General features: G+C 47.6%; 1 protein-coding gene across 1 annotated transcript; it reads right to left on the bottom strand.

Annotated features, from left to right (window-relative positions):
• Positions 1 to 37,186: 37,186 nt before the first annotated feature.
• LOC144175464 (uncharacterized) lies at positions 37,187 to 68,134 on the bottom strand. The gene is made up of 3 exons (XM_077704558.1): positions 67,946 to 68,134; positions 40,850 to 41,407; positions 37,187 to 37,195 (listed from the first exon to the last, which is right to left on the bottom strand). The coding sequence occupies exons 1-3, from the start codon at positions 68,132 to 68,134 to the stop codon at positions 37,187 to 37,189; spliced, it is 756 nt and encodes a 251-aa protein (XP_077560684.1).
• Positions 68,135 to 72,089: the final 3,955 nt, after the last annotated feature.

Genomic DNA, 72,089 nt, shown 5'->3' with positions numbered 1-72,089 from the left:
TGTTCAAGGCGGCTCAAGTAGCCCGCACCCATTTGACAGAGTATAACCTTTGAAAATATTACGCAACAATCTACCACTTTGCCCTCCTAAAATAAAGTATCTTCAAATCTGTCCTGTTCCCTTAGGCATCCGATTTCCAGCCAAGTTGATCCCGTGAGTTCATAGCGTTTCGTTGATCGTCGGCTTCTATGTCACTTTTTTGTGGCGCTTCCATTCAGCAACTTTCACTGTGTTGTCCGCTTGGCTGTGAACAACGGCTCTGCACGCATCGCTCACATGCCTGACGCACGCAATCGAGTCAATTTGGTTCGCGGGAAACCAACGCTTCACGATTTTACAGGGTACCTTGCTATTGCGGCCGCTTGTTCGAACATTTTTCCGGGATCGGAAGCATCGGTGTGTATCGCTAACAACGCGACCAGCGCTACCTTTTTGCTAGTCTTGAGTCAACCCATTTCTTTCGGTTAACCGCTGATTGGCTGATACCTCGAATAGTCTCAGATTTATCTTTTTTAAGCAAGGCATGGTCGTCCGGAGGAGCGTAGGCAAACATTCAGTGGCAGATGCCCACAAAAAATCCTCGGAGACTTAAACGTGTTATTTTCATTTCAAGAGGAAAGCCAGAGCCCATCGAACAATTCAATGCTGCATCGTATTTTTGTATCTTTTGTGCTATTGTTTTTTAGTGGTTTGATGTGAAATCCTTCTACAGGCAGACTGCCGGTAAGTTACGCGGAAGCCTCTTTACTGTCCGACCTCTAAGTGTACCTATTTTACGCACGTGCCGTTGCGTTCACAAGTCATGGGGCAAGCAGCAGGCTATTTTTCATTCATTCTGGTAGGGTCCCGCGTAAACGCAGAGATGGTGGCTAGGGTTCAAAGTGGACATGAATTCACGCGTGCTATATGAATACTAAGCACCAGAGTAGGTCATTTGGCGATCATTATGATCCCGCTCGTGCTGACGCCGCCGACAACTAAGATTCCAACAACAGTCACTTTTCCCGCGTGATGAGACAGCTATGCTGTTCGCCTTACTAAGTTCTGCCATGATTCAACAAGTACACAAAGGCACACAAATGGTGTAGCTGTTCGTAAAAACTGGTGTTTGGGAAGTTTCTACTAGGCATAAAAAAAGTCCTTATAGGACGCGGGCCTCCCTTAAAAGTAGTTTACTATTGCGCTTACCAGATGCCTTGTATGATTTGAGAAAAAAAAAATAGAAGACTGATATAACCTTGTCATTCCAGAGTATACTGGACAGCTATCCAGGCTATTTTGTCCAGATTGGACGTACGAGTTACCTAAAGAACTATCAATGTTTTGTGAAATATTCGGTGGTCCCCAAGGAGCACTTTAATTGTTTTTTGTTACCCAGAAAAAAGATAATATAGCGCCAGGCGGTATGGCGCCCTGCGCGTTGTGTAATTTATAGGTTTATGTTGTAACATGCTAAACACGCCAGAAAGATACTTTTCAGACGAATAGCTCGGTAAACGTTAGATAAATTTTTATCTAGCAGAACTACACAACTCCAAGAGCTGCACAATGTCGGAGTGGTTAGATGCACACTTATAATTGAAAGATGAAAGATGAAAGATGCCACTGACAATTTCCTGCATCGTTTGCATATAAAATATCTAGATCAGTTTTAGATCCGGCATCCTTTGAATTCGTGAATGAAAATACAGTGAGGTATTAGCAAAATTTAAAAGCGGTAGACGGAAACGGCTCCCACCCTGTACCTAGTGTAAATCGAAATAGACTTCCGATCCCAGTGGAAATACTGCACCAATTATTTGGCTGTTCATCTGAATGAAAAGATAACCTTTGTTCAAAATTTAAAGGCTTAAAATATCGAATGCACTAAAAATAATGAAATCGCCCAATCACCTCTCCGTCAACTGTAACGGTGCGCAGGATACTTCGAAACAGAGGTACCAAACACGAGAAGGAATTAAAACACACGGTGCACGACGCCAATTCAAAACAGCGCTATCACCAATACAAACAAGATAATACGATGCGCTTCCTTATTAGGTAGCGCTATTTTAATTCCCATGATGAGGTACTAACTGCCTAGGTTCCTGATGCCTACATAAAGTGCCTGCAGCGCATTTTATTCAATTAGTGAGCCTATGACCAAAATTATTGGATTGCAGCATATGGGTTCTCCCGAAAAAAAGGCCTGAAAAAAATTTAACCGTCTCCTACATGCAGTAGTCCATTCCATGCCTGCAGCTTTCAAGACGTATATAAACGGCATAACAATTTTCTTTCATTCGAATGGTTTATTTCCATGTTTTGCAAACGGGGCGTGCAGCTGCGAGAAGCCACCGTTAGAAGCCGCTTGATGAGGCGAGTAGCCAATTACTAACAAGTGGTACATACTGAACGTATGCGAATATATTGCAGTTGCACATCTCGTGAACGACCGAGGAAAGAAAAAATGACACAAAAATCCGCAAATAAAGGAAAGACATAACTCAAATTTCAGCCGTGACCTTATTCGAGAAAAATCTTACGAAGCCTGCACTACAAGGCATGAACAACATACAATATATGTGTCGCAGAAAGGACCGAGCCGGGACAGGAACGGGAGCCGCCGCTTTAATGGGAAAGGATGAAACACTATGTACAATGATGATGATTCGAGAGGTATCTTGCTGGGACCACTTCTTCCCCCTTGCCGTGATTTCCAACACCTCCCGACCACGAAAAGCAGAATGTATTAAACGACTAAGTCAAACACAGCGTTATAGTTCCAAAGTACAAGCGTAATTCAAAAAGGAGCCGGTGTAGTCTCGAAAGCAGTCCGGTGCAGCCCAAGTGCACTTGCTTCGACATCGGTGCTTGTATCGTCTGCCCAAACGACGGAGTGTAGAAGCGAGCCACGTGAGGTAGGGCACATAGCTCGCTCTGTCAGCGCAACAGTGTATATGAAGCTCATCGCGCGAACAATTTGCCTGAAGTCGTTGAGACGCATTGAGGTGGTGTAGGATGTGGCCTACATATCGTTGCTTGGAATGTTTCCCCGTTTTTCGTCTGGGTACCTTCTTCGCTGCCGTTGTGACAGCGGTTCTTTTTTGCCAGAAAATCCAGAAGATGCCCCTCCGCTGCATTTTTACTGGTGCTTGGTGTTTCTCTCTTTCTCTCCCTGTTTGCGCTTTCGTTGCGTCCTGTATTTATATTGGGTAGTAGTATTCGCACGCCCCCTACAATCAGTAACGTTAGCATTCGTTGAAGCATTTCCGTTCGCGACGACAGGAGATACCGTGTGGGCTAGCCTAATTTGGGTGGCGCCGTCGTTTCCTGTGTCGGATTCGGGTAATTCACTTTTGGGGGTTGTGGCAGTTCTAAGGTTCTAGCAGTGCTGAAGGCAATAAAGCGCTGTTTTTAAAATTACCGGGGTCCGATTCTCGCTTAAGCTCCTGATCCGGTTCGCCCATCAAGCTTATGCTCGGAATATTGTTGCACGCTTCGCCAGTAACGCCCATCAGTAACGCCCGTCAGTAATGCCGCCGACCAGCGGACCGACCTGCTCTTACTTTTTAGCCGTAATCTGGAAACGAAGGTAGGCCTCCATGGTTCAGGTTGCGTCTCATTCAATCGTGAATCGTGACTTTTAGAGACGCTCGCAAATCCTTGGTAACTCCTCCTAACTTCCATTTTGTCGTTACGTTGGTGTTTGCCCATGTTTCAGCCTTTTTGATTTCTTCGGCAATCTTGTCAATGGCAACTTGGTCTTCGATTTTGCCGTACATTTCTTTGAGAGCCTGCTCTTTCTCTATCCAAGACTGGTTCCAGCTAAAGGGCTGTACTAGCGAGGGTGGTCCACATGAAAGATGCAGCTCAACTCGTTTTATAATCGCCGATACTTATTCACGTACCTGGAGTCGTTGGTAAAGACGATTCTCCATCGTTTTCCTCGGCGTTGGTACGTCCTAAAGATTGTTGGGCGCAAGTCCAGGAAAAGCCACTAGGCGTACCTTGGGATGGCTACGATCAAGCACGCGTTGGCAGGATTGTGATGCACATTGCAGGATTGTGATGCTTTGATCGTGATTGCCTTTTGTTCATGTGCTTGAAGCTTGTTCCCCTCGGGTCGTTTTGTTGTGCTTCAAGCTCGTTCTGCGTCAGGTTCCACGGTCCTAGCCCCACGGCTCACGTTGTCGTTGGTTGGTTGCTCGCTCGGACCTTCCACCGTTGAGTTCTCTTGGCGCGGCTCCAGACGAGGACACAAATGCACCGGCGAAATCTTCTCGAAGGTCAATGGGGCCGGCGCTCGTTACGGTGTCTAACGTCTGTGAAAGCCGCTTTTCCCGTCGTTGTCGCACCATTTCGCGGAAATGACTGAGAGGGACACGAACGGGTGCTGCCGCTTTAATGGGACAGGATGGAACACTATGTACAATGATGATGATTCAAAAAGGAATGTTGCTTGGACCACTTCTTACTCCGTGCCGTGATTTCCAACAATATGCACCACATACACTTCATACAAAGAATAAGAAAAATAGATAGGGTGGTAAATTTTGTTTTTAAGGAAGGCCGAACATATGCACATAACGGGCAAATAGTGATTAAGAGTAACTCATTACGATTGCTAAATTATCGGAAAAAAGCAACTGCTCAAAAAGCTTTCTTTTCGGAAAATAAATGAATCAATGAATGAATGAATGAATTTAGAAGAGAGAGGTCCAACTCGCCGTGCGGGGAAAGGGAGGAAGTGGAGGGGAAATAAACCAGCCGGCGGATTGGGTTCTATCACACCACGTGTCTGCCCCTCACACGGACCACTTCATTTATGTCATTTTCTCTAGACCTGTACGTCCAGAAAATGTCCACAGGGTCAATAAAGTTTCGTTCACGTCGCTCAAAAGCGTTATATATTTTTGAAAGGACGGGACGTGAGCAGGTAGACACCTACGGCGTTCTTAGGGAAGTCCGGCACAGTCCCAAAGAAGGTGGTGTGTGGTGGGTTGGTCGGTATTCCACAGGGGGAAGGGAAGGGTAGGAGGTGGAACCGGTGGGGAGCCATCTGGTCTCTTTCTGCCGAAACATCGGTACCAGGTCAATTGGTAGCGGACATCAGGAGCGACTGCTGTGCCGGAGCGCGCCTTGTGTAGAACGACCTGGAGGCCTCGCGGGATATCTTCGGGCACTGGTGGGTCTGGCCCTGGGGTCGTTTCCTTGAGGTGACGGCGCCGCCGCATTTTTCGGATACGGCGCTCAACGACTGGGTTGTTGAGGGCACGTTCGGGAAGCAGGGCGGGCGTCGCATGAGAGTTCTGGGAGGTACGAAGTGACAAAGATGATATGCGGTTGGCCGTCTCAAAAAATAAAGTGTGTTTTTCGCTTTTCTGAAGCAATGCTGTATATACCTCAGTAAATTTTGTCGGATCTATTCCCCTACATCGGAATTGTATACGCCAGTGAACGGACGCCTTATATTGTTGTGGGGTTTCGGCGCGTCGATGGTACAAATTAGTAAGTAAATCTCTAAATTTCTGCTCGTTTTTCTATCCTGTTGTATACATTTCTCCTCTTGTGCATTTGCTTCACTACGAGAGAAAATTAGCTTTGTACTGAACACATAAGGGGCGCAACAACTACGTGAATAAGGGTGTGCAAAAAATTACATGGGTTAATACCTTCGTTTGCTTTTTCGGCCAGCGATACGCCATACATTTACCCATTTTTGTGCGCACGTAAAAGCAGCTGAATATAAATGTTTGGGTGGAATGATGTTTTATGGCTAACCGGCGTCTTTCTCTGCAGCGCTTGCTGCGGCTACTTTAGTTGACCTCGAGGATCAAGCGAGGATATACATTTCTGAAAGATGTAGAGGCCAGAATGTGGAAGGTTTTGGCCTTACAAAAAATTACTTTTACTGGACTCAACGACACTACAAATTTGGAGAGTAAGATTCTCTTTTGACCTATTTGCATTTCTTAAGCAATGCGATGGCAATCTTGTTGAATAGTAGGCACTAATTTTTTATTTATGTTGACAATGTGCACGGAAGCGCGACCACGATGAGACGAATCCTGGGATGGTTTTGCTGTTGCTTCTATCATTCCCAAGGGGTCCACAGCACAGGATTCTACGACAAGCGCCTATATAGATAGTGACCTGCCCATCGCTGCAGCTACAAGTGGAACCAGAGTGCCAAAAAGTGCCTTGTAGGGAAGGCGCTCTCCGTCACATGGGGATAAGTTTAATCCCCAAACTCCCCGTCTTTGCTTCACTCGCGGTGTGGCCTACGACTGCTCGCAAAAAATGTGGCGTTCGTACCAATCAATGCCGATTGTACCTACCACTACCTAGATTACCGACAGGCAACGAGGATTCACGGTTAACATCTTAGCTATGCAAACGCAAACATACACAATTAAACAACAATGCTACCTTATGCGCCTCCTTGACTACTTCTCCTAACTTTTAGCGATTTTTGCTAATTTAAACATACGGAAGTTTCGTCAAAATCACCTTACCCCGAGGAGCTTTCTCGTCTATGCACGGTCGTTCGTCTATGCACGGTCAATGGCTCTCAGAGGTGGCTTGAACTTGTATAAACACCCAAACAGCGCCATTGTGTGCGTGCAAGCGCCGTCATTCTTGGGGGAAAGCAATGTTTCTCAGCAAAATGAGCACTAACCGACAGCTACATTTCACACGCACAGAGGCGTATTCACCAAAACTGCATCTCGAATTTTGTGAAAGCTCCCTCGGGGGAACTTACATTCCCAAGAAACAGCAAAGTTGAGTATGACAGCCATCACAAGTCAATGCTTTGCGTGACAGCCAGGTATCCTCGGGAATACCTTTTTGAGCCACTGCCCCGTACCTAAGTGATAAGAACCTGCTGAAAACAAATTGCCGTTACCGTGCGCCTGTCTAGCTTGCTCAGCTGTACGCAACAAAGACCATTGCGAACGATATGCTCGTTGAAAAATCCAAGCAAAAATATTACAGCATCTTTGAACACATTCTCCCCCGAACGCGTTTTTTTGGCTAGTTGTTCGCATCGCAGAGCCTAGCCTAAGTCGACTATAACCTATAGGCGCCGGACAGCGCCCAGAGGGCGACATGGAGCCCGCGACACCCAGCGCCCCCTTCGAAAGCTATGCGCAACACTGGGTCGGTCCCCGCAAGCCGTTACGTTCCTGGCTGGGGGGGGGGGGGGGGGCGCCCCTCTTTTTGCAGCGCGGATGAAGCTTATGAGTCATCCCTTTTGGGTTTAAAACGAAGTAAGTGATTGAACAGTAATCCGGCCTCTTAGTACAGGTGAATGAAGAAGGATTTATGCGATTGAATTCGAGTATGGAAAGGCGCATAAAGGCCCCATAGGCATGATGCCAGGAAGAAAGACGCTTGTACAGCCTCCCTGCGGGCACAAATTTATCAAAATCCGCATGTTTTACTTAGAACAAAACTATATTGTTCAATTCACAAAGTAGGAGGCGTTGTCTGCAAATATATAAGACGTTGTGCGGTGTTTCCGCGCGAGGCATTGCATCCGTGTGAGTGCCCTTGCAACTTCAGAACTACTAACTGGACCACATTGGTGTTATATATAGGTCTTTGATCCGAATTTGATGCTCCATACATGTAACAGTATGAAAGTCACATTTATTTGTGCATAGCGAAAGTGCTGCAGCTATTCAGTGGCCGTTCTGCCAAGAAACGTTTCTGCTTCCAGGTGTAGCCCAGTACGATAGCTGTGTAAATACACACCGAAAAAGAAACTCTTCACAAGAAGGCTATCACAAGAAAGTATCACAAGAGGCAGAACATCTAATAGGCGTATTGGAACAAATTACGGAATGTTCATATTCGTATCAACGGGTGCGGCGTGAGACCTCTCTTATTAAGAAATAGTAGCGCTTTTACCACCGTCAACACCCTTGGAGCAAAAGTCACGGAAGAAAAATTTAGTTTCCTGAGGACACCCCTCCCTGGTCAGCAGTGACCGGAATTACAACGAACGGGATAACTAAAGTTTGTCCTCCTTCTCCTCCCCGAGCGTAAAAAACTTTGTCCTGCGTTTATATATTTCCCACTTTTATGCGGCACGTCTTATGTCTATTCTTCGTTGCTTTTCACTGGCTTTGATAACTATTTAATTGTTTATTTTGCAAGAAGAAGCGGTGATTTTATGCTATCCCATAGCTCGCGAAACATTTGGGGACGTTAACGCGTATAAGTGTCCGTTTTATATGTATTTATATATATTCAATACGGCGATGAAAGTATGTTGAATATTACATGAAGCACAGTAGAGTAGGTGATAAATTACGCTGGTATAACTGTGTTTGGGGGCCCTGTTTGATACTAAATATATTGCGCACTATGTGTATTTACCACCTGCTAACCAGCATACTAACAACCACGCTTCGTATCTGCAAAAAAAGCGAAGAATCTGCCGGAGAATGCAAACAAAGCCTTGAACACACGCTTCCCAGTCGTATCAACCTGTGGCTTGGCAGCAAGGCGACAGCATTTTATCGGCGCACCGTTTTATTTGGAGGCTTCTCTTCACTATAGAAAAATTTCTGCATGACTTCGTTGCAGTATGTAGAACACATACACGCAAATCACGTTATGCCACACGTTTTGGCAAAGTTGCGTTCACGGGCGCTGAAGGCGGTGTGGCGGGACCGACCCAGAGTTGCGCGGAAGTGCCGCGGCTGGCGCTGCACTCGCACAGCCAACTTCGCTGTCCGGACCCTATATACATTATGGTGGTACAGCGAAAACGTAACGAGACAAGAGAGGGACACAGTGCGAGCACTGGTGTTGTGTCCTTCTCTTGCCCCGATACGTTTCCTCAGTCCCATAATAATGAATGTAAACCAACTAGCTCAGTTCTTGACCTTGTTACAACCGACATCCTCGGAATCACAATCACTGCACCTCCGTTTTGAAGAATTACTATTTATACTGCTGCCTCACTGCCTCAGAGGCTGAATGCCAAGAGCGCGGAAAATTTCAGACACATGATATTTTTTGTTGCTGTTTTACTCCTGCGTGCGTCGTAAGCAAATGGGAATTAACCATGGCCAAGTGCTTCTTCCTGTTCACATTACCATGACGCGCCTGCGGTTGGAGCTCATGTATTGACAAAAGGCAGGCTCCTGAGTGTGTACCACTTCCCGATTAACTAGTCAAATATGACAACTAATAAATGAACGTGTGTAATACCCATTGGTGTCATTAATATAATGGCCAAACCAGACGCCCGTACCGCGACGACTATTATAGTGGTCAGCGACCTTTCAAGCTTCATCTTTTTCCATATGTGCTGAACTACTCGTGAGGCCATCTACTAAGAAAAATGAGCCCCTGTGGGTGCGCATGCAAGATAAATTCGTTGGCCATGACAACCGCTTTGCGTTCGTACCACCTGGTTATTACTTTTGCACACACTAGAATAGGAAAAAAACACCCATGCTACACTAAGTGGGCTAAGTTAGTGTTACATAGCAGCTGAATGTTGTTATAAAGGTTGTGCGTGCCTGTGCCGTGCTACTGGTTTTCTGCAAAATAATGTTTCGCTAACAAGCTACCTTTGTAAAAAAGAGCTAATTATGTTCCTTGTTGCTCTGCAGGTACCCCTTAGAAGCTTCAGTATCATCACTAGAGTGTTATACACGGGCTATAGTAACACGAAAAAAAACTAAGAGCCCCTTGGATTGCGAGCAAAAATTTGAATGGAAAATCTACCAAGGCCTGGCAACGCCTTTTCAGCTTTTGGTAAACGTCACTATACCCATGATTGGAGGTTCTGGGGAAATACAGGTCACACTGGACATAAACAACAGAACGCGGATAATACGAAAACCGAAGAAAACACCGAAATGGCCCGCATCTTCAAGTCTGGTCGGACGACGGGCATGTGGTTCTTGGGTGAGAAAGATCACCAAGGTACGTGCTCGACAGACGGAAACTGGCATAATAAATTACAGCGTAGTGCTTTTTGTTGACGTCACGTGGTAGTAAAGTATATAACGGGTGTGCGCAAGAAATTAGTCACCTAAAGTATTTTCGATAATCAGAACAAGAGCACTTGTGATCAACCTACAGAAAGTTCAATCAGCCCACAATAAAAGAGTTAACTTTTGTCACCATACCTTGCAATATGCAGTCACAAAGAAACACAAGTTTTTTTCTAAATAAGGTCCAGTTACATAGGTTACGTTCTACACTGCAAAATCATCTAGTCGCCAGCCACCCATTGCACAAAGAGTATCTGTACTGACATAAACAGTCAGCAACACCATGCGAACGATTGAAAGGGGCTTGAGACAGCAAAAGTTTCAGCTAGATACCTAATATGCTTTCACTGGAGAAAAGAAGTTTTAAGCAATCTCGACTGACAAGTTTTTTTTATTGTCGTCATGCTTGAGTGGTGGGACTATATTCCCCGTTTGCTGTGTTTCCAAGAGGCGCACCAAAAATGTGCACATCGAATTCGTGGAACCAAGGCGGTTACATTGCAAGGGCGAATGGATGCTGGAAACATAAATTGTGCCACCAAAAAAAGAAAAAAAAGTACCGTAGTCTGTGTATGCTTAAATAAGCGGAATTAAAAAGGGGATTTAATACAAAGTGTAACAACCTGCCCCTGAATTCCTGCAGTTTGTAAACATGTTAAGTCGAGAAAAAACGTGCCATAGCTGGATGCGAATGGATTATTCGTTTTTGATGCCGCCCACTCAGTGCTTCGAGAATAATATGATTATGTTCATTATAGGCAAAATAAATATTTTACTGTGTATTTCGAAAATTTACGTGCTCGCACTTGTTACACCAGATGCAATCAAATTGAAGAATGTCACAAAACGGAAAATGTGTAGAGTATCAGAATAATCAACATTTTTTAAGTTTTTAGGGAACTACTCCAAATTATTATAACGTTGAATGCATGGTGAAGTAAACCCATATACCTTATTTTTGATGTAGCATGAATTTTGCGTTCCCGGGGCTTTTATTTTGTTTTCTGTCTACATAATATTAGGTATTGTCACCCGGGCTTCTATGGGTATGGCCGGAAATAAAAAGGCGCCTTTATTTCGATTGCCAATGTGCGTGGTTTCCTCGAACGTTTCGAGGAACAAAGACAGTACTGAAATCGTTTTAAATATATGAGTGATTGGGATGCGTCCAACAACCGTGAGGTACTTCGCTAATCACAGTTTTGCACTAACTGTTAAAAAATAATATATTGTTCACTACCGCTTAGCCGTGTTGTGACCCGTTTGCAAAAACTCTTCTTTTTAAAAGTTTCTCGTGACCATTTTAGCGAGTCAAAATTATGGAATACTTCTAGTAACGCGCAGGCATAAGGGCCGAAGCGCTGAGTTTGGTTCTATAAAAATTACTACCGAGGTGTGTAAACACCAAGCTTTACATCGCGGAACGCGCTGCCTGCAATTATACTTCGCAGCTCCAAAGAGTACGCAAAAGCGTATCTCGAAATCGCCTATGCGATAGCTTTCTGGCCAGCACCGCCCTTGCACGACGGCAGAACAAAACGTATCGGGGCAGCCAAGCGCCACGTAATCTGACCAGCCCATTTCTGATGATGATCACGCGACAACAATAAATTGAGTGCGATTTCTCTTGTTTTTAAAGGCGAAAGTCGTTCTTGGGCTATTTCAATGCAAAAAATGTGTTGCTTCGTCTTCAATACATTGATAGAGCTGCCCGGACTAAGGTAGAAACAATTACGGCAAAAGGCGTACATATAGGCTGAACCATTGCACGCTACTAAAACTATTGCATTAAGCCACACCTGTCCATATGTATTGAGCACATTGGAGACCTCAGTGATATGTCATCGAAATATAAGCACTTAGTCGGTAGCACATTCATTCTTTTATCAGTACAAGTTGGAGTGTGTTTTTATGATACAAAGTAAAAAAACAACGCGTTAAGAATTGCACACAGATGCTGAAGCCCCGGGACAATACAAGCAAGGACAAACAGAACACAGCTCCTGCTTTGGCTGTTGCAGGCAGAACAAGAAACAAAATGTAAAGAAAAACAACGCACACTGTCTCAACAAACTCAGCAGATGGAGCGTCATCATTGTGACGGCGGGAAAGTTTAAATCCTTTGCACAAACCATTCTTCAGTAAAACATGAGAGGAACGAATACACGTGCGTGATGGAATGCGACGGAGGTGTTACGAGGCAGGTCCAAACAAGACTGTCGTCTTGCGACGACATTTGCAGCTATAGGGCAAGTACGAGGTTAATTTTTATAGTCGATAGCCTTTTTGGTCTAGTGGAGCACGAAAATTTTGGTCGGTCTCTCTGCATGCTTGCCTCTGTGTTCCATGATTCAGCTGTCACGCCAAAAGACGAAACAATTCTTGCACAGGAAATTTGGGCAGGCAAAGTTTTTCTGAATTTCTAAATCCGGAAACACAATTCCGGATATACGGGGACACGCATTGCTCAGAAAATGAAATGCTTAGGCACATTTGATGCAAAACATACTATTCTTTTCTTTAAAAATATGTGGCGGCTTCGTACGTTTCATGCCAAATAAAAAGACTCGGAATGAAAATAATTGTTTTGAGTACAAAATATAAACTGTGCCCACGCCCCCTCTCCAGAAGACTTGGTCGCTACATTTAAGGAAGTGCAAGAGCAACGAAATGTTCCAGTAGATATAGCGCGAGCAGTGAAACGCAGAAAATTGAATTAAATTCACTAAAGCTCCACTTCATCTCTCGTAGGAGGAACGGGATAGGAGGGAAGAGCATGAGAGGTGGGCGGGGTAGACAAGAGAAGCCTTTGTGTGGTAGGGGAGGAATAAGGTTCCGTTCTTTGGGCATTTGTACCGACGTGAGCTACTACGCACACCCTCTCTGCCCCCCGCCCCAAGCGGTGCAACTTTGCGAGCGTTGTAGAGCGCCGTTTAGGCGCGCACCGAAATAGCGGAGTGCTCCAGCTATTAATACGGTCACTGGGGCCTGGGAGCGTCCGACCGATACTGTACACTAGTGGAGAAAAGAGAAGTAAAAAAACCAAAGCGCCTTCGCTAAGAGGGACATGGTAAAAAGAAGCCTTCTCCGATGCAACGTGCGCCAAGTCGAAAATCCAAACTGCTTCGAACGCGTCAGAATGGAGAGACGTCGGCTACACAATGCGAGAAACCCAGGCTCAGGTTCGATTCCGACCACGCGAAATGTTTTTTTCTCTATGCGCTAGACGTGCCTCCGCTAATCATCATCGTCGTTTTGTGGACGCATTGTCTAAAGTTTGCTTGCATGGTGTGCCATTCTGGCGCGACATTTCACGCATTCAGCAAGGCATAGAAGCTTCGCCTTAAAAAGACCGCATATGCTGTAATACAAATCGAGCCTGTAGCCGCCCATAGTCCATAGCTCTTCGCCCATAGCCGCGCGTTATACCTAGCGTCATCTGCAAACAGACGCAGACACTGCAGTAGCCAGTTGTGTTCTCGCGAGCCCGCGGAAGACGACGACAAACGCTGCTTCGTCAGTCTTAACAACTGAAATATTGACGTTTTATTGGAAAAACAAAAGCTTATTTTTATTGAAGTTTCGGGTGAGGGTAAGAATACGCAAATTGCAGGCAAAATCAACAGCTTAGCACACGATATCGCCCCTACGGGTTAGTGATGAAGATGTTATCGCTGCGAAGCGGGACGACAGGGAGGCACCGTGTTGGTCGACTCTGCACACGGAACCAATGTAAAGACCGCAACATAAAAATTTAAATTCCATGTACGTCCGTGAGATTCATGGCGGCCATTGCGTTTGTTTAATGAGTTTATTGAGACCGTTATTGAAAGTTCATATCTCTCGTTTATTTCAAGATTTTGTCCTCTCGAGAATCACTTACGTCAACCCCCTGTCTTCTTCTCGGCAAGGAGGAAATAAAGATGCTTAAAATAATGATTAGAAAGTCGGTTGAGCAACCCTTTGGTCTTCCCATGAGTGCGTCCACAGACAGGCTGCTTAGCACGTGCTCTACAACGCGGTGGAACAGCTGATAAAGGGCCATCTTTCCATCCAGATGCCCCGAATGAGCAGAACTGCGGCGGGTCGCCGCATCCTTTGCCAGGTTGGCTGGGCGGCACAGAATGTCCCTCCACTTGAAGTACTCCGGGACGTTTGGTGACAAGAAGTAAAGATGCTTCCTTTGCTCAGAAATATGAACCCCTCACATGACGAGGGTCGCCGACAAGCACAGGCTTGGGCGCTGAACACCACGCTCGGTGGGGATCGTGCAGTTATCTACACAAACGCCTCCCAACATAGAGGGAAGCAGTACGCCACGATCGTGGCTACCTCCAGAACCAACGCCATTGCTTGTGCCTCACTCCATACCAAAGACATGACGACGGCAGAAGAGCCAGCCATCGCCTTGGCTCTCATTCAACCAGGGTTTCGGAAGGCATTCACCGATTTTCAACAAGCCCACCGAAATTAGCAGCCGGGTTGGGTCTCCCGACCTGCGCTGCGTGTGCGAAGAAACCACTCCCCAAATAGTCCCATTGAGCTCATCTGAACACCAGCTCACGCTTCTATAGAGGGCAACGAATACGCCCACCAAGCGTGCACTTTTACCCCCCGTGCTATGGAGCTGCACGAGGACACTCACCCGCTTGCCTCGTCCAGGTACATAACCCAGCATTATCGCCTTCTGAGACAGGCCCTACCTTTACCTTACCCTGACCTTTCAATAGAACAACAAACTACCCAACGGCTCATAAAATCCGGCTCCTTCCCACACCCGACGCGTCTTGCACCCCAATCGCTACGACGCTGAATGTACATTTTGCTCAGAAGTAGGAACACTCTGCCACATATTCGGGGTGTGCAACATTAGACATGAGCACCCTCCTGTCTTTCCGTCAACTACCGAATAAGAGCAATGGGAGATGCTGCTGTCCACCCCCTCCCTGCCTACCCAGCTTCAGCTGGTAGACACAGCACAGGCGGTACGGACTGCATATGGGCTACAGTGAAGAAGGAACCACTCCCCTAGGCTGCACTCTGCACCATTCAGAAATCTGAATAGAAGTATTTCCTTCATCTCCTTCTCCTTCTTGTCCTCTTCCGTCTCTGCCGCCTATCTCGTCACGTCCGTCCGAGACGGCAGAGACGGAGAAGTGAGATCGTCTAACACCGGGTTTGAGCTTTCATTTGATAAAGGATAGAGTTTCAAATTTATGGGCTATACCAATACAACTAAAGAAACCACCGTTCATGCACGATGCTATAATTTAACTTTACCAAGAATATCTCTTTGAAGTAATAGACGGTATAATTAGATTCATTTCACTTCTCTTTGGTTTCACTAGTTGTAGGCCGACGTGTGTGAATTTAAGTGACGACGCGTCGATAATCGTTGTGGGTTCCGTTTACAGCTTTGGTTTTGAAGCAAATTCACAGGGTAGATTGGAGATAAGTTTTTTTATTATCGTCTAGCTTATTTTAAAGATACTGCCTCAGAGACTTGTATATTGGTTTTCTGGGGACGGAAATCTATCTCTTTTGAACAACGTCATTTTTCATCAGTGTCTCTTCAGTTAAAGTTCCCGATGGGAACGGATCCTCACTTCTTGTGGTACATCAAGTATTCTGAGGCTTAAGCGCAGCGCTGGTCTGACTATATCCACTATTTCTGACGGAGAAAACGTGGCTACATGTCTATTCGGAAGGTCCCTCTCGAGAAGTGTTAAATTTTTACAGGGGTTGGACGATGCGCTACATGGTGACTGATACACATAGTGGCACAACTGGCGTAGTGATTTCGCAATAAGAAGCTGCGTCTTTCACTTTCCTATTTTCTCCTTGGAAGCTCGGAGACCTTCCACATAGAAAGACAGCAATAATGCGATAGCTCCCCATTACAAAAAAAAGCAGCATAGATAAGGTATTTGGTGCTGAGATGTTCCTGGTGTACGACAGGTACAACGTGATCGTGTGGAATAGCTCGCGAGGCAGCACTTCAACTGTGACTAGTAGGAATACCCGAAACTAACTCGACTGTAGGACGCCTGCAATGAAGTCAGGCTGAGGCTGATTCCGCGCCGTGGGTGCAGTTCAGAACACAGACAGGAGTGCACTCCCCGTTCGGGATGTTGCACCACAGGCGGTGCCGGCGACAATGAACAGTGGTATGGATTCTCCTGGCGACGGTATACGGGCGGCGAAGGCGAGGAAGCACACCGGTGTGTGGTATAGCGCCGTAGTCACCCGATGAGTGCAATAGCGTAAACGTCACCACGGCTCGTGCTTTTCCCCAATCACGTTAGATATACTGGGAGTTGAAGTTCTTTCAGTGGCTTCTTTCTGACCATGGCGTCCACGCTCTCGCTTAGCCTGGCAGAAGTATATCCCGGTCAGCGATGGTTTCCTTGCAGTCAACGTGCACTGGACGATCGTACTGCGTCACGAAAATTTGAAGCGTGGTTCCGATGCGGCAACTTCAAACGTGCACTAGGTGAAAATCTTCGTAAGGGGACAACACGAAGCTAGTGGAAAGCTTGCGTAATATTCCCCGCATCAAACACTTAAGTTTCATGTGTTCTCATATTTTCTGTTCACAATGCCCGAACTACCTCCAAATCTCGTCAACGAACGCGACGACAATTTTCGTCAGTTTGGTGTGCGTACACTCTAAGAAAAAAGGGTGTAGTAGTTCCTCCCTTAAGGGTGAAACAGGAATGTATCATATATTGCTCCCTAAAGGGTCGAAAGATTCTCCCTTTAAGAGGGAGGAGCGCGTTTCTACCCTTAGGAGTCGAGGAAGATTTCCCCCTTCCGTGAGCTAACGAAGGAGCGTTCCTCCCCTGGCAGCGTCACCCAATCAAGGCTCGTCAAGCGAGAAAGGCCTAGCGAGCTGATCTGTTTGAGGATCGAGGAAGTACAAATAAGTAGGTTACTGTGGTTGTGTGCGCTTAAAATGCGCTAAAATAACACAGAAATTACCTACCGAGCACCAGAACTGCGATTAGCAAGCGATGTCGCCAATCGTATATGCGCGACTTCTCGCATTCGTCTCGCTGCGCGCCCCGCCTACGCGTTCAGAGCGAACGCGCCGCCGAAAACACAGTAGAAGTCATACCGATTGCTTTCAAAATGCCGCCTTTATTTCCGAAAGGCTCGTAACCCCGCCGTTCACCGCACACGATATCACAAGCATCCAATGCGGCCGTTTGAGAACAACCAGTTGTTGTTAGTGGCCTTACCTTGCTAAAACCGATGCATCAAAACGCAGATCGTCTGCAATCGTAAATCTCATCGTAAAGGCAACGCCGGCAAAACGAAAAAATTCCCCCGCATTTCCCCGAGGGGGAGAATGTGAAAGTGCGAATGCACGGTTGTCGGCCCGCTTGCGGCGCTTGCGCTCGGCCCCCGCAGCCCACCCCCTCGCCGCCTTCTCTTCCATCGGGTTTGTAGTATCACGTGTACACCACGCAGTTATCAAGCCGCTATAACGCCGCTGAGTCGCCAACGCACGCCGCTGACGACGTAGTTTGAATGCGTTAAAGATATAAGGCGCGTCTAACACTGATATCACCGTCGCGTCTGTGGCTTGGTCGGTAGCGCGTCGCGCTGCGGCCCGCAAAGTCCTCGGATCGAAACCTGGCGCCGGATGCTGTTTTTTCTTTAAACAGCACTGCGGACGCCAACGCCGCCGACGCCGCCGCCGCCGCCGGCGGTGGATGGTTTGGGGTCGCTTATAAAGAGCATTCGCTCTTAAAACGTATCCGTCGCTGTCACATCCTCGACAATGCTCGCCCTCTAGCGTGCTCGAAGTAAAGCAATCGTAAACGTTTTAAAATGACCGATAGATGACGCAAAAAAAAAGAAGGGGTGGGGAGGGGCAGCTACTAAGTATCACCATCAGTGTGCACTTACATCAAGGCGCATGGAGGAAAGAATACTCAGGAGAGGCCCTAGCACCCCAATGCATTGCAAAAAGTGTGGAGGAAGTGACGTCATTTTTTTTTAGCCCATGGACATTGTTGCTTACTTGTTTACAACTGCGGCGGCCAAATTTCAGTGAATAGAACGGATAGATTTTTAAGGCGCTTGGTATGTGGCTGCTTCGCTACGCTTGCAAACCAGCGCAGTCGCTACGACAAACGTTTTTAGATTAGGCCAGTTTGAAAACTGTGCCGTCGGAGGCGTCTGCGTTCGCCATCCCGTAAGCCTGTTGCTATGACGACGACAAACGCTACTTTGCCAGGCTTAAGAGCTGAAAAATCGTCCTTCTATCTAAAAAAAAAAAAACGAAGGCCGTTTTTCGATTTAAACTTTGGGTGAGGGTTAGAATGGGCAAATTGAAGGCGAAATCAACAGATTAGAAGATTACATCGCACCGGGGAATTAGCGACGAAGCTGTTTTCGCTCCGAAGCGGGAGGGCAGGGCGACGCCATGTTAGTCAAATCAAACCGGAGACAGCAAAGGATGATGGGATAGAGTGCTGGGCTCCGTGGGCTCAAGTCATGGTGGGACTGGGCTTCACAAATGTGACGTCAGGGCCTCTCCTAACCTTTTCTTTCCTCCATGTCAAGGCGTTTCCCTTGGTTTCCTTTAGGCATAACGTATACTATTATAGCCAACATCACGGAGGCCGCATGTGGGCGGGCACATATTGGGAAGAAACATAGCACAACACAGCGACATACACTTCATTAAAGGCACTGCCAACGCACAATACACGCAACACACAACATCGCAAGCATAGTACACGTCTACAGCACAACATAAAATACACTTTACACATGTCCGCATGATCTCAAGCCACAACTAAACCTTCAAAGGGCGACAAAGTATTTGTAACCCTGATCGCCGAGAATGCAGGTAGAAACAGTGAGATCGTTGCTTGTTTCGGTAACCCACGGCAGTGCGTAAGCCTTAGGTGGGTTTTGTTATTTCATCAAATGTAACCCGGGCAATTGCAAACATTTATTAATTTGAGGTTTTGTAAGAAGCAGTAAAATAGCTCAAAGATGAAAAAAAAAAAAAACGTTTCACGAAACAGCGCGGCAGGTATGTTTGGGTAATGACACTCATTGCCTCGCCTTCGCTCTTTTAGCGTAGAGCGAACCACTGGTCTGGCAACCATTCAAGCAATTTTACCGAATGGGCGTTTTTTGTTGTTGGTAACTGATACGTCAATGTGCTGCGGCCCGTGCTCGTTGACGAAAAAAGGGGCCGTTTGCTATCATCGCTGACCTCTTTTACCCTTGGGCGTCAGTATAAAACGTCCACAAATGCAGTGGTAACGTTGAACAGGGCGCAGGCGAGTCGCCCACAGCAAGCATGCAGCGGTGCCCACAGAATGTGCTTCAAACACGCCGCTGGCGAGCCGTGCGTTAGCGTGACGAGCAGATGGTAATAACAACAAAAAGACGGCGCGAAAACAAGCAAGCAGCACACCGCAGGGGCGGTGTTGCTCGTAGTCGTCGTATGCGCCCGATCGGCGAAAGCCACAGTGCAACGATGAACGGTTTCGTTTCCGGCGTCGGCCCCGACAGCCAATGCCGACAGCAGATTGCAGACGACAGGGGAGAATATTTCCTCCCCCGTTTCGGTGTTTCGTAGGACGCTACGTGTAATTAGCTAAAGGGACAATCTCGCTGGTCCGGGGGAGAAACGCCTCGATTTCCTCCCTTTTTCTACCCTTTTTTCTTAGAGTGTATCCCGGAAAGAGAATAGTACAATTTTCCCATGCTCTGACCATATTGAGGAGCTCCGCATTGTACGCATTCCTCTGGTGAACCAAAGGACGCGGGTTCGATCCTTGCCGCTGTGGGTGCTTTCCTGATGGCGCTGAATGCCGAACCACCCGGGTGTCAAGATTTGGGCGCGCGTTAAAGAACTCCAGGTGGTGGGAATTATTCCAGCGCCCTCCACTACAGCGCGCCTCATAGCCCGGGTACAGATTCGGCTCGTTTAACCGGACAAAGAATCAATCATGAACTCTGCATTTTACGTAGTGCTGGACTGCACGTAGATCACACGTTTGCGAAACAGACGGGCAGTGCCATTATTAGAGGCGGTAGCCCAGGGTTCCTGTGAAAAGGGGGCGCCGACCTGCATTGAATGCACCGCCTCTCCTCCTCCTTCTGTCCACCCGGCTCTGTCTTCAATCCATCAAAAGAACAGACTATGGCGGTTCACTTTGAAATGAGGGAGAAAACGCCTGTGTCCAAATAATCCCAATTGATCAAGCTTGTACCGTGAAACATGGACCCACAACTTCACACAAAAAACGAGGGTGCTAAGGTGGAATTGTCCGTCCGGAAAACCGCCGAGCAGGCTTCGGGAGACCGTATTTACAAAACTAACTCATCTGTTACTTTGGCCTTCGCACACTGATGCTGAAATGAAATGCTGAAAGAGCAAAACTTATGCTGAAAGGGCGTCTTGTCGCGAAGGTATCAGCCCGCAAAGAAAGCTATACTTAAAGGAATACTGACACAAAGTTTCAAAGCTCAGATAACTATGTAAAACGCTTCCTTAAAAATGGAAATACCCCCTCGGAAGTTTAAACCGTACCCGTTCAGTAGAACATATTTTAATGGATTTTAATCTTTGAGCGCACGAGAAGGCTCATTCGCGCAATCGAGCAAGTTCATGCTGTCACACGCACTTCGACCAAAACTGCCGACGTTGGGGCTGCCATAACCTGTCGAAGCGGCCACGGTGCTCTTTGCGCGAGCTTTTCCGCGTTGTGAATCACGTCACAGTTTTTGGGTCTGACATCACGTGCTACTAGTGCTGGTCGGGCCAGTCTTGCCCACGCGGACGCGCCCATAGATGCATCGGCTATGATTCGACGAGAACAGTGACATCAAATCCGCCTTCCTTCCATGGTGGTTGCCTACGTGTTCGCTTCACAGAAAGGAAAAGGGACACGAATAAACAGAGTTGTAAGTAATTATTTACACTGCGTTCGAAAATATAATGTGCCATTCTTAGACTTTTGGGCTCCTAGCCACGAAAAAAAACGCAACACAAGAATTTTCGTGTCGGCACTCTTCGAACGAAAAAAAGTGACCCGGAAAATTGACTTGATGCTGTTTTTGAGGGAAGAACGATTGTTTTGCTACTGTTGTTACTTTGTACATGAATATGGGAAAAAAAGTTAGTACAATGATCTGGCTGTTTCGGAAAGACAGGTTGCATTTCTGGGGTCTAACATCATTTCATAGCCCAGGTTAGTATTATTATAAGACAAAAAGAATTTATTACAAAGAGCTACTTATTAAAAGACAAATAGAATAATGTTGTATTTATCGAGTGGAGGCTGATCTTACGGGCTTCGCCCCGTAGAAGGCCTCCCTGGGATTTGTTGGCTTCGATTGAAATTTCGTCCCTCCCATGAAAGAAACTGAAGAAAAACTTTATTACGTCGCCCCGTGGCTGCAGTTGTCTCCCCTTACGTACATTCGTAAGCAGGGTTTGCGAAACGTCTGAAACGTCCCAGCGAAACGACCCAGCCCTGAAATTGACCACCGCCAATTTCATTGAAAAACTTTGTGCTAGGTGCCGATTAAGTATAGGAGGTCTGCGCGGAGTATTTCCTTTGAAAAAAAAAAATTCGGTCGTGTGAGCGCTCTTTAAAATTTCTGCAAACGCGCAAATTGTGGTTGGAAATAACAAATTTTAAATAAATAGGGAAACTATTTAGAATGACAAATACTATTTTGGATCATTCCGCTTGCATTGTTCTTTGATGTGGGACTATGTCTGAAGCTGTGCAAGGATTTTCGGCGTTGTATTGGCGTCGTAACCTATTTTGTTCCTGCTCCTGCTATTTGAGCACTACTTGTTTTGCTTTAAGGCCCGTCGTAATCGTGCCTCTAGCAGTGCTTACTTGCTTGTAAAGTCAACACTGGTTGATTGTTCCAGACAGGCAACCGAGGATTTAAAATCAGACAGACCAAATCGCACAGAAAATTAGAAAATTTAGGTGCTTCGCTAGTGCCCGCTAGCTTCTTGATGAATAACTGCAGTTGTCTGGAATTTTGGGTAATACAACAAACCTTGTTTTTTAGTGGCAGGCCTCCTTCCGTCTGTGCCTTTTACTCGGCATTACCTGGTTGAAATGCACATGGTCTGTGACCTGATCAGGCCTTAGGAGGCGTCATGCAGGAGTACCTAATTCTAGGTGCGCATTGATTCGCCGTCTCAGTTGCAGAGTTTAGCCGCCGAACTATATAGCTCGCTTGAATGAACTGTTAAACACAATATTGTTTCACGATTAGACATCCTACCAAAAAAAACTGGAAGAATCAATCGCAATAAGGTAATTATAAAAAATCTACCATCCCCTTCTAAAGAAAGTTGAGAGAAGTGGGAAAGCGACGAATTTCTGTGCGCTAAAGACGCATTTACGAACTATCAAAATACACACCGATACGGGTTTTATGATATACATTGAAAACTCCTTGATACGTTTTTCACGAGAACCGGAAAATAAAAGTATTATGAAAACTCCCAATATCAAAAAAGGTTAAAACCAGGAGGAAAACGTGCATACTCTGTCAGCAATTGACTTTTATTGAGGAACGTTGAAGTTGCAGGTCAATTTGTGCGGCACTTTTCTCGATTTAATGACCAGTACTACATTCTTCTGCAACGTAAAAAACAAGCTAGCGGTATTTTCCTTTTTGCCCGGTGTTGTTTTGAACCACAATTCGTGTCGTGTCCTTATTCGGTGAATCCAGCCACCGGACGCTTGGACGTCTTCAGAGTGCAAGAAGAGCGCGATAATGTCAACTTTTTTGTATAGAGGTCTAACTTCCTCGGGGCATTAAAGTAGGTCGCCTTCCAGTGCGATTATGGTACCTTTCGCAAGGCGGCGCAGTTTATCGTCTGACGTATCATCATTGGACGGTGCGGCTCCGCCTGGCAGCGATGTTTTTGCCGGAAAATAGGCACTGCCGTGGCCTGAGCAGCTCCCCAACGTACAGATCATACCTTTTTGGAAAGCGGTTTGAGCTTGTATAGCGAACAGCAACCGGAAGTTTCTATAAATGTCGGTCAAGATCCACTTTCGCGATAGCAAAATCCAATTTCGTGGAAAAATATGATCGTATTAAACGCCCAAAGATGCATCATTCCTAAGACACGCTGGCCGAGAATAAAAATAAAAAAACGTATAAAGTCGAAAAACGCATTAGGCCGAATCGTATCATCGAGATTCCACTGTATATGCTATTGTACTCCTGCGTCATGATCAATGTGCATATTGTTTTACCCGGAACCGTTTCTTTTTTGTGATCTTCAACTGACCGTTATAACAAAATAGAAGCTCCGTTTCACGCTTGTAGGGTCGTCTTAGCGGGTAATTGTCATATAATTTGTATCGGGATATTTTTGTTAACAGAAGAGTTAGAGCCGTTTTCTGTAATCCTACTCCCTTGGTAGATGGCCATGCTTTTTTCAAAACAGGCAGTGCGGGGAAGCCAGCTTACAAAAAACAGCTTACACCGATACTTTGAATGTCGGTTTAACCTAAAAAAACTAATGCATTGCTTGGAAGACATTTTTGTCGGAGCAATTTATGTTGTCATATCAAAATATGAAGGCCCTAATTCTTTTAACCTGAAAGTTTTTTATTCCGGGGTTCACGAAGATTTCACTTACGTCATTTCCAATACGGAAGTGACGCCAGTACAACGAAGGAAGCGGCCTGTAAAGGGTACACCCCTGCTCACACTGTCTTCTTGCGTGGAAGCAACTTTTTAAACTAAGAGTACGTGTTACTTCATGTTGCTCGTTTTCGGGTTTTATATTTTAATACGAAAGTGTTTCATGCCGGGATACATCAAGATTTCACTCACGTCATATCCGTCATGGAAATGACGCCAGCACACCTGTGTTGGAGCGACCCGCCAGCAGTACCTTGCTCGCCAAGCACGCCCACAAGGCAGCCGCATACTTGCAAATCATGCTCAGCTGCAGATTTCGCTGCACAATTCACTCTCGTGTTTTACGGATTCCTATGACATGAATCAACCACAGTTTTTATCAGCTGGTCGGAAAACCCGTCTATTGGTAAATGCAATATTTTTGACAGGACGCCGTGGGTCCTACCAAGATAGTTTTTGATTTAAAAGAAATTCAGTGTCCTTCTGCTCTGTTAAGAAGGATGACCAACGAAGCTGTGGGGCCAAGCTCAACGTGAGTGGCAATATGCTCTTAACAGGGCGCAGTCCAAGGAGTGTACAAAACGATAGGCGTCTGTCTGCAATTTGCGATTGAGCATATTTCTTGGTTAATTGCATGTGTGAAACTTGGATGGACGGGAGTTTTATACGAGCGGACAAACGTGGGCTGTCCGTTTCTCTGCCGTCGAAGCTCATGTATTGAGAGAAGAGAGGAATTGGTCAATGTTTACAACTTCACTGTGAAGTATGTGATGTTCAAACGTAAATGAAATTTGGCGTAATCGTCGAACCGTCTCAGCGACTAATTGCCATGTATTTGGTTTTGAGATACTTTAAATGAAAGAGAAGTTCTAGCCGTTTTCTATAATTGTACTGCCTCTGTACGCCAATGTAGTACACTGTACAATGCACAATGTGTAAAAGGCAGCTTACAATTAAAGGGCAATGAAGTCGTCTTCACCTCTAGCCAAAAATTGTTGCTGATCAGACATCTCTTCAGGCGCAATATAAGCCGTGTTATATCACATTTATGGAGGCCGTAGGACATTTTTTTATTAGTTTTCATGGTTTTGTTTCTTACGCTGAACGTGTGGCGTACAGTTTTACGCTTCCAGGGATTTGAGTGGACGCCGCAATGTGGCGGTGCGCTTGCGTAGTATTCCTGTAGACATCGCTCTTTAGTCGGAAACGGTCTGATAGGACGTAGCCATACACAGTATCGCTTTAAAAATGAGTTTGACGGGCGGAGGAGTGGGAGGTGGGGGAGGGGGCGTTTTGGTAGCAGTTTCCACAGGGCGCTGAATGACGTAACGCCAGTACGGCCAACGGGAGTTGGGTTTTCAGGGGCGGAACAATCACAAGTAGTTCTTCGTTATCCCAACGTTATTACGTCCTCTTCTATTCGGGTGTTTGAAGGCTTCTTGAGGATATTCCCTAGGCGGCCTAGGAATGATGGGTATCACCAGGGTGACTGAAAGAGCAAAGGAAGGGCCTGGCTTATTTGTTCATGTCGGTGTTCAAGAGCTGATTTTTGTTGTATATTTTTAAACTCAATGACCTTATGACCTAGTTGCTGTTTTATAAATATCTGATATAATGCCAGGCCGGTTTTATAAACTTTTACAGATGTGGAAAGAATAAAAATGCTGGACCTAGGGCTGATGATTCCCTTGTGTTTGTTAGCTGCACTACATAGGGATAATGTCATTTGTTTTGGCCTCATAACCAAATCTAGTAATTCGTACAAATCTGTGTTTGTTGGTAACCTGAAACGTAGCTCGAACTCAGCCGAAAACTAACTGAAAATACAAGTGTTTGTCGTCGGCATGCTTGAGCCTGGGCAGTCGTTTTGGCTTTAGTCGGCTGAGTTCGAGATTATTTTTGTCTATGATCGTTTTTCATTAAAATGTGGGCGGGGTTTCTGAAGTAGGTATTTTTTTGTTCCAGACGTGCAATTTTACTGCTCCTACACTGTTTGATGGGTGGTTTGCTGTCAAGCTGCGGGAGCTAAAGGGTAACAACCGCACATGGATTGCTATACCTGCGGGTAAGCTTGAAAACCGCACGGTTGGTCTTATTATGGAACGAGAAGAGGCCGTTTTCTACGATGTAAAAGGACAATATTCCCAGACATTGTGCCAAGTGGGCCGCGGAACACCATGACGAAGCAATATATAAAACTCCGACGTGCAAAAAGAGTTGAAGCATTTTTGAAACATTGAAACCCTAATATATGCTCATGTCGAATTGAAAATGTTACCAAATCTTGCAAACCGGTATGTTTGTCTTCATTCTAAGGAGGCCCATCGACTTCCAAATTAAGGCAATTTCAATGTTCCGCTTTAAACCGACGGTGGAGGGGTAACCATCTGACTAGTCCAGAAAAGAAAGCCGTATCTTTGATTGGCTGTCTACCATAGTATAAAAACCGGCCTATCACCTGTCAAAACAGGACACTCCAATACAGGTTCTATAACATGTAGATTGAAAAACATCTTATACACTCTCAAAATGTGAAAGCATGACAAAATATATCAACATTATTTGCAACAAATATCTCAAAGCAGCGTCACCCCCTTAGAATAAAGCACCCGTTAAGGTATTTCATACTTTTTTTAACCACTGAAATTAGCAAAAACACAAAATGATATAGAAGTTTTCACGCGTACGCCTCCAAGGACAAAAAGGTAAACAAGACAGTCGCACTCCTGCAAAAGTGAGGAAGCTGCCGTGTAAAATATTCAGGCCGGTGCATCTTCGTCTCTCGAGCATCACAATCTAATTTCTTGGAACCCGAAAAATCGTGAAATGTTTTTCACACTATATACAGGTAATACAAAATCATAAGTTACTTTTACACAAATAAGTATAAAATTATCATCATCGTTGACATCATCAACCGCCTATTTAGGCTGACTGCACGAAGAAGGCCTCTCCCACTGAAATCCAACCGCTCCTGTCCTGCGTTGCCCAAATCCATTCTGTGCGTCAAAACTTTATTATTTCGTTTCCCAATCGAGTTTATGGCATTTTCCTTGTTCTTCCCGTCTCTCGGTTCCCCTTGAGTTAAACTCGTGGTCCACCTGTTGCCAGTTCGTCTCGCTACTTGGCCTGCGAAAGTGTACGTTTTTCTCTTATTTCAAGTATGTATCACCTACTCGAGCTTGCGCCCTGCTCAAGAGGCTCGTTTTCTGTTCCTGAGCGTTACCCGCGCTATCCCTCATTCCATGGCTCGTTGAGCCGACCTAAGTGTTCTTTCCAGTTGTTTTTTAAGGCGCCAAGTTTCCGCTCTATACGAAATCACTGGTAGCATGCATTGATTGTGTACAATTGTTTTCAGTGACAGACGCAGATTGATTTTTGTTATTTGGGATTGTTTTGCGAGGGCATCCAGCCCATAGGTATCCTACGCGGGATTTTTTTTCTCGTGTTTTGGATCAACACTGACTTGTCCAAGGTAGTGGTAGTCTTCTACTTGTTCTCGCGTTGTATTTCCTAAGCTTTCAAGGGTGCTTTCAGCGTGTTTATATATCATTACTTTCGATTTATGCCCGTTTATTTGTAGCCCCATGACCAAGGTTCCTGATTGTAGTTCTTCAAGCATTTTGTTGCAAGTGCTCTACCGACTCACTGAGCGAGGCTATGTCATCTGCGAACCTCAAATTGAGGAAGTATTCTTTGTTTATTCTTAATGCTGCGTTTCCCAGTTAATGTTCCTAAATCTTCCCTGTAGACCCGCTATGAACTGTTTTTGCGAGATGTCTCTCTTTCGTACGTCCTTTCTGATCGTGAATTTGTCGCTTTTTTGAGCCGACTTTTCCTACTTATACGTCCTTTATATATGTTATTTAGGACGTTTTATGTGGTTCTCCACTGTTGACAGGTTTTTTAGTACTTTAAATATAGTTTATTTGTTGCGATACTGCTACAGTTGTTTTTGCTGCCTCTCCACAGTTTCCCTTTACAAGAACGTGTGCAGAATGTGGAGTTTGTCTAGATCAATAACGTACGGATTACCTTCCATGTTGTTAAAAATATTAAGATTACCCAGGATCCGCTTCCGGAGGCTACCATTATTATTTCCCAATTCGTATGTCAATTACGACAATCAGAGGGCTGGTAATTTGAAATACTAGGCCCGGGGCGCGTATTCCCAAACCATATCCCGTAAGGGCCCAGGCCGACCACACCTCCTAAGCAGGGGCGCAGCCAATGTGGTTAAAAAAATTACAATTTTTTATCCTCCTTGGACGCAGCACCGTGACGTCTCTACGTATTTGTGCGCGACTTCATGCGAGGTGGATTTTTTTCTTTTTTTCCCCCTACCCTTGTGTCGGCTGCTTGGCAGGCGGCCGACGGTTTCGCTCCCTGGACGGGGCTGGCCTGTGGCGCTGGCGAAGCTGACGCACATGTTGCAGAAGCTAACCTTTTGTACCTGAGCCCCTGATCTCTCCGCGCTCTTCTTGGGCACCTGCAAGTTGACGCTGACCTCTGATCGTGTTCCTAGATAAGCGCTCGACTCGGTGCTCGAATTGCGCGCGCGCGGATGGACGCTTTCACGCTCATGTGGCAATCATACACGTTCCGGAAAGCAAACACCCTCATTGAAAGCTCATCCTACAGCACACAGAAGGGTATACAATTGAGTTGGGTGCTCTTTCACTATATACACACCTCAAAACACGATTCGGTGCTGCAGGTAAGGATTACAGGAAAGGCAGCCAATTACCCATGACTACATTTACAAACTGTCCTACTCTTGCGTAATATTACATCTTCATGGGCTGCTACATTTTGCCACTTTCATAAGCACTATTACATTGAATTTCGTTAACATTAACTTCACTGCCTTATTCTTTATCAGGAACAGTGCCACTAAGGAAAACATTGACATTTTGTTAACACGCAATGGAAGATGAGAATCGTTCTTCCAAGAAAGACACCAGCTCAAACGTACACGTTTTACACTCGGTCATAAATTCTTCATAATTTGCACTGCTGGTCATAACAATTTAGGGAAACAATATCGAAAATATATACCAACCAAGTGCTAAGTAATAGTTGGATTGTACAACTACTGATTGTACAGCTACTGAACCATCGGCCGCTTGCAAAGCAGCCGAAACGAGGGGAGGGGAGATAAAGAAAAAATGCACATCGCATGAAGTCTCGCACATATAGGTAGAGACGTCACGGTGCTGCGTCCAAGGAGGTTAAAAAATTGCTATTTTTTTAACGTCATTGGCTGCGCCCCTGCTTAGGGGGTGTGGTTGGCCTGGGCCCCTACAGGATATGGTTTGGGAATACGCGCCCGGGGCAGCTGTGCAGCAATTTGAGCCTCAAAAACACATATTTGGTCGAATTACTGCCTCCGTCGTAAATTGAATGATTAACGAACGAGGGCAAAGGAAAGACGAGACTGAATAGCTCTGAATGTTGGTGCAACTGCTTCCACTTAGTTATTTGTTGTGACATGTATATGAATATTGCAAAAGTAGCATGCCAGCAAGAAAATTGCAAGGTAGCACACCGCAAGAAAGAAATAAAACTGTCATTTCAGCACTGCCGTCATTCTCTTACAGTGGATATAATGAGGCGATTTCCTTTGCCAATAACCTGGCAGAAGGGAAGGTTACACTTTTTTTGGCATTGTTGTGGACGGTACAGCAGTAAACGTAGTTGAACGTACAGCGCCTGTGCGTATAATTTTCGCTTCGTCCTTTCATGCTGCGCTGTAAATCAAAGAAGAATTAAAACACAGCTTGGCAATAACAAACGTTTATTTTGTTTTTACGTGGAGTCACTAATCAGAATAATTTGGTACATTTCCCTGCACTTTTGCAAATATTGGAATATTTATTATCATTCAATTCGTAACTGGGCTGCCTTTACCTTGGCTGCAGAAAGGCAGGGTTTTTAAAAGGGTTTCGTGCTACAAACGCTTAGATACTTCCCCGAGACCAATTGCATCAGCAGGGCCCTCCAAAAAGCAAGAATTAAGCGGAGGAGCTCATGGGAAAATAAACGCAGCGTAAAAAAACATGAAGGAAGCTCGAGCTAACTAATAAGACTTGAAGGAAGCAAAGCTGTACGCAATTCTCACGACCATCGCGAAGCTTTAATCCACGACTTAAGCCGATTTTCTTCTTCTTCGCTGCCGCAACGGCATTCACTCCATTATTGTGGCTCTAAGTGTGATGCTGTTCTACTTTTCTGGAAGTGATAATCATTGGACATCACCGCAGGCGTAGGTGAAACCATAGCGCCATCTTCGGCTGGCTACGGTCGCAAACTGGGCGTTGATATCCTGCCTGTTAACGTAGCACCAGTTACATCAGCAGCAGACGACATAATCAGTGCCACAGGTGGACAATACGAAGTAATGATAGTGTCTCTGCACCAGCCTCTGTTGTCTTGAGCGACGCAGACACACGCAATACATTACCCTGTTTTTTTTGCTGCATGTCTTTTGGTGTTCTTGCTATCATCTCAAGGCACTCATACATTGGCGTCACTCTTCTCACTGGAGTATCTGTGCTGTGTGGTATTTGCTTTTTGATATGTTAGACTCACAAAAGAGAACGCAGCTGCTGTTATGAAAGACAAAAAAGGACTTGAGACCCATTTGCGTGCATTCTGGATATATAGGCCTGCGTCACTTTTTTTGATAAAAAGGCTTGGATGTTTTACAGCTGCTAGTACGCTCTAGAGAACAAACGCTGCCTGCACAACTAGCTACTTAAAAAAATGCTGTAATTGTTTAGCTGAAAGGGGATTGAATTGAAAGATGGATTGCGCATTGCGAACAATACTATCAAAATGCCAATTTAGGAATACCAGGTATACGAGATAGCCGTATAGACAACCCGCTTAAGCACATCGAAGATTCCGAGAACCTATTTCGCCCTTTGAAATGGAAGCGTGTCATAGAGCTCTTGTATCAGGCAATTTGGAAAGCAAGAACACCGCTGTACAGTTTAGGAGTCGCCAGAAACTTGCGGCTGCTCTGGAAAAAGCTCGAAAGCAAAGGCTCTCAAGCGATAAACTTAATTTTAAGGTGTCATTCCCATTTACACAACGAGCACTTCTGTCAACAAGGAAGGCTCTTCCCTTGAAGCTAGAAGGAACAAGCAAGAAGTTATGTTAAGTTTTGTGTGGGTACGTGTAGGCGCTATTTTGCCAAGAAAGACTACGGGGTAGATCTTTGGAACGTGTGAAAACAAAATAAACTGGATAAAATGTCTTACAGTGGGAATCGGTATTGTGGCCTGCCATGAGCTATATGCTCTTTCTGAATTTTGTCAATATTAATAAAATAAGTGTTTTTTGTGCATACTGTACGTTTGCGAGTTGTATTACTATTAAACATTTTTTTCGTTTTTAGAACTTTGGTATGTGTAAAGCTCTCCTAAGCGTAGAGGGGCGTAGAAGTAGAGCATGCGCCTCACGTGAAGAAGGACCGTGGTTCGAATTCCGGTGCTGGAGAATTAGCAAAAAAGGAAAAAAATCAATGTTTATGGAATTGTAAAATGAGGCTCGGGGTGCGGGCTGACCTCGGCGACCATTGCCGGTAACGAACTCCATCACCAGAGCAGAATTGGCCAGCCTGGTATAGTAATGGCCATACCCTCCCATGAATACGCTAATTAACCCACGACCCTCAGTCTCCAGTGGCTGCGAAGCAAATTACCACGGAGGTGGTCAGACCTGCGACGCAGGCGAGGCTGCTAAGAATCCCTGGATTGGACAGGCCGCTATTCGGATGCGAACCTGGCAACGTTCAACACAAGAAATTTATCTAGCGGAGCGAGTGTAGAGGTGTTGTTCGAGAATTTAGAGGCAAGTAAATGGGGTGTAATAGGGCTTAGTGAGGTTAGGAGGACAGGTAAAGCCTTTACAAATCCGATAAATGAACAAGTCCTATGTTACCGTGGTATGGTTAACAGAAGAGAACTGGGAGTGGCATTTCTAGTCAATAAAAGCATAGCTGGCAACATACACGAATACTATAGCACTACAAAGGGTAGCCGGTCTTGTAATTAGGCCTAATAAGTGGTACAAAAACAAGGTAGTACAGGGCTACGCGCCTAAATCCAGCCACGGCAATCAGCTAGTTGAGCGCTTCTAGGAAGATTTGTAATCGGCAATGGCTGAAGTAAAAACACACCATACAGGGTTCATGGAAGACTTCTACACTAAAGTTGGAAATAATCAGACTGGAGACAAAGCAGTTGGAAACTATGGTCTGGGCTGTTGCAGGGGGGCCAACTCGTCGAATTCGCAGAACGGAATAATCTCCGCATCATGAACGAAGTAGAGATGAGGCAGTCGCCTTGAAGGAAAAGCACATTTATTGGAGCAAACTTGCGCTCACTTAACAACTTAGAAAGTACACAGGCGGTGAAGCAACAGTCAACGAAGTGACGCTCGTAGGGGAGCGTCGGAGATAGAAGGAATGCCGTGGCGTCTTCTTTGCTGGCTTTCATCTTTCGGCGCGAGTGTTTCTCGAAACGTCGATTTACATCCAGAACATTCTAGATCAAAGAAGATTATTCACGGACAGTTGACGTACGGGCGAAATGCCCTCCTTATCCGAATGAGATAACCCGTGCGGCATAAAAATAAAGAATGGAACGTGCGCTTCCCTTGGGACACATAACAGCGCCGGGCGCAGCCGGGCAGTAAAAACAAAGCATAAATAAACAAACCAAATGCATGGTTTACGATATTACTACACCTCTAAGAGCACATCAACCCGAAGCTAAAAGAAAATGAAAGTCTGAGCAAACAACAAGAACAAAGTTCATCATCTTGAGCAGTGAGGTTTGAGGCGAACCACGAGGACGACTTCGGGCCGGGTGCGTCGTCGTGATGGGCCTAATCACCATCGAGGACCACCTCGCAGATAAGTTGGCCAACACGTCGGAGAATAGGGTAGGGTCCGAAATACCGTCGCAGAAGCTTCTCACAGAGTCCGCGTCGTCGAATGGGAGTCCAAACCCACACACGATTCCCAGGGTGGCACTCGGCCTGTCGCTGTCTGAGATTGTAGCGTCCGGCATCCACCAGCTGCTGTTCCGTTATACAAATTCGAGCGCGCTAGCGGGCCTCCTCCACACGTTCAAAGTTTCCTTGGACGACGGCGTTGAGGTTGTCGTCATCTACGTGCGGAAGCATGGCGTGGAGCATCATAGTCGGCCGTCTTCCGTAGACAAGCTCGAACGGTGTCATCTGCGTAGTTTCCTGGTTCGTTGTATTGTACGCAAACGTGATATACGGAAGGACTTCATCCCAAGTCTCATGTTCAACGCCGTCGTACATAGACAGCATATCCGCGGTCGTCTTGTACAGACATTCCGGTAGTCCGTTCGTTTGGGGGTGGTACACCATCGTTTTTCGGTGATCCGTGTTGTTGTAGAGTAAGATTCCTTGTATGAGCTCCGCAGTGAAGGCCGTTCCGCGGTCCGTGATTAGGAGTTTGGGGGCTCCACGCCACAACACAACTGGGTTCATGAAGCATTTGGTGACATCTTGTGCCGTCCCATTCGGAAGAGCAGCGGTGTCTGGGTAGCGCGTCATGTAGTCTGTCGCTACGACAATCCACTTGTTCTTGGATCCGGACGTAAGGAACGGGCCCAAAAGGTCCATTCAACTCTGTTGGAAGGGTCTAGACGAGACGGCAAGTGGCTGCAGAAGTCCGGCAGGTCTCGTCGGTGGCGTTTTTAGTCGCTGGCAGTCCCGACAGCTTCTTACGTAGTGGGTGACGTCGGATGTAAGGCGGGGTGCGAGCTGTGCGAGCTGTGCCGAGCTGTGCCGAGATGTCCGGAAGACGGGTCGTCGTGGCACGCTTCCAAAATTTCGTCACGAAGTCTGTGGGGATGAGAAGAAGATAATTCGTTCTCGTTACGGGGCTGAAATTCTTCGAAAGGATGGAGGTTTTCAGGATGAATGCCGGTAGGTTGCGTTTGAAGGTCCTAGGCACAACGACATTGCATCTTTTGAGGTAGTCGATTATGACGCGTAAGTCGGGGTCGGCATGCTGCTGCGCGGCAAGGGCGCTCTCGGTCACGATTCCGAAGAACGCGCTGTCTTTATCCGAGTCTTGTGGTGGTGGGTCGACGGGGGCGCGGGACAGGCAGTCGGCGTCGTAGTTTTTCCTGCCGGATTTATAGACGATTGTAACGTCGAACTCTTGCAGGCGCAAGCTCCACCGCCCATGACGGCCAGAGGGGTCCTTCAAATTGGCGAGCCAACACAGCCCATGGTGGCTTGCGAGAACCCTCAAGGGTCTACCATACATGTATGGGCGAAATTTTGAAATGGCCCATATGATAGCCAGGCACTCTTTCTCGGAGGCAGAGCAGTTTTTTTCCTCCTTTGACAGACCACGTCTGGCATAGGCGATTACTTTTTGGCAACCGCTTCACTTTTCGACGGAGACGGTACCCAAGCCTATATCACTGGGGTCCGTGTGCATTTCTGTTTCGGCGTTTTCGTCGAAAGGAGCGAGCACGGGCGGGCTTTGCAGGTGTTTTTGCAGCTCGGAGAATGCTTTTTCTTGGTTGTTTTCCCCGTTAAAAGGGATGCTACCTTTCGTGAAGCGTGTAAGTGGCTCTGAAATACGTGCGATATTTCCCACGAAGCGCCGGTAGTATGCGGATACTCCGAAAAATCTCTGCACGCCTTTCTTGTCTTTCGGCATTTGGAAGTTCACAATGGCTGAAGTTTTTGACGGGCCAAGTGGGACTCCAGCGATGTTGACAACGTGGCCCAAGAACTTGAGTTCCTGATACGCAAAACGGCACTTTTCAGTCTTTAGCGTTAACCCCGACGTACGAATTGCCTCGAGTACAGACTCCAACCTTGCAAGGTGCTCGTCGAAAGTCCGGGCGAATATCAGGACGTCTTCGAGGCATACGAGGCAAGTGTGCCACTTCAAGCCAGTTAGCAGAGTGTCCATGACTCTTCGAAACGTCGCTCGCACCGTGCACATCCCAAAAGGCATCACCTTCAACTCGTATAGGCCGTCTTATAAATGCAGTCTTCTCTCGGTGTCTCTCGTCCACTTCAGTTTGTCAGTAGCCGGTCTTCAGATCCATCAATGAGAAGTGCTTCGCATGGCAGAGGTGGTCGAGGGCGTCGTCGATTCGTGGCAGGGGGTACACGTCCTTTTTGGTGATTTAGTTCAGTCGCTGGTAGTCATCGCAGCACCTTAATGTGCTGTCTTTTTTCTTTACGAGTACGACCTGCGCAGCGCAGGGGCTTTTGGATGGCTGTATGAGGTCGTCGCTGAGCATGTCGTTGACTTGAGTCCGGATGGCTTCCCGCTCGTGTGAAGAGACGCGGTACGGTCACTGTCGGGTAGGTCGGGCTCCATCTTCGGTTATAACTCAGTGCTTCGCTAGAGGTGCCTGAAGTAGTTTTGCGTTCGACGAAAGACACTTGCTGTAGCGACGCAGCAATTCTAATAATTTGTCCCGATTTGCTTGCAGCAGCGCCAGGTTCACGTTAAAAGATGCGGTAGCTGGGAAACATCTACGCGTGCGCGTTGAAAGTTGGCAACCTGGATGACTTGACTTGCTTCTTGCGTTTCTACGAGGAACAAAATTGCAGTGCCCTTGTTTAGATGCTGTTAATTCTCGGTGAAATTGGTGGCCAAAACGTTGCATTTGCATTGCTTAAAGCGCGTAATGCCTCTTGCGACGCAGACACCGTAGTTGAGAAGCAAGCTCTGGTCACTCTCTATGATACCGTCGATGTGAGGAGCAGCATCCTCACAGTAGACGGCAAGCATTAAGCTTGCGCGGGGTGCCAGGGTGATGTGATCGTCAGCGATCCTTACGGGAGCAAGGTGATCGGGATTTGGTTGCGGCGTTGTGGAGTGGTCGGAGGAAAAAGTTATCGACTTGTCTGCAGATATATTATTGCGCCATGGTCCGTCAAAAAGTTCATTCCGAAAATTACGTCGCGGGAGCAGTTAGGCAAACTGACGAACGCAGCAGGGTACGTGGTGCCGCCTATGGTGACGCGTGATGTGCACATTCCACTTGGCGTTACGAGATGGCCTCCTGCTGTGCGTGAATGCGGACCGTCCGATTTTGTCGTAACGTTCTTAAGCTTAGACGCGAATGATCCACTCATTACCGAGTAGTCGGCTCCTGTGTAGATGAGGGCGACTACATCAAAGCCATCGATCGACAACTGGACGTCTGACGCCGCCTTCCTCGATTCCTCGAGTTGCGGGTGCGTCGGGGCGTCGTATCTCGCCTTGTGCGTGTTGACGGTCGGGCACTATGCGTCGTCATTGTCATCGTCTTCTCAGAAGCTGTCTTGGTCTTGTTGGGTACGCGTCGCGCTGTGTAGCTGTCGTTGTGTTCGGGAGTCTCGTCAGGGCGTTCGGCGCGCCCTTGCGTCATTGGAAGGTTTTCATTTTTCGGCCGTTGTGCAACTTAACCTCCAGAAAGTGGCTGTCATTCGCTTCCTCTGCGTGGGCTGGGGGACCTTCCGCGTGCAAAGTCAGCATTGCTACGGTGGTTCAGCGACTCGTATGGGAAGGGCGACGGCGAACGGTTGAAACGAGGTGGTCCACCGCTGGTTTGAGATAGATATTCGTCTACCTCACGTGGTCCTTGGCCAGGGAGAGGGCGAGGTGCGTCGATAAAGTCTCTTGTATGGACAGCAACGGTAGATGTGGTCGGCTTCTCCGCAGTGGTAGCACAAAGGACGATCATCGGGAGTGCACCATACGTCCGTCTTCCTCGGCGTCTGGTTTCGGACTACTAGGGGTCGGGTGGGCGACAGTGAGCGGCGGTATAGAGGGGCCTGTTGAAGACGTGTTGGAGCAGGGTGGGGTCGACGAACAGCCGGAGAGTATGCCATAGCTTGTGGCTCGCGGGGCACTTCGGATGGCGCAGGAGTTCCCAACGCTCCTTGCACTTCTTCCCTAATCACGTCGGCAAGGGAAGCGACTTGGGGCTGCGGTGGCGTGGGGTGAAGTTTCCGCAGCTCCTCTGTCACTACTGCGCGGATGGTGTCGCGTAGGCTATCAGCCGGAATCCGCATGTTGTCCACGTACTTCGAATTGGCGCGGCAACAAAGTGGTGGTCATACTGCTTAGCACGCATTTCGAGGGCCTTCTCAATTGTAGTGGCTTCGGTCACGAATTCGGCGACGGTTTTGGGCGGGTTGCGGGCAAGTCCAGCAAACAGTTCCTCCTTAGCACCGCGCATTAAGCAGCGTAGCTTCTTTTCTTCCGTCATTTCGGGGTCCGCGCGGCGAAATAGTTGCCTCATTTCCTCGACGAAGATCACAACCCCTTCGTTGGGTTGTGGCGTGCGCGATTTCAACAGAAGAGCGGCTCGTTCTTTCCGAATGACGGTAGCCAATTTTTTGAGGAAGTCGCTCTAAAGAGTGTTCAGTCGGTTAGGGAGCTTTCATGATGCTCAAGCCACGTTCGGGCCATATCTTCTAAATAAAAGAAAACATGGCGGGAAGTTTCTTCGTCATGCCACCTGCGGAAGACGTCCAGGGAGGCATGGGAGGAGGCCGTCGTCTAGAAAACTCCCACCTCCCCTCGCGGGAACCCCTGTGTAGATGCGACGCATAGGCGGAGCGGCGAAGGGACCGCGTTTTGTAGCGCGCATAACGTTGAGGGGACTGCGTAAGCCGGTCCCAGTCGTCCCAGCGGCGTGGACTCTAGGTGTTTGAGCCAAGCGTGGAAGTTGCTTCGCCGGAGAACGGCACACCAGTTATACGCGCAGCGCGCCCGAAGGAGAGGAAACCACGGAAGAGAGAGTATTGCACATGCGCCGGCCCCAGCGCGTCTGCCGCGGCTATGACGCAACGTGCCGCGGCTATGACGCAACAAAATCCAACACAATCCACTTAAATCCAATCCAATCCAAATCCAATCCAATTCAAGCCAAGCCAAGCCAAGCCAAGCCAAGCCAGTCCAATCCAATCCAAGCCAATCAATCGAATCCAATCCAATGCCCGTCCCGAGAGAGTGTTCGCTGTTGGAGAGGAGAGGGGGTGAGCGGCGGAGAGCGCAGCTGGCGCGGCGAGGAGAATGGGGGAGGGGCGGACAACGCCGACGACGAGGTCGCCGGAGGGACAAGGCGAAAGAATCAGATGCTCTGCATCTAATATATTTACATTATGTACAGGCAACCTTTCTCAAAGTAGCCATCTCGTCGCCTCGCCTGGTCGTCTTCATCATCTTTCTATGCGTCTGTTGCGCGTGGTGCTTGCATCGCCTTCATCGTGATTGAAAGTTCGAACATTCTCCCGCCCCACAAGAGTTCGTGTAAGCGAGATGAAGCAGTCTTGTAGCTACTGTCAACAAACATTAATGTTCTGTAACCTAGTCTTGCAGCGAAGATACTTAGTCAGTCTCTCGTTCGTATCCAGCCGATGTCTAATTTCATTCTTTTTCCTGATCTTCGGTCTTCGCTTTCTTCTTCTCTTTGCCTTTCTTCTAACCTCTGATCTGTGTTTTTCCATAACGGCTACGTCAAGGGATGACCCAGGGGCATAACAGTTCGCGTGGTCCGCAAAGCGAACTGATTTTTGATGTACTTTCAGTGAAGTTTTGCGTTTGCGCCTAACACAATGTCCTCCAGGTTTCCTCTGCTTCCGAATCGGTGTAGTGGCCTGGTGAGTGTTCGACGTCATTATGATAGCGGCAGCGCCTTTTTATGATGTCTTGCTTGCAGATGTGCGGAATTTTGCGGCGTCCCTCAAGCCGAAACGGTGTACAGTACCCGAGGGGTCGACGCTGTATTGGAGCCTCGCAATCGAAACAGTGGCCCCGACGTCTCTGGCCTTCTCAAGAGTGGGCGTGAGTTCAGCGATAAGCTTTCGATGGAATTCGAGAAGGCTGTTCTGGGCAATCCGGAGCCGCTTCCGCTGTCTCGACGCCTCCTCCTCGCTTCGGGGTGAGCATGGCGGTCGAAGGATTGAATTCCGCTGCATGGCTCACCTAGTCATGTCACTTGGCGTCCCGGGTTTCGGCACCATGTATGGACCTCGAGGTCCTCCGGCTGCCAAGCCGTCGAGAGGGAGCAGAGAGCACACGTGTGATGATAATTAGGGCTTTTATCGAACTGGTGCGAGTGGAGCGCCAGCGCGTGCCACCGCTCAGCCCGTGTTGGTCAGATTAATGATAATGATGATAAGTGTCATCTGCTACAGCGCAGAAGAGAAAGAAGTTCCAACACTCTCCCCTGCCGACAGATGGCGTAAGTGGGCCAGAGTTGAACGTTTCTTTCACTCGGGGCTTTGAACCCAAACGTTCGGAAGAAAATCCTCGTCGAGGCTTCTTGTTAACTAGTTGTCTGGTGCGTGTCGTTCGAAACATGCGGTGAGCATGGGCCAGGAAGTCTGGTACTCCTTCATGCAGAATCTGTTCGTGGGCGTGCTGGGTCACGATTGTTGAAAAATGCGCGTTCTTCGGTAGAAGTGTCGGGAACTCTGCTCCATATGTGTTGCAGGTGGATGCCTTTCACCGACCTCGCAATAAATCGTCGCCGTCAACGAAGAGTCGCAACTTGTCTATTGGAGTATGAGAGAAAAGATGCTTCTTGCTTATAGAGTTCGCCTTTACGTCAAGTGATCCTCTTCCGCTACAACGAGATGATGCTCTGCCCGCTGCACTTCAGTGATTCTTTCATCTAAGCATGTTAGGATCGTTTCTTCATCATTCTTTGTGGGCTTGCCATCTCTGCTCCGATGATTTGTTAGGGTCTGGAGCCCCATCTTCGTAACGCCAAGGTGATCCGCCGGGCAAACCGCTGCTTTCCACGGGAGCTCAACCTCATGTCCTTCGTCCATCTTTGGGAGTGCTTTTCCAAACCGTGCCAATACCGGTTCGGTGTCCGAGCTTTGTTCATCCTGGTACTTTATGCCGATTATTTTAAAGACTGAGTCACGGTTTAGAACTTTCAATTCCTCGTTGGCTTTCACCGTCGCTGTAAGCACGGCACAGTGAGTTCTGTTGCCTCCTATTGGCATTGGTCCTGGGACCGTCCAGGCTAGCAGTGTTCCCACTGCTTTTAGTGTCGTGGTCAGGGGTTTTACATGACCGGTTACTGGACTCCAGCAGTGGTCCGCACCAATAACAATCGATGTTTTCATTTTGCCAAGTCGTTATGCGCTGAGGGCACGTGCGCACAATTGCATTTCTCTCATCATCTCGATTACTTGTTCATTCGGTATAGGAATATGCTCGTTGCATATCGCCACAATTTCAAGTGCTTCAATCTGCACGGGGCTTTCTGTATTTTCCACAACGATGAGCAGGCGTACTTTTCGAAAGGTTCCCACCAGTTTTTGTCCTTCGAAGACCTCCACAGTCAAAGTTTCCTCTCCTTAAAACTCGCATCCTAGTTTCTTGGACGCGTCTGCATTGATGAAACTTCGTTGGCTTCCGCCATCGAAAAGAATTCGGTGGCGTCCCGAGGATGCGGAGTCCACGGCTGTTGCTGTCAAAGTTTGGAGGGGGAGCGTGGCGTGGGGCCAGTGTGCCGAGAAAACAGGCTGACCGGTGTAAAGGCAACGTTGCGGCTGCTCTGGCCGTCTGCCGGGCACATGGTGGTTGCATGCTTTTGAGCACACTTGCCGCACCGTAGTCGACGTCGGCAGTCCTTGGACAAGTGGCCTTTCTTCAGACACGAGAAGCATTGACCTTCCTTTGTGAGCAGCTGTTTTTTTCGCGTGAGGTTCCATTCATCGAAGTCGCAGACCTCTGAACGATGCTTTCTGGACATGCAGAACAGGCACCGCTGAGTGTTGTTCGCTGAAAGGTGTAGAGCCGACATGGTATGTACGTCACAGCGTTGCTGTTTTCTAGGTGGCTCTTCTGGGGTCACAGCGACGTCTGAGGTCCTTACTCCTGATAGGCGCTCCACGGCTTCTCGACACTGAACTTGATGGTCGATGAACTGGAGAAGCTGCTGAAGCTCTTCTTCGGGCTGTGCTGTCTGGTTTTGATGGTCCCTTATTACTTCAAGTGAGGTGGATGCCGTTGTTGAAGGTGTAGGTGGGCTGAAGCGCTCGTGAAACTTCAGAACCATGTCGCATGGCAGCACTCTGAGGAGGATCTCTCGTAGCATTAGGCAGTAATTACCAGTACTAATACCAAGTGCCTTCAAACTTCGTACGCGTACTTGAACCTCGTCGTATAGGCGTCGAAGTTGATGCATGTTCGAAGAAGACGAAACTGATTTCAAGTCCAGAAGGCCTCTGAGGTGATCTTGAACGATGAGCCTTTCGTCACTGAAGCGCTTTTTTAGGATGTTGATGGCGTCTTTGTAACACTCCTCGCTGGCCTGGAGTCCAGAGATGGCCGATGCGGCAGCTCCGGTAAGGAGGATGTTCGAATAGTGAAATTTGTCCCCAGTGCTCAGGTCGTCGTTATTACGCACGGCCGACGCGAACTGCATCGGAAAGCGCTGCCAGTTCCTCCGGTTCCCGTCGAACTTTAGAAGCTCAAGCTGAGGCAAATTAGCCTTGCTGGTGGTCGCAGTCTGGGAACACGACGGTCGTGTAGCGTCTTGCAACCTGAATCGCAGGGCCGCTGCCGTGTTCACGACCTTGTCCCGATATTTGCCAGCGTCCGACGTCTCGTTATCCAGCAGGTCGTCTGCCGTCTCGTCGAAAATCCTGTCGTCGAGCTTCCTTATCTGCTGGTGGAGCGCTTCGATTCGTTCAAGCAGGACGCTCACCTAGGACGCCGCAAGTCCAGGTTGCCCTCGCAACGCTGCTTTCGCTTCGATAATTACGCCGTCAAGCTGAGAGCGGAGGCTTTGGCGACGTCGGAGTAGCCGTTCCATGGCGGTCAGCTGGCGGCCGGGGATTCTGGTGCAAAGGTCGCCGGCGCCGCTTTGGTTCAAAGGGCTTGCGCGGCTCCGGGCGTCTAAGAGGCAGGCCTTGTCGTGAGATCCCGGGTTTCCGGCACCATGTGGAAAACATCCAGGGAGGCGATGGAGGAGGCCGTCGTCTAGAAAAAGCTAATATATTTACATCATGTACAGGTAACCGTTCTCAAAGCCGCCATCTCGTCGTTCACTTGGTCATCTTCATCTTCTTCCTATGCGTCTGTTGCGCGTGGTGCTTGCATCGTCTTCATCGTCATTGAAAGTTCCAACACAACCTGACAAAGGTATCCTCGTCGCGATATCCTCGTCACGAGTCCCACTCCACAAGATCACGAGCGTCACCTCAGAGAACTCTTTCAACGCTTCCAACAATTTGGCCTGGTTGTCAACGCCCAGAAATGCGTCTTCGGGACTTCCGTGCTCGAGTTCCTGGGCCAGCACATCTCGGCTTAGGGAATTCGCCCTTTACCTTCTCACGTTCAAGCCGTGAAAAACTTCCAAGAACCTACCAACCTACGCCAGCCTCCTGAGTTCCTGGGCCTGGTGAATTTCTCGCGACGCTTTATACCCCACTGCGCCGAACTTCTGCACACACTGACTGAGCTTCTTCGCACAACCAAGAGCTCCTTATCCGCGATTTCCTAGTCTCCCGAAGCTCAAGCCGCTTTCAACGCTGCTAAACAAGCCGTCGCCGATTGGGTGCTTCTCATCCACCCGAGAACCGACGTCCCCACACGCATCATGGTGGATGCATCGAGCGTTGCAATCGACGCTGTTCTCCAGCAGAGAATCGATTCCGAGTGGAACCCGCTGGGTTTCTTCTCTCGGAAGCTCCAATCTGCCGAGACGCGCTACAGCGTTTTCGGTCGTGAGCTGCTCGCCATTTACGACACCATCGAGCTCTTCCGGTACTTTTTGGAGGGCCAGTTCTATCACGTTCTCACGGACCATAAGCCTCTGGCGTACGTTTTCCGTACAAACTCCTCCAAGTACGTCACACGGGAACTCCGTCAGCTCGCCTATATTTTGGAATTCACGACGGACATTCGGCACATCAAAGGTACCGACAACGAGGCTGCTGACGCGCGTTCACGCATTACCTCCATCAGCAGTGCTGCGTCTGCTGTGGACTGGGAACGCCTAGCTCAGGCGCAGATTGAAGACCCTGAGCTGCAAGCACTGCGGGACCACCCGGGTTCCCTTCGTCTACAACTTGTGCCTCATCCGTTCGTGCCTGGCGCACTGTGGTGTGACAAGTCAGCGGCGGCGCCTCGACCCTTCGTTCTGGCTGCCTTTTGTCGTGCTGTGTTTCACTCGCTCCACGACATGTGCCACCCCAGCATCCGAGGCACGCAGCGCCTCATTACACAGCGGTACGTCTGGCCGAGCATCAACACTGATGTCCGCCAGTGGGCCCGTTCGTGCCTCGCTTGTCAGACAGCCAAGGTGACCCGCCATGCGAAGACCCCAACGCAGCCTTTTTTGCCACCTAGCTGTCGCTTTGACCACGTGCATCTCGATTTGGTCGGACCATTTTCTCCCTCCCGTGACTGCCGGTACATTCTCAGAATGATTGACCGCTTCACCCTTTGGCCCGAAGCCGTACCAATTCCGGACATCACGGCAGAAACGGTCGCAAAAGCCTTCGTTTCGACATGGGTTTGCCGTTTCGGCAGCCCCGGCATTGTAACCACGGATCGAGGCAGGCAGTTTGAATGTACCCTGTTCACTTCCCTCAGCCGCTTGCTTGGCACTAAACACTGCCGCACCACGGCATACCATTCCTGTGCCAACGGCATCGTTGAGCGGCTCCATCGCCAGCTAAAAAGTGCTCTCACTGCGCGCTTGGATAGAGAGCACTGGGTTGATCACCTGCCTGTAGTGTTTCTTGGCCTGCGTGCCGTCCTTCGTCGCGACCTCGGCTGTTTAACTGCTGAACTTGTCTACGGCGCACCCCTGCGGCTTCCTGTGATTCGTTTGTCCCTACGGCCGCCTCGCCCCAGCCGCTTGAGTACCTCCAATGCCTGCAGGACTGCATGCAGCACCTGCGACCAGTCCCACCTCGGTCTTCAGACCACCGCATCTTTTGCATACCGACGTGGCGTCTTCGACACACACGTTTTCCTCAGGCGGGACGCTGTAAAGGCGCCTCTTACCCCCTCCTACGATGGGCCGTACAGTGTCCTTAACAAGACCCAGAAGTCCGCCACCATCCTCTTGAATGGCCGCGAAGAAGCCGTCTCGTTGGACCGCCTCAAACCGGCCTACCTCGAGACGCCACCTAATGAACTGCGCGCAGACATCGCAGGCCTAAATACTGCACTGCTCGCCCCCAAAACCAACGCCCGCCTGCCTCGCCGTCGTGTCACGTTCGACATTCCGTGTGGGCGGGGGGCCGTGTAGCGCCCTCTGGTTGGCGCTGTTATCCGGCGCCAAGGCGCCGGCTATGAAAGACGAGAATAAAGAAACGAGCGGCGCGTGCTTGGGGCGCCAGCACGGCACGGGCAGTTCGATTCCGAAAGGCTGCCACGCTGGTACTTTCTCTCTTGCGCTGCGCTGCGACCCCTCGGTACCCGACAGACTTTTCGGCGGTGTCGAGGGTGTGCGCCGTGAATAGTTGGAAAGCTTTTTAATGTGTAGGTGTTTAATGGTTGTGTAGTGTAGTTTGGATGTCTCTGTAAATGTATTGCAGTTAGTTCTTGCTTCATTGAACCTGTTCTGGGAAGATGGGCTGCGTGGGCCTTTACCTCTATTTGTTAGTGAGGCGGGGATGTGGTCACTCCCATATGGGTCAGTGCCCACACCCCACTCGAGAAGAGCAAAGAGAACTACGCAGCCAATAAGCAAGTTAAGATATGAGTATGTGTTGTGTCCTATGTTATGGTGTGTACGCTGTTTATTGTTTAAAAGGCATGCTACTGAAGATGTAAGCTCGATCAGGCGACCTTGGGTATCCATGCGAGTAGAGCCCCAAAAACAATTGTGTGCAATAAGGTTGCCTGTGAGGATATATGGTTCGGGCAGCGCTGCAAGCAGCGGCTCGAAGTCGGAGCTCAAAAGTGCAAAATTAGGAGGAATGTATAGGGAGCAAACCGTTATCAACCTAAATAATATTATTAGGCGAATTGCCACAGCCTCACGGAAAGTGCTCAAAACGACAGGGTGGCATGCCTAGAATTTCCGAGCGATTATGGCCACACCGCCACAAGAGTGGGTGCAGCCATCCTAGTTCTTTCTGTATACGAGGTAACTATTCAACAAATTTGTGTGTTTGGAATTAAAATGTGTTTTGGGCACATATCATGCGTGGCTGATTAGCATGCAGAATTTCGTACACATCATCAAGAATATTCAGAAGGCCTCTGCAGTTCAATTGAACAATGTTTTCTATTCCAATTACTGAGTGTTCAGAGCTACTAGAGTGTGACTATTTATGTAGGGTCTTTCGGTTCTTCGCCTCTTGGAAGGGGTTTTTTAACAATCTATGGAGCTTTAGACGGAGGGACCAGCTCCTTCCGCTGCGAAGAAAACAATAAAGGTCCCAGATCCATGTCATCGTCAGATTTGGAAGGGGTACCCGGCGGACCGGCCCACCATACTTGGCACCCTCACTGGTGCCCTTCTTTGTTCGAGCCGCGACCGCCGAGGGCGGCAGGACCGCCTCGGTTGGCACAGGCGGTGCGGCGGGAGTGGGACATACTGCGATGTCCTCCATCTCAATCTCCTCCGGGCCCTCGCGTGTGGTTTGGGCCGGTGAAGAGGAGGAAACAATAGGTGCAGCAGCATCCCCAACGGACGTGGACGCCACCAAAGCCGTTGCTGGCTCCGTGAGCGGTGCGGAGGCCGGTTGGGCTGCCCGAGGAAACCCTGGTGGAGGGGGGGAGCGGCGGAACCGAGCCCGACTCTCGGTACTGGGTCCCCGGCGAAACCAGACGCCGCTCCACCCACCCCCCGGCGAGCTGCGTCGGCGTACCTCCCCAGGGGGAAAGAGGCGAACCTGTTTAGCGCCTCTGGGAAGGTGATGTTTTCTGTTACCTGTACATTAATGAGTTTTTTGTCAAGTTGAAACTTTTCACAAGCACGAAAGTATGCTGCGGGTTGACCCTGAAAATTCACTCAGGTGAAGTTGGTTGCAGTGCAGTTGCCGGAAAGATGGTCATGCTGGCCGCATTTGGCACATGTTCTGCTGTGACAGGAGTTGGTGTAGTGTGTTGTGTTGTGTTTTATGGGACATAAGCAACTTAGGCTATCATGCACCAAACAGAAGGTTTTGTGTATTTTGTGGGTAATACCTGATTCTTACAGCACATTACAGTGTTACAGCGTGTTTCAAAGCCCTGCTTCTTTTATAAAACTAAAAACGGAGGAAATTTTAACAACAGCGTTTTCTCCTAAATGTAGACTGGGGTTAAATGGAATGTGTTCATCGTAGCACCGCCCAAAATGCTTTTTTCTCTGGACCTCAAATTTCGTACATGAGAGTAACATGTTGTTCACTGTTATCTCTTGGTCGCATTTTTCACATCTCGGTTGATCTTCTTTCATGAGAAGAACGTTATGCGTCACATGTGTATGTCTAATGCGGAGACGACATAAAATAACTTCTGTGAAGCGTTCTTCGCATTTGCTTGATTCCTACTCTGCTAGAGTGGGTTTAACTTTGTTAAGTGTGTTGTTTGTTTAGTTATCCCATGAGGACTGCCATGTTTCTCTCAGTTTACTCCGTACAAATTTCATACAGTCGCAATGAGGAATATGTGCTTGTGTTACTGTTTTGCCACCAGCCTGTGAAGCACATACATCAGCTCTCTCGTTACCGTTGATCCCAGCATGGCTCGGAACCCAGCGCAACTTAACTTTCTGTCCCTGTTTTGCTGTCACTAAATTGTGTATTATGTCGCCTATTATGGGTGAGCTGCATTTTTGTAATGTGGGGCTGTTATCGCGCTGAGCGAGTATGTGTAGATAACACTTTTCTGAATGCTTTCCTTCCGTATTCTTTCTACAGCCACAGCAATGGCATACCATTGCGCTGTGAAAACTGCGACCCACTGAGGTAGCCTGATCACCTTCTTACATTTGCCTTGTATTATTGCACTCCCAACATAACATGATGTTTTGGAAGCGCCTGTGTAGAATGGCGTGCAGGCTTTGTACTTTCGTTTACTACCAAATCCTCCTGTAATATGTGTTCCCGCGGTGTTTCCTTTTTTTGAAAGTGTATCAGTGTAAAATCGCACACAGGAGGGAATGTATACAAAGGTGGAAGTTGTTTTGTTTTTTGGGCAGTCGCAGGTAACGTGTCTAGCATACTAAGATCTTGGCATTTGTCTTCAAACCGAAGGAGCAATGGTCTAATAGGTTGGGGTTTGTTAATAAACAGAGTCCTAGACGGGCATTTCGTAACTATGGGATAGCACAGATGTTTCGGTAGTGAACGGATGTTTAGGATGTATGAGCATGCCAGCATGGTTCTTCTGTATGAAAGTGACGGTTCATTGGTTTCAACATAAAGACTGCTAATAGGGGATGTCCAATATGCACCAGATGAGAGACGTAAACCCAAGTTATGTACGGGATCCAGTCGTTTCAAGTAGGACTGCCTTGCTGGACCATACACAATGCAACCATAGTCTAAGCAAAAGCGGACGACGGAGTGATAAACTTGTGGAAGGCATGATCCGTCGGAACCCCATTGTTGGGTGACAGAACCTTAAGTATACTTACAGATAGGGATGCTTTCTTTTTCAAGGTATTGATGTGAGGTAAGAAAGTGAGTGTTTTGTGAAATGCTATGCCGAAAAATTTGTGTTCACTTTGTATTGGTAAATATTTTTCTTTTAGGTGCAGCGTGGGGTCGGTCTGCAGGCCTCGTTTGAGTGAGAAAGGAATAGCGACTGTTTTGTGTGGTGAAAACTAGGAACCATTTATTTATATTCAACTGTAATTTTCTCTCGCATGTCGTTACATTGGAAAATGTGCAAGCTTTTGAAGGTCATCAACATAGGCAGAATACATACTCGACGTTGGAAATACTTTGGATATGGAGTTCATTTTTACGACAGTGTTCTGCTAAGAATACAGCCCTGAGGGACCCCGTTCTCCTGTACAAAACTCCTCGACAGGTTGAGCCCAGGCGCACTTGAAATGAAAGATTTGTCATGAAGTCATTCAGGCAATTCAGCATTCTTCCACGGATGCCTAATTCTACTAAATCCCGCATTATTCCAAACGTCGTGCTTCATGGCAAAATTATGTCTCGTCCATAAACAGCTCCGTAACATCAAAGAAGGTATGGGAGCAAATTCATAAGCTATACGAGACGTACTCCCCCTCCACACTTCCACTTTTAACAGCACCGGATGCGCAAACAAACATAGAAGAACAGGCAGATATATTGGGTGAGCACTTCGCCAATGTAGCGAGTTCCGTACACTATACACAAGCATTCTTGAAGTACAAAAACACAGCTGAGAAGCAACGACTTCCAACATGCGGTGGCACAAACGAAACACACAACGCGTTAATTACACTCCAAGAACTAAAAAGAGCTATTTTGGGTGGTAAGCAGAATGCCCCCGGGCCAGATGAAATACATTACGAAATGCTTGCACATCTCTCGGGTCCATCTGTTGAAGCACTCCTGAAGTTAACAAAATTTGGGTATCGGAAAAAATGCCGGAAGCTTGGAAAAAAGCTTTTATTGTAGCATTCTTAAAACCCGGAAAACCGCCAACCTCCCCCAGTAGTTATAGACCAATAGCCCTTAAGAGCTGTTTGGCCAAAACTTTTGAACTTGTTGTGAATACCAGGTAAATATTTGTGCTACAATCAAATGAACTTCTAGACATTCCCCACACTTGCATAAGCCTTTCTGCGTAATAAACGTTGTATACGCAAGATATCTCCTCTTCTGTAGGCTTTTGGCCATCCTTAACCACCACGCACGCGTGTCGGTTACCTGCCTCGAAGTGAAGAAGTTAAAAGCCCTACTGCGGCTGTGCTAAACTGGCGTACAATCCATACTGCGGGTGCTCCTATTGGGAGTACAAGAATGCATGCTTTTTTCGTAAAGGAAATGCAAGCTAGGAACAAAAGAGTGCAACTTGTTCTTAAAACAATAAGCAAATTTACGAGTTTTCCAGTCAATCCCAATACTCTGAAACAGAGCGTGGGCCAGGGAAACATTTAAAGATTTAAGTGCCCTTATACGGCTTCCTTAAAGACAAAACCTTCTGGAGAAATTCAGAGAATTATCTAGTCACGCGTATAATTCTTATGGCGCATGTCTTTAGTGTGAGTTTTTTCCATCCAAACTTTTGGTTTTTTCTAAATAGTGTCCAACCAATTAACTCCAATCACGCTATTATAATGATTACAGGGGAAACTTTCGCGAAATCGTCTGTATTGTAGAAATGCCATGCGTTAAACGTTTTCCCAATTTCCGTGCGTTTTTTATATTTTTGTTATTTTTTATTTCTTCGAAATTTTGCCCGCCCTATTCTCTTATCTCAATTTACGTTGCTATAAGGAGTACATTTAGAACTTTTGCAAAATCTCCATTATTGTGGAAATGCAGGGCGTTCCACGGTTCCCCACTTACCATTATTTTTTCATATCAAGCTTCTTTATTTGTTAATTTATAAAAAATTCCATCGACAAATTATCTTCCTTTGCGCTAATATAACAAATACAGGTGGAACAATCGCGAAGTCTACATTATTCTTGAATTGCCATGCGGTAGACGTTGTGACGTTTAGCGGATTTTTAAAATTTTTTATTGATTAGTTTTTCAAATTCCCGCTCGACCAATTACTCCATTGAGGTTATTCTGACGATTACATTTGGAATTTTTCCAATATCGGCATTAATGATGAAATGCAGGGTTCTCCATTTCCTGTAATTCTTTTTGATTATTTTTATTTTTTTATTCTTCAAAATATCGTTCGACCAGTTACCTCCATTCGCTAGTACACGTGGAACTTTCGCTAAATCTAAATTGCTGTGGAAATTGCATCCGGTATAAATTTTGAGTTTCCGTGATTTCCTTATATGCTTCATTTTTATTTAGTTTTCCAGAAATTCGCTCGACCCACTATCTCCATTGACGTTATCCTAACAATTCAATTTGGAACGTTCCCGTAATCACCAATATTGTGGAAATACAGGGAGTTACACGTTTTGCCATTTTTCGTAATTATTTTATTTTTTCTTATTTCTTAATTTTTTTTTAAATCTTGTTCAAACATTTATCTCCATCTACGTAATTGTAACAATTACAAGTGAGACTTTCACGAAATCTCCATTATTGTTGATTGATTGTGGGGTTTAACGCGCCGACGCAACGCAGGCGATGAGGCGCGCCGTAGTGGAGGGCTCCGGATTAATTTTGACCACCTGGGGATCTTTAACGTGCGCCGAAATGTCGTACACACGTGCGTTTTTGCTTTTCGTCTCCATCAGAAAAGCGGCCGCCGCGGCCGGGAATCGAACCCGCGACATCGTGCTCAGCAGCGCAACGCCTTAGTCCATTATTGTGGAAATGCCATGCTGTATACGTTTTAGATTTTCCGTAATTTAAAATTTTAGTTTTTGTTATTTTTATTTCTTCAAAGTTTTGCGCAACAAATTATCTCTATTTGCGTTATTCTACGATTACATTTGGAACTTTCGCGAAGTCTGCAATATTGTGGAAATGCAGGGCGTTGCACCGTTCGCAATTTCCCGTAATTATTTTTTATTTTCTTATATTTTAGTTTTTTAAAATTTATTTCAACCAATCATCTTTATTTACGCAATTATAACGATTAAAGATGAAACTTTCGCGAAATTCAATTGATTGTTGTTATGCCATGCGGTAAACGTTTTGACATTTTGCATTATTTTTTATATTCTTGTTTTTTTATTTTTCCAGAAATTCGCTCAACCGAGTATCTCCATTGACGTTATTGTGACAATTGAATTTGGAACTTTCGCGTAGTCAGCATTATTTTGGAAATGTAGGGCGTTACGGGTTTCGTCATTTTTCGTAATAATGTTTATTTTCCTTTGTTTCTGTTTTTTTTTTATTTCGTTCAACCAATTATCTCAATCCACGAAATTATAACGGTTACAAGGGAAACGTCCGCGAAATCTACATTATTGTGGGAATTTCCATGCTTTATACGTTCTAGAATTTTCTGTATTTTTTATATTTTTGGTATTTTTTAGTTCTTGCTAAATTTCGCTCGCCAATTATCTCACAGTACCTTATTCTAGGATTACATTAGTAAGTTTTGCGAAGTCGCAATACTGTGGAACTGCAGGGCATTACACGGTTCGCCATTTTCTGTCATTATATTATAAATTTTGCTTATTTTTTAGTTTTTCAAAATTTCGTTCAACCAGTTATCTCCATCGACGCAATAATAACGGTTACAAGTGAAACACTCGTGAAATCTACATTACTGTGGAATTACCATGCGTTACACGTTTTGACATTTTCCGTAATTTGGCATATTTTTGTTATTTTTTTAGTTTTCCCAAATATTGTTTGACGCCCCTCCATTTACGTTATTCTAACGATTACATTTAGAACGTTCGCAAAATCTGCATATTTGTGGAACTGCAGGGACTTACACGCTCCTGGCTGTCCGGGTACTTCGCGAAGAATGCTACGCGTTCCAAAAAGTTTCAAAATTACGAATTCAGCTTCAGGATAAAGGCTTCAACCACCCCTAACCGGGCACCGTGCCAGTGAGTGGCGACGCCACAAACCCTGAGCCACTAAAGTTATCTGTGACAAACTAACTTGAAAACAAACAAAGAAAGCAATGGTAGACGAAAGAATGTTTAAACGGTTAGAGCGCTTTCAGAACCTCAACGGCCATATTTTTAGGTAGCGTAATCCTTCGAAGAGTGCCGCCGCCTATTCCCGCTGCCGCCGCATTCGTAAATCCTATTCTCATCCATCTTCCGCTTTCGTAGTTCGACGAGAAATCACTGGAGGTAATTACGCACACGTCTTTGTGCTTTTTACGAACGGTATCTGGCTGTCCATGCCGACTTTCTACCCTTCAAAATAACAATGCGTGCATCAGCACGCCCGGATGGCGCTATTGCGGCGGCAAGTGGTGGCGGCAGAACATCCACCGTCCAAAATACTATGGGGCATTTCCACCGACTTCAACTGTAGTGGAGAACAGTGGACATTTCCCCTTCCCTTGATCGAAGAAAACTAATGAACGGGTGAGGCCCTTTATTCATGTTCACCATGCTGTGGACGAAAGCACAATAGAAGGGCTTGCTTACACATACCTTGGGAAACGAAGTAACAACAGAGCTACATCTGGTGCGTGTATTAACAGGCTGCCATAGCGAGGAAGAGAGAGAGAAAGATAAAACTTTATTTTATTTAAAGTAGCCCATGTCCGGGCTGCCGAAAATGGGGTTCTGGGGGGCCTGGAATACGTTCAGGCGGAGATTCCGCAGGTGTCAGGGGCCCGCACGTGGGCAATGTGCCGGGCGAGGCGAGGCCAAAGAATGGGCCGAAGATCAGGCGGAGGAGCGGCCCAGCTTTGCCGTGAGTATAGAATGTGGGATGGTAAAAAGGTGTGGATGAAGAAAGTGAGGTGATCGCCTGGCGCGAGGACGAGTCCAGTGTGTGCGTAACGTCGGGGTAGGCACCACACACCTGACCGTGGGGCGTGCCTTCTCGGGTCGTTATATAGTGAAGAACCAGGTCACAAGGGAGGGAGAGAGTCTGGGCCTGGCGGCTGTAAGTGCCTTCGCGGCGTGTAAGGTCAGGAGTGGGAGAAGGAAGATAGCGGCGGGAACTGCGAAGGTCCTTCAGCTGTTGCCTCCGGGCCTTGCGATGGGCGGCGCGTTCTTCCTTAGGGCTGTAGTCCTGGGGTTGGGGTTGGGGGGGGGGGGGGGTTGAGGGTCGTTCGGGTTTCTATCCGCACGAGCAAGGGCATGAGCCCTTTCGTTCCCTACAATTGCCTTGTGTGCCGGGAGCTATTCTAAAAATACGTGCAGGTGACTGTGGGCTGCCATGTAGCATGTCAGCTCGTGATGAATGTGCGTAGGTAAGGAGGTATTTGCGAATTCTCTGAGGGAGCCTTGACTATCCGTACGGATGGTAATTTGGCCAGTGGAATGGGTTTGCAGCATGATCGAAACGGCGATGTCTTGAATTTCAGCAACTGTAGAAGAAGGGACATTACAGTGTTGACGGATGATGTCTTCACGTGGACCTACCGCAACAACTGTGGCTACGTTGTCGGTAAACGTGGCGTCAGTGTAATGTGTGTCATGTGATAGCCTGGAAAGATAGAGGGCTCTACTTCGGCGCCTGCGGGAGTCTCAAGATGGGTCCATGTGACGCGGGATGGGCTTGACAATTATTCTAGGAACTGTGTCCCATGGTGGAGGTTCTTTTGGTTGGTAGAGGAGATAAGTGGGATGTCGCAAACCTATATCACCCGGGATGGTACGTCCTTGGGTTGACGTCGTGAGCCTGTGCAGTTGGGCAGTGATGTGCGTGGCTACTTTCTCCTCAAGAGTATTGTGGTGGGCCGTCTCGGCAAGAAGATAGTTTGGGGCAGACATGGGCACACCGAACTCCGTACGGGAGCATTTCCGGATGGCGATCTCCAATTTATTGTTTTGAGTTTTCGTGTGTTTAAGGAAGGGAAGGGCGTCAAAACTTTGTAAAAGATAGTTGCTTTTACTATCTCGCGACGCTCGTGTTCTTTGAGGCCTGTTTTGTGACGGATGACTCGACGAAGCATGTTATTGATTAAATTGATCTGATTGATAATACTTTTGGTCCATACTGTGCTCTTCCCATCTTACTGCCATATAAAGCCGAGAATGCCGATGTGGGGTCGTCTGTGAAGTGGGTTGCTGTTGACAGTGAGGCTGTTGACTCAACGATAGACGTCTGTTTGTTTATTTCTCTGATTAAGAACAACGACGTATTTTCATTTTTCTGGGAAGCATTCCAAGTTCACGGATTGTGCAAGAGCTTGAATAATATCCAGACCATCCTGGGGGGCACGCTCCTGGTCACCTGGACTGCCTCGGAAACTGGAAATTGCGATATCGTCGCCATAAATGGCATTTCGAAGATCCGGAACCGAAAATAATTTAGAGGGCAGATTTTTCATAGTTAAATTAAACACAATGGACAATAGGATGGAGCCTTAAGGCGTATTACGGCGTATGGAGAAGGGGGCTGACGGTTGGTTGTCGGATCCAATAACGCGGGCAGTGCGATTGGGTAGAAAATCTTTAATATAACTCAAAAGGCGTGTGCCAGGTCGAGTTTCTTGAAGGCTTTGGAAGATCGCATCATGGGCAACGTTTTCGAAAGCCTTTTTTAGTTCCTTGCCAACGATAGTGCGTAGTTGGGTGGTGCTTGGGATTTCAAACACGTCTTCCTTAATCCGGAGCACCATGTCGTGGGTGCTGACATGCTTTCGGAACCCAACCAGTGAATGGGGGAAGTGGTTTCCGGCCTCTAGGTGCTATTCGATGCGAGTGAGAACCATTTTATCCATTAGTTTCCGATACAGGAGGTTATCGATATAGGGCGCAGGTTCGTCGTTGAAGTTGCTGAATTGCCGGGCTTTCGGGATAAGGGTAACGTGGGCCTCTTTTCATTTTGGCGGCATACTTCCAGAAAGCCACACCCGATTGATATGCGTCAGAAGCTCTTCTAATTTAGAGTCAGGAAGGTTACGCAGAATTTTATACGTTACGCCATCCGGTCCAGGGTATGTGCATCGGTTTAGTTGAAACAGAGACTTCCGGAGTTCCGCCACAGAAAATTAAGAGTTAGTTCCGGTATCCATATCTTCTCGGTAATAACATATATACTCGACAGTGAGTATCCGATGGATGCATCGTGGGTAGAAAGTGTTTCGAATTTCTTCTATGAGGGCGCGTTGATCGAGGTGCTGTGGCAATAATAGTTTTTGAAGGGTTTGTCGAGGTTTTCTCCCTCCAAAGAGGGATCTGCAAAAATCAAGCCATTGCTGTGTGGCCAGTGTGTCCGCGTATTCCCGGCATTCCTGCTGTAGGGCTACGATTCTTGAGTGGAGTCACATTGCGTTTGTTTAGGCGCAAGCGTTTCAATAACGTGCGACGCTTTTTCCCAAATGACAGGAGGTGGCTGTCAACATGTGGATGGACTTCGGTGCGGGCGATCTCTTCAGTGTGTCGGGAAATTGTTGAATGTATCGCAGTACTCCACATGCCTACGGGCAGATTACTGGTGTCAGTAGCGTCCAAAGCTGCTCTAGCGTCTGACCGGTTGACGAGTTTTGTACGACGAAAGTTGATGCTACCTTGACTGCTGCGGGAACTAAAAGGAACATGTATTTCCAAATTGTCAGGATTGCTTTCTATAATTTCGTCAGTATTGTCTCATGCTTCTCTGAGAGGTCCTCGGATCCATGCGAAAGCTAGGGTGGTGCCCGGCTCCCGACCTGACCCCGGTCGTGTAGGGGCAGATGGTTCGTTGAGGAGTGTCAATTGGTAAATGTCAACAAAATTTGCCACTTGACAGCCGAGTGGTACCACACGAGCGTACCGCCACGTAGTATGAGGACAGTTGAAGTCACCGAGGTGGAGGACAGTATAACGAGAACTCGCAGTAAGGATGATGGTGTGTAGCGGAGTCAAAGGTGCTGAAGGTTGGTTGGGGATCAAGTACGCATTGATGACTGTGAGTCCATATTCGCCTCCAGAGTAGTGGTGCTGACATGTTCGTACGAGGGTGTATCAACATGCGTGGTGTCATTTAGGGTGCTAGGGAGGTCTTTACGGACGTAGGTGAGTGTCATGGTAGGTGTGGCGCTCGTGTCTACGATGCCTCGGCGACGATGGGTAATACTAGGTTGTGAAAACACTTCATAGCCGCGAAGTGGAAATGACCCTCCAGCTTCTCGAACATTAAAGATATCTGGATGTTTTTCAGTAAATTCCATGTGCTGTAGAAGAAGGTTTTCCTTCTTCGGAGCCGACGACAATTCCATTGCCAGACTATGAGGGATTTACGGAGATAGGTGGCTTTGGAGCCAATGCTGTATCGAATCGTATTCTTCGGCCGAGGTGGGTGTGCGTTTATGCGGAAGGCGGTCGTCTTCAAGCGATGCAAGGCGGACGGTAAGCTCTTAAAGAGCAGCGAGTATTGGAAGTAGAGCTTGAGATAAGATGGAAGAGACTACTTGTTCAAGCAAGGAGGGAGGATTTGATCCAAGGTGACACGAACAATGTTTTGAATACCAATGTGGGTAACGATTGGCTGCGTAACTTTCAGGACGAGGTAGGGGCAAACAAGGGGTTGATTTGTGGGGTAGGCGAAGGTAAAGAAGAGGTTTTTGGGTGGGGGTGTGAAGGGTTGGCGGCAGGAGGATTGACGGATGGTGTAGAAGTAGATGTGTTGGGATTATCTGGGTCGCTCACCTGTCGAGTTGGAGGAGGAAACGGGCTGTTGACACACTGTACGTTGGCGATAACCTCGTGTTTTCTGGAATACAGGCGTGCAGGCAATCCCAGGTTTTGGGGCAGAAAATGTGGTTGGCTTTGAGGCCCACCAGTTGCCTGGATCTTCAGGAGCGGCTCCGGTTTCGGTTCTTGAAGCCATGGGGTGACTTCTCCCGCCTTTTGCTCCGGCTGCGTAAGGAAGCTAGAAGTTCAAACCGATGAGACGTGGGCAAAGCAGGCCAATGTTTGGCTGAAGCAGTCAATGGAGTTTGCTCTTGGGTTTTTATGAACCGCCGTCGCATGTCGCATAGTCCTCGTGCGTTCCTGCAGTGCCTTCGTGGCCTCGTCGGGGCAGGGCAATATGGGTCCGTCACTGGATGTTCGCCACTAGAGTCGACGCACCGAGGCTCGCAGTGAGTGATCACAAGTGTCGGAAGGTGACTGGTCTAGAGGACACTTGGTCCCGCAGGTTTCGCCACGCAGGGACACTTTTCGGTTAGGGTAGACGAGGGTCCGGTGCTCCAAGCTAAAGCAATGAAGGCATTGCTGACTCTTGGGGCGGGGCGGGTAGATGTCTGAACTCTGCTGAACAGAGGACAGCGTGGTGAGGTAGGGTAGGTTCTTCGATTGTGATGAGAAGTGAAGCGGCCTGACCAAGCCAGCGGAAGTGCAAAAGCGTTCGAGGCGGCAAAAGAAGGTCAGAGTGCCGGAAGTCTTCTGAGGTAAAGAGACGCGCCATGTATAACACCCTGAGCGTTGTTGAAGTTGTTGGCCTCGTAAGTTATGGTAGGGTGCAATTTCCCTAGGATAGCAATCTGCTGAAGTACAAGACGTTTTGCGGCTGCCGAATCTCGATATGCATCCGCCGCTAGCAATTTTCAAGTGCGATGCACTTCTTAAGCGACCCTGAACCTGCGTCCACCGGCGATGTCCGCATAGCATACCCACGTGGGGGATTGGCCAGGAATCTCCTCGTCTTCCTTGGCAACGGGGGGAGATGGGCGCGCGCTGCCTGGCCACTGACATGGCACATACCCACGTGGGGGATTGGCCAGGAATCGGGCGTGAGAAGGGCTAATGCACCCGCTTAAAGGAGTACTGACACGAAATTTCAAAGCTGAGATCCGCTCTAGCAATCAAGTACAACGACAACACAAATAGGTGTCTGTGACTAAATGCATCTTTCTTTCTTTATAGTTGTGTGTGTGTGTGTGATCTCTCTTTCGCGAACATTACCGAACCGCGCAAATTCAACTCGTGCATTCGCACTTTCACATTCTTCCCCTCGGGGAAATGCGGGGAAATTTTTAGCGCGTCGTAGCGTGATGACAATGTCGCGACATTCTTACTTCGTCAAGTGGGCTGCTTGTTGGACGGCCTGTCCGATTGTGGTGGGGTCCACCGCAGTCAAGTTGGTGTTGTTTTTGAGCTTCAGGATCACAGTTCGGGGCAAGAGTAGGCGGGGCGCAGTAATGAAGGGGGTCCAGGGAGCGTATGCGGCGGTAGGATTCATGGTCCGGCCAATCGAGGCCGCGGCCGCCGCGACGCGGAGCCCAGGCCTCTTTCAGACACAGGGATAGGCAGCTGGAGCCAGTACTGGCCAACACGGGAAGATACCAGATGCGGATGCTGGATTTGTGTATCCAGTAATACAGAAGGTGTTCACAGACCTTCGACAGAAAAAGGAGCAGGTTCTGAGGTCAGGAACAGGAATAATTTGCGTTCGGTGAACAGGACAACCACGGAGGCCACTACAGGCTCGATCATGTAGTCTGCGGTTGAAACGCTGGCAACAAAACATGGCGGCGCCGCCGCTTCCATAGCTCGGAAAAAAAGAGAGACGGAAGTTCGGTAGGTGGAAACCATGGAGGAAAGAATACTCAGGAGAGGCCCCTCGCATCTCAATGCATTGCTAAAAGTGCGGAGAACCTGACGTCATTTTTGTTGGGCCCATAAACAGCGTTTCCTAGTTTTTTACGGCTGTTGCAGCTACATCTGGCCAAATGCCACGGACAATTCTTTACGGCGCTTTCACTCCGGCTTCCTCGCTACTCTTGAAACACAGCGCAGTCGCTACGGCAAACTTTTTTTAGATTAGGTCGGTTTGAAAACTCCGCCCTTGGAGGCGGCCCCAACTTGTATCCCGGCCGCAGCGGCGCTGGCGTCACCTCGCGATCGGCGAAGCAAGCAGCCGCCGCCGCCGGCTGCTGCCGCCATAAGCCTTCCCGCTCAGCGTTGGCGAGCGCCACAGTCGGTGGTTTGCTTGCTTCGCGTTTCTTCGCTGCGAAGCGAAGCGAAATTCGCAGCTGCCACGTATAGCAAAAAGATCGCTTAGCAGTACGGTCCCAAACACTGCTCCCGTCGCCTCCGTTCGCTTTCGCGAGCCGTCCGTACCGCGAAGCTGTTATCAAACGGGAAACAGCAGAAGAGAATGGGGAACACTAATGGGCTCAGTGGGCTCATCGACATGGCGGGCGCGGCTTCACAAATGTGACATCAGGGCCTCTCCTAACCTTTTCTTTCCTCCATGGTGCAAACTAATCCGGGCAGCCGACAATAGCAGTACGGGCTGTACAGAGACCGGGCAGCTGTACGGGGGGCGCCACCACTCGGCGCTCCCTTCGTTAGTGAAATGAGTCGGTGCATTGGGTTACGCAGCTTTCCGTTGCATTCGCCGTGTTTCATTCGTTCCTTTGAATGCTTAGGGGGTGTTGTGAGCGGATATATGTGGTGAAACGAAGTCTAGACAAATGTAAAGAGTTTTTCAATGCACTAACGGCTACGCAAACTTGTTGGACGCTTTCAAGGCTGGGTATGGGCTACATTAACATGAGCTCTGCTTGCAGCGATGTACTTTTGGCTCTACCGTATCAGTTCGAATATAACTATTCGTATAATTATTAAGTGCGAGTGCACTTCTTAACCGACCCTTGTCATCCGTCCGGCGCGCCGTCCGCAGCCCGCTCCGCCAGCAGGTGTTATCTCTCCGCGCTCCTCCTCCTCTCCCCTAGCAACGGAGCGCGCGTAGCAACGGAGCGGCGCCGCGTGAGGGCGCGCGCATCGACGGCGCTCCGGCGGTTTGGGCGCGGGCGCGCGCGGCTGCGCGGGCGTAGTAACGGGTTGCGCCGCGTGAGGGCGCGTGCGTCTCCTCTCCCTCTCCACGCGTACCCTCTCCACTCCACGCGTACCCTCTCCACTCCACTCGTTTACCGCCCCTGCGTAATCAACTCGTGCATTCGCACTTTCACATGCTCCCCCTCGGGGAAATGCGTGGGGAATTTTTATTTCTTCTTAAATGCAATAACGGCTGCGTTAAACACGTTGGGCGGTTCAAATGTTGTGTAAACGGACTGAATTGACAAGAGCGCTTTTTGCAGCGCTCTCCACATGGCTCCGCCCGATCTGAGAAGGAATAAAACTGCTTACTGGCACTTAAAATTTCTTCACTGGTTTCAATTAGTACGGTTCACGCACAAGCCTTAACAGTGGGATAGCTCGATACATGTGATTTGAAGATAAAGCCACTTACGTACGAGTTCGATTAGCGTATTGCCGTAGAAACGTTGCGGCAGTTTACACTTTCTGTAACCGTGAGCCATAACCCTTCAGGTTTTGTCAATGACCACACGGGAGCCTAAGAGCCGAAGTCTAAATGACGCGTTTGTAGTGGTCATATTATCAAGAGCCAAAGGAGGTCAACCGCCCAACAGCCCAAGCTAAAACCCCATCTCCACGTACCGTTTTACGACCTGCGTGGAATAAATGCTAACACGGATAGTTAAAATGTGGCCGAGTAATAACGTCAGCCTCTGTTTTACTGGTTAAGTATTCTCTGTAAAGCACTTCAAATTCGCGTAATGCCTTGTGAAGAATAAAAAACGAGCGACTAGTTGCCTCAAATTGATGTGCATCAGACCGAGTCCTCCGGAAGACTCATTTTCGACACTCTGGAAGAAGTTAGGATTTGGAGAGGGGTTTATGGACGTGCAAAATAAACAGAAAAACCATCCACCCCTCCGTCTCACGACGGCCATGAAGGAACGTGAATCTTTCTTCTGAAGAAATAAAATGGTTAAGATTCAAAGTTAAAGACGTTGCGGCCATAAGACCAGCTTGCGTGCTGTTAATATAAAAGCTGATCTAGTGAAAGTTCAAATTCTGAAGGCAAGCAAGGAATCCCTCACGAGAAACCTTTGCCAGAAACCATCGGAGGCGTTATACGGAGGAGTGCATGATTTATCAAGCGTACATGGCCGCTTCTGCTAAAACGCGACCGCAGCAATAACTTGTGAAACTGAAGGGAGGTTTTTGGCAACCCCCTGTCTGTCGGGCTGCCGCCACGTAGGAATTGTTTTTTGAAAAACCATTAGCCAACTAGCCAGCAACCATTGCAAGTCTTATTACACACATAAAGCAATGCTTTTCTACGCCAAGCGGTAACGTTCTACTTCTATGCGGTGTTTAGTCTGCAAACTCTTCCCGATGGCTCTACTAATTGTATATATGTGATATAAGCACATTTGTAAGGTAATTCATGAAGTTACATAGTGTCGTCCGTCAGAATTCTTGTTTTGGGGTATCTCTTGGAAGGTGGCCCACAAACTTGTCTTTCGCTCGTGCACGACGCCGCTTCGAAATCAAATCTAAAGGCCAGCACAGCAGCATTCTTGGATCGTCTGCACACAAATATTTTGCTGTAGCATTTAGCTGCAATATATTCCTCCACACACCAAATTTGACGCAGGCATGAAAACAATTGGTTCCAATCCATTCTGTGAGAATGGTTAGATAGAAAAGCTGTAAACGTCACCCACAACTATTGCCCATGCGAGGTCACCTGAATTCACACACGTGGCTCTACAAAGAGTTAAACCAGAGATTCTGACTGCCATTACCTAGGATTCCTAGGGGCGCGTCCCGAATGCACAAGCGTCAGCCATGGCCAGGCTAGAGCAGCGAACGCCGCTGCTGCAGCCTGCACGTGCGTCGGAAGAAAGTAAACGGTGATTAGAGTCATTCTAAGGGTGAGACAGCGGAACCTAGCCATCCCGATGTGCAAGCTTGGGGCTAAATCACCACGTGACACACGCGCGGACAACGAAGCAATTCGGAATCTGAGCTTAGTGATTTTAATTTATACCGATTAAAAGTAGTTAGTTTAGTAAGTTTGGAAATTGCGAGGGAGAATAGGGGACTCTTATAACCGTTATTTATCAGGACCAGTCGTTCGTTTCGCCTTTTGTAATACGTGTTAAAACACCACCGAAGTGCTATTCACAAATTTGGAAAACGGAGTCTCATTCGGGGCAAACAGTGGGCAAAAGGTAGTGTGTTTAGCGGCCAGATGTCTGTATGTGATCTCTACATTTTGTTTTCCTGCCCTGCAAACCAATCACTAACGTATCTGTGCCGTAGGACAACTTACTTCCGCCGTGCCCGGGTTACCCATGAGGTGTTGGCGAACAATTTAATCAAGTCTACGAAGGAAGCGCCCAATGGACGCGAAGCTGCGCCTAAAGAGGCCCACAACAACCGTCGCTAAAGCAGACGAGAAAGCCTGGTCACGCCCATTCGCCCGCCGGCGTGAGCGTGCGGCGAACGCTGGCTAAATTCGCTTCGGCATCTACACTGTGCTCCGTGAATGGAAACAACCTTTTTTTCGCAGTCGCGTTGGGAGTTTGGTGTCCCGCATGCCACGAAAGAACCGTTGCCTGGTACAAGTAGAAAGCTTTGCTTTAAAACTTGCACGGAGGAATGGACTTGCATGTCCAGCTTGACTTTCAGCTTGGCGCAGTGAACGTCGTCTGCTATTTGTAAATTAGGGAGTATGGGCGTAAATTAGACACATGACATGCCTCGTTACGGTCTCAGCAGGGATTGTAGTTGGGCAAGTTGGTGCATAACTTTAACAAAACGGCGCGAAGCACGGGACAAAGGGAAGACAAAGACTTTAGGTCGCCTCTTGACTAAAGATTTACCAATCTGAAGAAAGTTTTAGATGCCAAGCATCTCATGCTCAGGGCAATGTCCGGCGTCCGTCCGTTGTCCGCACCTCTCCCCCTACAGTAAAAAAAAGAAATAGTTAGGGGCGCCTGGTTTCGACCCTACGACTCTGGCCAAAACGGGAGGTACGCAGCGCTCTTACCACTGTGCTACAAAAACGAGACGGGAGCAAGTGCTACGAACGCGTCTTATGTCCTTGACTCATTCAAACTACGTCAAGAAGCTACTGATACAAGGAAAGCACGCGAAGCTGAACGTCAATATAAACGACGAACTGAAAACTTTAGAGGAGGATGTTAGCGTCTCTTGCTTGGGGGGATGTCCCGAGTCCATGCCCCGTCCGCAGCACCTCTGATGATGATTGTGGCAGGATGCCCATAGGGATTGGCCAACCAATCCATCACGAGATAGCTTCGCCTTCAACCACCGTCGTCATCTTCCCGTAGGGGAACCGCTGAAGAAGAAGAAGGAGAAGAAGACAAAGCTGCGAAAACGAGGGCGTGTACGTGGCTCTCAGCCGGTGCACCAACGTCGACAACCTTTACCTCACCAACGCTGACGGAGAATACCGATTCTACCACAGAGACGACAACATCGACAAGAACATGATGGACGAGTTTCGGCGCCTGAAGCACAACCGCCTACTCACCGTAACACAACAGTACTTGCGTGCCTTTGCCACCGGTGTGGACCCGGACGTGGAATTCCGTCTGGCCCAACTAAACACCAGATCACTCAACATAACGGCAACTCGCCAGCTGCGCGATAAGGGCGCATGCGCGTCTCATCTCTCATCTCCTCGTCTCCACTCCATCTGCGCTATATAATAAACCTGGTCCGCGCGCCCCTTCCTCAGTTGCTGCTTCGGTTGAGACACCCTGCACCTTCCGATAAGCTGAATGGACGCCAACAATTCTGCTTTGCTTCACCACATAGTTCCCTTCGAGTAGATGGTGTAATTTTTTAAATTACCAACTTCATACCGCCCACCCTGTAGCCTGGCACATGATATTTGCGGTTTCAAAGTTTCCCGAAATCGGTCGCAGGCAATTGATACAATAAAACAAAGCAAAAAAAACGAAAAAAATTACACCATCTTTCCGTAGGGGAACCCTGAGTTCTATGCAAAGCAGCCATGGGGTCGATTCAAGTGGCCATTATTTTCAGTTCATCGTTTCCGTTAGGCTGAGGTACTTAGCTACCGTTATATTTACAGTTTGGTTTCCATGGTAACTACAGCACTTTTCACTTACCGGAACTACGAAATGGGAAATTACGTTGAGCCCATGGCTGTTTCGCATACTACTCAGGGTTCCCCTGCGGGAAAATGGTGTAATTTTATTAGATGCGAGGGGGCTATGTCCCTCCCTTGTCGTTGTTGCGCCGTCCACAACCCCACTGTTCATGCTCGGCTTGCTTAACGCCCGGTGGTGTCTTACCCTTTATTGGCTCCTGGAGCAACAGTGTTACCGGTGTCTTCATGCGCCGGCCCGAGATGAGCCGAGCATGCGCAGTGGGGTTGTGGACTGCACCAGAACAAGGGAGGGACATAGCCCCTACCATGAGATGCTGGAGCGACAGTGTTGCCGGTGTCTTCCTGGGCCGGCACGTGACGAGCACGCTTCCCCTTAAAGGTCTCCTGGAGAGGCATTGTTGCCGGTGTCTTCCTGGGCCGGTGGATGGACGGTCGATGGATGACGGAGCCGAGAGCAAGAGATGCTTTGCAACTAAAAGTTTGGATAACGGGAAATGCGCACAGCCGGCCATTGCTCCTTATTGATACCCGAATGGTCACCCTGGAGACCACGGTTACACCAAACCGCATACACTATAGATGTAGGAGTGTTATCTCTGAGCCACACGCTCTAAACGAGACGGATATTGGGCTGGCGTAAGGCATAAATGTCCGCCGTAACGGCGTTGGAGCATATCACCATTCGCAGAGGCGCCAATTAAATACCCATAAAATGAATTATCCTCATCTTCAACCACTCCACTTTTGATGAATATATTATAGCCGGATTTATGGTTGCTCCTTCAGCGCTTACATTCTAAGCTCGCGGCGTTCTGTTAAGTGTCGGCATTTAGCGCGCCGCAAGTTCTTGCCATAGCCGACGAACGGGAACAAAATAGGGATAACATGGTCCTAAAATTGAATAAAAATCACTCATCCCCACGAAGTGAATCATGACGAGTGGGCGAAGCACAGGGGATTTTTTTTACCGTAATTCACGCCTGAGAGGGCTTACGGCTGCTAAAACGATTTCCAATCCAATCCAATGCAATGCAATGCTCCTCGCGCATACCCAGCATGGCTCTCCAGGAGCACTCTCTCTCTCTCTCTCTCCCTCTCTCTCTCTGTCTCTTTCAAACCTTTTGTGAACCTTCCGCTTTTTTTCTTGTTATCCTTTTGTGAACCTTTTGTTCACAGATGTTTTAACTTACACAGTGCTGTGCGTCTCTTTCTTTCTCTATATCTCTAACCTTTTGTGAACCTGTTATTTTGTTCTTGTCAACATTTTGTGACCCTTTTGTTCACAGATGTTGGTATTTACACGGTGCTGTGCCGTTAGCACGGACGCAGGACGACGAACAAGCATCGGCCTTAAAGTGCTTCGCGGCTAAAACTGTATTTCAGCCCACTATACCAACTACATCTGCCACAAATGCCAATGACGTTACTCAGTATACTCTCACACATTGCAACAGTTCCAAGCAGACAGAAAATCACCGACATAAAAATCGCCGGAAACAACTCATTTCGAGGCGCGCAAAAGAGGTGAGGGACGCGGAGGAAGAAACTTTAATTAGCAAAAATAAATTGTGGGGTGGCTTACTAATCCGGAAGTCCATGGGCAATCCTGGCTCTGTCCGCTTGATTAACCAAGATAATTTGGTCGTCGAGGCTCGAGCTGGACAACATGCTCTCCCACTGCTCACGGGAAGGGTTGGGAATGCGGCGGAGGTCGGGGTTTCGGCCGAACTCCCAGGCGATGTGATATAGTGTGACTTGATTTTCCCAAAACGCATACTCCGGGGAGTATTGTGTGAGGAATACATGATTTAGTCATACTGGATTTTGGGAACGTATTTGTTTGAATTTGTTTTAATATGTTTTCCGGCATTTTAGACAAACTGCGTTGGGCGCAGTCCTCCTACCTAATCAATAATATTGGATTATTTCCTGGAAAGTCTCAACAGGCGTTCTACTGTGTTCCTCCAGTGAGGCATGGTTGGTGAGAGTGCGGGCCAAAGCATGGGCTGTGTCAAGAGGACTGTGATTTGGGCGAGTTGGTGAATGTTCATGATTGACAATCCAGCGCGCGAAAACCCGGCACAAAAAAGAACGAGAGTTAGACAGGTCAGCGCTGCACTCACAACTGATTTATTTTGAAGAAAACATTGGTCATATATACAGATCAGTCTCCCACGTGGCGGTAAATTATTGCACCCGATAACCGCGAATCGTTGTCCGGGAGATCGGGGAAGGCAGGGCTCCACACAATTCTGATCTTGCGAGAGGGGGTGTTGCTCAGGAGGCGCAGTGCTGTTGAAGAAACTGCACCAGCAGCGTAGCTTCTGCACACCGCTTGACAATCGGTGATTATCGTAGTAGTGGTGGATTTAGATGCAAAGAATCTCTTGCTCGGGGCTATGTCCGGCGGCCGTTCGTTGTCTGCCCCTCTCCCCCTACACTATAAAAAAAAATAGTTAGCGGCGCCCGGTTTCGATTCCATGACTCTCTGGCCGCAACGGGAGGTACACGGCGCTCTTCCGACTGCGCTACAAAACCGACACAGGAGCAAGTGCTACGAACGCGCCTCATGTCCTTCACTCATTCAAACTGCGTCAAGAACCTACTGATACAACGAAGGCACGCGAAGCTGAACGTCAGTAGAAACGACCAACTGAAAATTGTAGAGGAGGATATTAGCGTCTCTTGCTCGGGGGGATGTCCCGCGTCCCTGCCCCGTCCGCAGCTCTCTGATGATGATTGTGGCAGGATGCCCCTAGGGACTGGCCAACCAAAGAATTCATCACAAAATAGCTTCGCGTTCAACCACCGTCTTCATCTTCCCGTAGGGGAACTGGTGAAGACGAAGAAGGAGAAGAAGACAAAGCTGCGAAGAGGAGGGCGTGTACGTTGCTCTCGCCCCGTCCGCAGCGCTTCTGATGGTGACTTTCGCAGGATGCCCCTAGGGATAGGCCAACCAAAGAATCCATCACGAGATAGCTTCGCGTTCAACCACCATCGTCATCTTCCAGTAGGGGAACCGCTGAAGAATAAGAAGGAGAAGAAGACAAAGCTGCGAAGACGAGGGCGTCTACGTTGCTCTCAGCCGGTGCACCAACATGAACAACCTTTACCTCACCAACGCTGACGGAGACTACCTATTCTATCACAGAGACGACAACATCGACAAGAACATGATGGACGAGTTTCGGTGCCTCGAGCACAGCCGCCTACTCACCATAACACAACAGTACTTGCGTGCCTTTGCCACCGTTGTGGACCCGGACGTGGAATTCCCTCTGCGCTACTAAACACCAGGTCGCTCAACATAACGGCAACAGGCCAGCTGCGCGGTAATCGCGCGGGCGCGTCTCCTCTCTCATCTCGTCCTCTCCACTCCATCTACTCTATATAATAAACCCGGTCCTCGCGCCGCTTCCTCAGTTGCTGCTTCGGTTGAGACACGCTGCACCGTCCGATGAGCTGAATGGACGCCAACAGTTCTGCTTTGCATCATCACATAGTTCCCTTCGGGAAGATGGCGTAATTTTTTTTGTTAAGGTCAAGCAATCGCCACTACCGCTTCCTGGGTGGAACCGGTCTTGATTGTAAGACCGGTGAGTGTTTGATCACTTGAGGTGACCACTGCCCCGCTGCTCCTTGGTAACGCTGGTATGTGGGGCATGAGTGTACACTGAGGTGGAGTCTTTGGAATACCGCTTGTCGACGGCCGCTGCTCTGACTTTTCTCCTCCCCTCATTATGGTCTGGGTGCACATTTTTGGGGGTTTGCGACATGGACATTCTTTCTGCTTTCTGATGGAAGCGTCTGCGGTTGCTGTATCCCCTGAACCTGCCCTTTATATGTAGCCAACAGTAACCGCTCCACAGTGAACAAGCCTAATTTCAGATGGTGGCTTGCGAGGTGGGCGTCAGTACGTTCTTCGGGCGTGTTGTGAAGGCAGAGACTGAGCAGGCAGGCCGTGGAGGTACTCATGGGTAATCCCAAAACTTGCTTGTAGGCTTTTTGGATGACTCTGTTTAGTTTTTCGACTTGTGCTTTAGATAGGACTGTGTAAAGGGTTGCGTACGTTATCCGGGAGATGACAATGCTTGGACGAGTCGTATTGTGCCCTACTCCTTCATGCCGCTCTGTCTGTTGTAGATTCAGCGAATCATGTGCGTTTATTTTGCTGAGTGCTTGTGTTGGTTCACCACGATAGTGTTCTTGCTATCGGCTTGGATTGTCAGCCCGAGAATTTGGAGGTGTTAGCAAGGGTTTATAGTGTGGCCGTCCAGTTTGATCTGAATATCTTTGGAGTCTCAGGACGTGCCTTTTTGCCTGACTAGTAGTAGCTCTGATTTATTGTGAAGCGCAGGAAAAGCCACCCTCCTGGGCATATTCGTTAACAAAGTCGGCTGCCTGTTAAAGGCTGTGTTTAAGGCCAGCCAGTGAATCAGATACAGTTAAAATTGTGATGTAATCGGCTTACAATGCGTGTTTTATATTGGGAACCTCTTGACTCGCCTTCGTCTGTCTCTGATGTGGATAGGGGTTGAGAAGACGTCTCAAACTCGGAGCACTGCCAGGCGGTTCAAGAGGAAGTAAGCGATGTAGTCATATGTTCGTTGTCCACATCTCGTTCCGGCTAGGCGCTGTAGGACCGCAGTATGTACCGCGTTGTCGAATGCCCCCTTGAGGTCCCGGATGAGGATGGCTCTTGGGGAGTGGCGGGAGGCTGGTACTAGGATGTCTTCCTTAAGCTGGATCAGTACGTCTTGTTTTCCAAGGTGCTTGCAGAATCCGTACATGGTGTTTGGCATCTGGCCTGTGTGGTCCAGGTGTTCTTGCAGCCGCTCGAGCATGATGCGTTCTGAAATTCTGCCCACACACGAAGTTAGAGATATCGGTCTCAGGGTGTCGATGTTCGTGAGGGGGAACCTGAGAAGGCATTCCGCCTTCATTTATTGAGGAGTGCAGAGCAAAGAGTAGAAGGCAAACTACGACGGACATGGGTGAGCCATGGCGCCGGTCATGGTACTGCGTGGCCGAGTGCGAGCACGGTGCTGTAGGCTCGGTGTCTGGATTCCAACTGCCGGCTGGGGACTCGTGCCTCGTGGCTCGCGGCTCATGGCTCATGATAATCTCTCAGCTGCCGAGAGAGAGCTCGCGGCGCGAGCTCTCTCGGCTGCCGTCCCTGAGCTGCCACATTCGCTTTTGTGCTGAGATTGATTTTATATGGTAAAACAAGCACAATAAAGCTTATAAAGACTTCTCACTTGAATTTATAACCCTGTTCTGGGTTGTTATCCAAGCATATTTTCCCTTTACACAAAATTGCAATAATATTCTTGAGAATACGGCACACTAACCAAGTAAATAAGAGATGGCAGGCAGTTGAAGGAGTTTGCAGCCCGGCAGAGGCCGATTTCTACTGATGAAGTCATCATACCAAGAATACCATATCATAATTCCGTGCCTAAAATTCACACTTGACGAATGATCCAACAAGACAAAACATCCCACGGTGGATCTTCCGTCTTGGTGGATCTTCCATTTTACTGAATATTCCGGCTGGTTTAAATCTTCTTTATACCTTTATCTTTCATATCGCTGCTCACGTGAGCTATTTTGCCTTATGATTCGGTGGATCTTCCTTCTCATTGACTTCAGGCCACAAGCGCCATGCAATCCCTGTAAATCTGGCTCCTGACTATTTTTTCAACAAGATTTTAGCAAGCTTCGTAGCTAAAGAACAACATCAGACATATCTTGTTCTCTTTTGCATTAGCTTCGGAAATAAGGCTTAAACTCTCAAACATAAACGTCCTTCTACATGCTAAGTTATAAATTATCCGTCATTATACAACTATTTCGCGATCAATTTTCTTGTAGATTTTCTGAAAAACGCATGTCACTTAAGGGAAAATCGGCCATCCATCAGTCAACAAAACACACATTTGCAATGATACTTTAATTTGTGCAAAGCGTTTGCTGTTTATATTTTCCCCTGATGGAGTAGACCAATCGGTTTCCTACGTTCCGTAGGGAACGTTCGGCATTAGGTTTTCTTTCCAGTTGTCTTTGCGTCTGGCCCAGTTTTCCAACAAAAACAGTGTCGCTGTGTGGTTTGTCTCCTCTTGGGTTTACTACAGTATATGCAAACATTCCGTCTAGCACAAGGTCAGCGGTGAAGTTACAATACTATAAATAAAAGAGAAAATAAATGAGTAACCATAAGTCTTCTTTACACTGAGTACACTATAACATTGGACTGGGAGTTTTAAAAAAAGATGTGCCAGAGTAGCCGAACTAGATCAGGTGAAGACAGGCGTGGGGCCTTTATTGAGAAAGCATATTCCGGCGGCGTGAGGTAGGTAATTGGGGTTGTTCCTTAAAGACCACAAAATGTAAGATAAGAAAACACATATCAATAAAACAAAATTGTGTAACGGCCATTGTAACCGGGGAATTTGTTATTTAAAGCATACATAATGCCCCGAATGCGAATAAAGGATTTGCGACTTTAAAAATTTGCTGTACAATGCAAAACTAGCAGCAGTAATATCACGCTCTTGTAATGGCGGCGAAATAACGGCTGTTACGTTGAAGCTTCGGTGAACTTAATATGAAATAGTAAAGGTGATAATTTTAGAATTAGGATATTGTAACCTTTTAGCAGGGCAAAACAAGGGGGGACAGCACATTGCAGCCGAACGATAGGCGGTAGACACATGCCCTGCTGGCAATTAAAGCAACGCTTTTACTAGGTTAATCTTCCTGTAGTGGTAAAACACCCACTATATGCATAGACACTCGCTTATGCAATGTCAGAATGATCGGCGTGGAGATACGCCGAACAAACGCTTTTTAGAGTTTTATGAGACGCAAGATACATAAACACACACCAATCGAATCACTAGTGTAACAGCGATTGTAGCAACGGAATATGTTAATTTATAGGATACATAATGTCCCGAAGGCGGTTGAAAGACTCGCGCGCGGACTTTTCAAATTAGCTGTTCAAGGAAAAAACAGCGGCAGTGATTTAATGCACTTATATTGGTGACGAAATGACGGCTGTTACGTCGAAGCCTTGACCAAACTATTATGCAACAGAAAAGGTGATAATTTTAGAATTAGGATATTCTATATATTTAATATGGCAACACAAGGGGCGACAGCACATTGCTGCAGAACGCTTGGCAGAGGACACATGTCCTGCTTGCAGCTAAAACAACCCCTTTACTGTGTTAGTCTTCCTGCAGTGGTCAATCATTCACTAGTCGACACACATCCGCCTATGCAATGTCACAATAATCGGCTTGAAAAAACGCCGAACAAATGGTTTTCTCATTGTCACCGTTATCAGATAATTGCACTGACTAGCGCTGTTTCATGATAGCAAACCATACCCGCTCCCCTCAAAGCCTTTATTTACAAGAGGTGCGCTCGGATACGCTGCAGAATATCAACCGGTGTCGTAAGACGGGCCAGGCGCATTCGTACCCCTATATCCGGGGGCCTGTTTTGTGTTACGGCGTAGCAGACTGGTGACTTTGCATGGTTGGTGGTAACACTGCAAGTTCTACTTAATTTCAAAGAACACTGACAGCAAGTCAGACATGCTGACGCTATAACTGTATTGCATAAATCAAGATTGAAGATTTTTGTGTCGTGATCATTCGGGGTTTTGGCCAGTAACACATGTTCTTTGTAATGTCAAGCCTACTTTAGCTATAATATACATTTCTGGACATGGAGTGTGATGCCCCCGAACCGCACGCATAGCGTCGTAGTCCCAAGTAAGAGATAAAAATTAGGTCCCAGTGTTTTTAAAGTTTCATACTTAGAGTACTGCTTGTATTTCTTCAACTGATTTCAAGTAATCTTTATTTCTGTCAGCAAGGCTACACAAATCATGAAATGTGTAATAAAGTGCGTAATGAAGCCGACTTTAATAGGCTTGGTGTATGGCAACCAACCCTTTAGGAGTGGCTTGGTCATTTAATAGCTGGTTTAACACAAGACGTTCATAATGTAAATTTTCCTCGGGGCACCTAATTCTGCTTACGTGTTTACATGTCTCCCCATACTTATTAATAAATCGTTTGCTGTTCCATCAAATTCACGGTTCTTTTTTGCTTTTATTTATTTCTCTTATGGCTCAAACTACGCAAGCTAGCATAATGCCGCCGTAATGTTACGATTTAACGCGGCACGCCCTGTAATACATCATTTGAATTTTCTATTCATGGTTTTGTGATTTGTGTAAAGCGGCCACGTTAGCGCTTCAAAGGTGTATATTCGTTGACAGTTCCCCAGGTGGCTACGTGCAAGAAGGGAACAATAACTACAACTACGAGTTTCATGCTATCCCTAAGAACGTACGGAAATAGCAGAGTGGAAGTGCAAGGGCTGCTACGGTGGAGAACAGGGCTCGTATCCCACCGGATTAAACACATGCTCTTGAATGTTTACAGCGAAAGCTGTTTCCTGGGCCGGACGATGACAACAAGAACAATGGGCATTTTTTTCAGAAAGAGGCTCTTAGGGCTTTTGCTTCAATAAAGACCGTTCACAAGCGCCTTGTCTTGCTGGGTTAAATTACCCGCAAAGCACACACTATGTGCACTGACGAATAATCTAGAAGAGCAACGTCTGTAAGACGTCAACAAATCAAGATAAGCACAATTACTGCGTTACAGTGATTATTAAAAACATGCTAGCTGAATACTGAATAACACAAGTGCCAGAAAACTGTTTCCTCAGAAAGTCGCTGGTGATTCCAAACGAAAGAACAACAAACAAGTTTCATTC

The sequence above is a fragment of the Haemaphysalis longicornis genome, unplaced genomic scaffold, assembly GCF_048455015.1.
Source record: "Haemaphysalis longicornis isolate Haplotype H1 unplaced genomic scaffold, Haemaphysalis longicornis Haplotype H1 scaffold_3, whole genome shotgun sequence".
NCBI lineage: Eukaryota > Metazoa > Arthropoda > Arachnida > Ixodida > Ixodidae > Haemaphysalis > Haemaphysalis longicornis.
The sequence above is the reverse complement of the archived record's forward strand: the minus strand, read 5'-3'. Positions and strand labels throughout refer to the sequence as shown.

Excerpts from the sequence above, each read along its gene's own strand:
- LOC144175464 (XM_077704558.1), bottom strand. The coding sequence starts at position 68,134 with ATGCTCGAGCGGCTGCAAGAACACCTGGACCACACAGGCCAGATGCCA. Across the intron at positions 41,408-67,945 it reads AGGGGGCATTCGACAACGCG|GTGAGCGTCCTGCTTGAACG; the intron begins GTACATACTGCG and ends GCGGCGTCCTAG.